Source organism: Eublepharis macularius, chromosome 5 (assembly GCF_028583425.1).
Source record: "Eublepharis macularius isolate TG4126 chromosome 5, MPM_Emac_v1.0, whole genome shotgun sequence".
NCBI lineage: Eukaryota > Metazoa > Chordata > Lepidosauria > Squamata > Eublepharidae > Eublepharis > Eublepharis macularius.
The window spans coordinates 116,124,840-116,196,928 of NC_072794.1; the positions used below are offsets into that span (position 1 = coordinate 116,124,840).

At 43.1% G+C, this 72,089-nt stretch overlaps 1 protein-coding gene across 4 annotated transcripts; it reads left to right on the forward strand.

Moving 5' to 3' along the window:
* The first annotated feature begins 10,871 nt into the window (after positions 1–10,871).
* On the forward strand, positions 10,872–29,193 carry DYRK3 (dual specificity tyrosine phosphorylation regulated kinase 3). 4 transcript variants are annotated; one of them, XM_054980662.1, is made up of 3 exons: positions 10,872–11,013; positions 13,823–13,934; positions 27,298–29,193. In XM_054980662.1, exons 1-3 carry the CDS (start codon positions 10,934–10,936, stop codon positions 28,867–28,869), a joined length of 1,764 nt encoding a protein of 587 aa, XP_054836637.1. In that variant the 5' UTR covers positions 10,872–10,933; the 3' UTR covers positions 28,870–29,193. The 4 variants fall into 4 exon arrangements, with proteins under 4 accessions (XP_054836637.1, XP_054836639.1, XP_054836640.1 ...); XM_054980664.1 differs by having other exon boundaries at positions 13,823–13,922; XM_054980665.1 differs by having other exon boundaries at positions 10,896–11,013; positions 13,819–13,934.
* The last annotated feature ends 42,896 nt before the right edge of the window (positions 29,194–72,089 follow it).

Sequence of the window (72,089 nt, forward strand, 5' to 3'; positions counted from 1 at the left end):
AGTTTATCGTTCTATTTTATCAGCATTGGGAGAATAATTTGGATTTTCTACCTGAGGCACAAACATATGTTGACCCCTCTGACTAGTCAGCAATAGGAATGGGTGAATTCTGTTCGTTTTTAGTCAGCAATAATTCAGACTTCTTTTATGGAATTGCTCAAGTTCACCTTGTTATTAATTCAGTGGACCTAGGTAAGGTTGCTAGGTCCTCCCTGGCAACCAGTGTGTGTGTGGGGGGGGGGAGGGTTTAATGGGTCACATGGACTCACCAGAAGCATCTCTATGTCACTGGCAACATGGTGACATCAGTACTTGTTCACCCAGAAGTAGGGTTGCCAGTTCCAGTTCGAAAAATTCCTGGAGATTTGCTTGGAACTGACATTAGTATATTTTAGGTTACAGATTAAAACTCTTTTGTTTAGTAAAGGTCCAGTAACAGCATCTGCATTTTTATCTATTTTATTATTTCCAGTTTTGATTTTTATTTGAATTTTTAAAGTGATTGTTCTTGTTTTTGTTGGCTTTTAACTTTTATTAGCCACTTTAGACCTTAATGTGATGGAAAGGCAGGATGTAAATGTTTTAAAAAAATAACAATACATACTGTAGATTCTCTCATTAGTATCCATGTTACAAATTCCCAGGCATTTTTCATGGATTGTTCATATTACAGTAGGTTTTAAATCCTGAAGGCTCTAGGACAACCCTGGATTATCAGCAGCTTTGCTTGATTAGCAGCCTGAAGGAAAAGAGTCAAGTCATCCTAATTCTTCAGTTTACTTCTTTTTGAACACAGACAGCGCAGCTTGAGCTAGATTTATTATGTAGAACTGATGGCTGGGACTGCAATGCCACAAATGTGGCAGTTGATAGATCAGTGCCCACAGGGGCAGAGCAACTGCATTGCCTCCGTGATAAGTTATGTCACCTGGAAATGGAAGACACAGCATGGTGAGGAATGTCCACTTACCACGGTAATGGGTCTCATGTTGCATAATGTCATGTTACATAATGTCAGGAAGAATGTATAGAATGGGAAATTGACAGAAGTGGATTGGCAAATAAACTTAGAGAGAAATTTCTTGGTGGGCTGCTGCCGTAGAGGGCTACTGGTGGCCAGGAGCAAGCAGAGGCACGCCCTAGTAACTCCAAGCTTCAGACACTGCTTGGCTGACCCAGACCTCTTAGCAGCCATGGCAGTTTGTGTCAGCTCACCAACTCTCTTCCTGCGCTGCTTCCAGGTCGGGGGATGATGCAGTGGGTGAGCTAACGCTCACAGTCAGCCCCACTGAGCGGAGTGCCCTTGCAGTGCTGGCTTGTAGTATAGCAGTGACCACTCGACTTGTTCTAGGGTCATTGTCACTTCCCAGTCTATTCCTGGAAGTTGAGTATAAAGACAGGGGAGCAGTTGACCAGAACGGGTTCCCCCAATGCTTTGCTGGAGTAGGCAAATATACCCAAGCTGGAGAAGGAGGAGGAAGACATGTCAGCTAATCCTTGCCCCTTAATTAGAAACCATGCTGGAGGCTCTCATTGATGGTTATCATACCCACCCTTACATGGATAACAGAAAAAGGCCTCCAACATGAAACCACATAGGTGGCCTTCAAATTACTTTTGCTCCATTTTGTTAGCAAAAGACATGCACAATCTTGCTTTGCCAGAAGCTGTAATTCAGTACAAAAGCATTATGAATGCAATGTTAAGGAAAAACTCTTTGCCTTAATTCAAGGGAGACAAAGCAGTAAGCTTGAGCAATTTTATGTGACCTCCTATGGTTCTATCAAATGTTAATCAACATGTGATTAAAAAAACAGATGGTCCAGTGTATTGTCGAAGGCTTTCACGGCCGGAGAACGATGGTTGTTGTGGGTTTTCCGGGCTGTATTGCCGTGGTCTTGGCATTGTAGTTCCTGACGTTTCGCCAGCAGCTGTGGCTGGCATCTTCAGAGGTGTAGCACCAAAAGACAGAGATCTCTCAGTGTCACAGTGTGGAAAAGATGTTGGCAGGTCATTTGTATCTACTCAGGAGGGGTGGGTTGAGCTGAGTCATCCTGTAAGAGTTTCCCAGGGTGTGGAATGCTAATGGAGGGAGGCTTCACTGTATCCTGAGGAGGTTCTTTTGCATATGGATTGGTGCTTGATGTGCTAATCTTCTCTGCAGGGCTATTGTCAAGTATAGAGTGTTTTGTTAGCCTGGTGTTTTTCAGAACTGGAAACCATGCTCTGTTCTTCTTAAGGTTTCTTCTTTCCTGTTGAAGTTTTGCTTATGCAGACAAGAATAAAAGAACATGAAAGACACTGCAGACTTGGACAACCTGAAAAATCAGCAGTGGCTGAACATAGCCTAACTCAAACAGGGCACAGTATCTTATTCCAGGACACCAAAATACTGGACAACACTTCCAACTACTTTGTCAGACTGCACAGGGAAGCCATTGAAATTCACAAGCATAAGTGTTGATATGCAGTGCTGCAATTGATAGAGATCAGATATTTTTTCAGAGCCCAAATACCCAAGCTGTATGACAAAATAAACATCTAGCCTTCAGACAACTGTACAGAAACCAGAGCAATGCTCTAAAAATACAGAAATTGGTCTTAATTCAAATGAAAAAAAAATTGCCTGTAACAGAAAGCAAGTCTTTTATTCAAACACCACTACCTAATTTATGCTCCTGGTAGTAAGCTCTATCAAATAGACTTTGCTAGGATTCTGAGTAGGTCTGCTTAGGTTTGTATTCAAAATGTTGGATGCTTCTTCCTGTGTTGATCCACACAGACAACCAACCCTGTGTATCTCTATAATGGAAACCATGGAAACTCTGAAATGGGCATCTACATATCTATATCCAGTTGCAGGCTTTCAACAGCTAATATTTAAATTCCTATTTAAAGCTATTTTTTTAAAAGTTTTTATTGGTGAGTATAAATTCCAAATTTAATACATACATTCCCTTAATATCTAATTAACCCGATCCCCCACCCTTTTCCTCCCCCCCTCCCTATCGACTTCCAACAGCTTTCCAACCCCTAACCCTTCTTATTACTTTAATATCCCTTACTCTAAGCACAATCTAATTCTTTTACACATATTCTATCAAATATACTATCAATATAATATACATCTTATACCCCTCGATATAGCATAACAGTGTAATGTAGTATAATATGTAACAAGGATGTTATTCTAAACTTATTCTCATTTCTTTTAAATATATATTCTATCAAATATAATGTGTATTATAAAACCCCTACTATGTGCCATGCCACCAATGTAGCACAGCACCCAACACAATATAACACAATCTCATAATATAATATACAATCTGATCCTCTGACATGATGTATTATATATAATATACCACATTAATATATTTATTTAACTGCTCTCATTATCATATATTTATTAATTCTAAATAAAATTCCCCTAACCCTTATACTAGCTTAGATTATAGTTATATTCCCCCTAAATAGTAAGATCCCTTCTCTCTTCTCTTATCCTCCTTTTTCTTTAAAAATTCTCAAACTGCCACAGTTCTTTTACATCCCATTTTTTTTCCAAAAATTGTTTCAATTTCCCCCAATCAGCAGTGTATTGCCCTAGGTCAAGATCTTTGAGTTTCCTTGTCATTTTGTCCATTTCCGCCATGTACAGCAATTTATAAATCCAGTCTTCTACAGTTGGTATTTCTTGTGTCTTCCATTTCTGCGCATACAAAAGTCTTGCCGCTGCAGTCATGTAAAATAACAATGTTCTATACTGCACTGGAACAGTCTCCATTCCAAGGTTCAGTAGCAACAGTTCTGGGTTCTTATTAATTTGAATGTGCAAAATCTCATTAATTACTTCAATTATTTCTCCCCAATACTGCTTAGCTACTTCACAAGTCCACCACATATGATATAGTGATCCTTCATGCTTTCCACATTTCCAGCATTTGTCTGACATATTAGTATTTCCTAGCGCAATTTTCTTTGGTGTTAAATACCATCTGTAAATCATTTTGTACACATTCTCTTTAATGTTTGTGCAAGTTGAAATCTTCATTGTGTTTTTCCATAGGTGCTCCCACGCCTCCATCGTTATTTCTTTATGAAAGTTTATTGCCCACTTCACCATCTGGACTTTTACTGTTTCATCCGCCGTAAACCATTTTAAAAGTAATTTATAGATCTTAGATATTTCCTTCTTGCCTTCCTGTAACAACACTTCCTCCAGCTCTGATTTTTCCCATCTTATACCTCCTCTCAGGCAGTCCGCATTATAAAGATCTCTGATCTGTCTGTACTGAAACCATCCATAACAAGGAGACAATTCTTCTTCTGTCTTTATTCTCAACTTTGAATATTGTATTTGTGTAATCTCCTTGTAAGTTAGGCATTGCTGTTCATTGTCAACAGTTCTCGGATCTATTACTTCATACGGAACCACCCATGAAGGAATTATTTAAAGCTATTTTAATATCTGTGAGGCTACTGAAAAATTGCTTTTAAAATGTGACGAAGCCCCAGGGTTACCAAGCAAAAACATGCAATATATGCAAGGCTGAAGCCATTTGAAGGAAATCAGAGAGTAACTCTCATACTTTTAAGATTGTTACTTAAAATCTGGTGTATGTAAAAAATAAATGGATAATTAATTTCCTGGTTTTACTCTATTTCCATTCTGTAATTCATTGTGTAATAAAATATATTGTAACAGCACAACATTTCTTAGTGTCAATATTCATTAAATATTTTCAGCCTAATTTTCTTTCTATTGAACTGTTTCTTTAGATTTATATAAGCAAATATTCTGTTATTTTGTACATTCAGTGTGCTTGTTGCATATTAACAACAATGTAATGTAATAGGAAAATCACATCTCACTTTCAGTTTCCACATAACAAAGGGAATCTATGCAGTCTCTCTTAAAATATATATCAGATCATTGAAAATAACTAAAAATATACTTTAAAAACTACAGTATAAAGTTTAATAGGAATACATAAGTTAGAATAAATAGCCATATGTACAAAACTAATAAAACCAGATGCGTTTTGGCCCAGACCTCAGTGGTACAGAAATACGAAAGACAGCAGCCCATCAATGAAATTCATAAAGAAAACATACATGACTTAGCATATATACTGAATGCTGAGATAAAAATTAAATAACATGGAGTGCATTCCTTAGAATTCTACCCCACAGCAGCATGAAAAGAAGTCAGGGCACTGATAATAATAGGAGTTCAGCTTCCTTTGCCCATAAATCTTATAGCCGGGTCAAGAATGTAAAATTCAAGATGGAGTGCTGTTTTATCTTTGGTTGGTATCCAACACTCCATTTACATTCTTGACCTGGCTATAAGATTTATTGGCGTTTGTTCTTTTGATCTCCCATTTGCCTGTCCTCTAACTCTGGCAAGAGCAATGTAGTCCTCCATTTTGAAGATCAATGTCAAAAATGGGATATCAAAGCGACATCTCACGTTTATGCTATTGTAGGAATATGCAATTGTACATTTTTTTTTTTAGAAAAAGGGTGACAAATGCCATTTATACCCATCTTTAGGAGTAGTTGACCTATTGACTTGCTCTGATCTGCCAAGAGAAAGCCTGGCTGGTTTGGGACAATACAGTCTGCAGGGAAGGAAAATTTGCTTTGTAACATGGATCCATAAATGGGCCATCCTATAGCAGAGACACTCAGCATCAATCCCTGTGATAGTATGAAAGTTACCACTAAAATGCAAAATCAAAAAGAATCCAGTAGCACCTTTAAGACTAACCAATTTTATTGTAGCATAAGCTTTCGAGAATCAAGTTCTCTTCGTCAGATGCCTGATCTGTTACCTGATCTGTTACCACTAGTAACTTTCAGATGCCTGAAAGTTACCACTAAAATGCAAAATCAAAAAGAGTCCAGTAGCACCTTTAAGACTAACCAATTTTATTGTAGCATAAGCTTTCGAGAATCAAGTTCTCTTCGTCAGATGCCTGATCTGACGAAGAAAACTTGACTCTCGAAAGCTTATGCTACAATAAAATTGGTTAGTCTTAAAGGTGCTACTGGACTCTTTTTGATTTTGCTACTACAGACTAACACGGCTAACTCCTCTGGCACTAAAATGCAGTAATTAACATAACCCTGAATAACAGAACTTAAAATGTTGCTGCTTTTTTTTGTTTACAAAAACAAACATGAGTTGTGATATAGCCTTTGCTCTCCCTTTTAAAAACAACAACAACATGCATGTCCCAAGGGATGTCAGCAGGGCTGTGATCCCTGCTGCCAGCACCAGATGGCTCTCTGGTTTGTTTTTGCAAACTTTTTAACATCCTTGACAAGTAAACCTAAAGATCTGGTCACAGGATATTAATTTAATGTCTAATCTGGAAACACATGAGGAGGACACACACTGGACATAACTAACTTGTATGCAAATGAAAGATGATCCCTTCTTGTTCCCCATTTTTTTATGATATACATGGGAAAAAATCTAGTCTTACATTTGAGTAAGTAAATACTGTATACATTAAAATGTATCCTTAAAAACCTGGAAGTTTATAAGCATTTGCAATAAAAAGAACTGGAAGATGGACAAAAGCTCACTCTAGGACTTCAGACTCAGGAAAGTGTTTTGTATAGCTGCTGTCTAGTTAGGATAATGGCAAGATTTTCCAGTCATAGAACAAAACAGAATGAGGCAGTAGTCTAAAAGCAAAAGATTATTTTCCTTCTGTGTCATGAAAAACAGAAGTTCCATATCTTTGACACTGCCTAAATGGTGATATTTGTGTATAGTTGGTTGTCCTTTAAAGAATATTTCTACTTTTTTAAAAAAATTGTCATATAAATTCAAAGCAAATGGATTACTTTACTCATTACATGGTGTGAATCTATAGAGAACATCAAAAGTCCATTATTTAGACCAGACATAGTACATAAACTTGAATCACCAAAACAATTCTCTGTCCTAGAGAAGTTCCTAATATAAGCCTATTTTAAAAACAACAATTCAGCTTTATAGGCTGGGTTAAATGTGTTTTAGCATGCCTATTCTATGCCTAGTCTTATACATCAAAATGTCTCCATCCGATGGTGCCTTCAGGTGATGTGTTTGGCTTGAATTGTTTACAATTCAGCCAGTAAACATATGCAAATTCAGGTGTTACACTTCATTCCCTTACCAACCAAAATCAGCGTTAACTATTTTTTTAATCTCTTCCTGTCTGGAACCATAACAACAATCTCCTCTACTAGCCTGTCATATCTAGCTAGCTAATACAAACATCAAACCGTCTTAACTTTCTAAAAATTACGCCCTCATGGAAAGGGGATGGAATCAGCTCCCCCCTCCTCTATTGAAGGGCAGGAGCTTTTATTTTATTTATTTGTTTATTTTATTTATACCCCACCTTTCCCCCAGTGGGGACCCAAGTTAGCTTACATAATTCTCCATTTTGTCCTCACAACAACCATGTGAGGTAGGTTAGGCTGAGAGTGTGTGGCTGGCCCAAGGTCACGCAGCAAGTTTCCATGGTAGAATGGGGGTCCGAACCTGGTTCTCCCAGATCCTAGTCTGACACTCTGACCATTATACAACGCTGGCACTCATATAACCACCACCTGCAGCTTCCAGATCATTTCAGAACATTAGTCAGAAAGTGGTTGTTGGGATTCAAGAGCTCAGACCTAGAACCTTTAATTAGCTTATGACACCAAGAAAATAAAGTCATCATCAATGCAATCCTAAACAGGCTGGAGTAACTCTGCTTAGTATTGCACTGTATATTTACTTTGTGTATAAAATCTCTGGGTTTTTTTCTGTTTTCCAATGCAAGAATTTTACCACACAGATAAAGAGACACAACTTTGTATTTGTAGACAGAATAAGCCCATGGCAATTTTTTAATGAATACCAGCAGTTCTGGTTTTGCATGGTTTTGTCTTTTTCTATTTTCAATAGCAGCTTTGAAAGGTTTTCCAGGTCTCTTCCCACCTCTGCTCATTTGGCCTCTGGCTAGAAAGTTATTCACCAATAAAAGTTTCTTACTCTCTCCTGTGCAAATTCCCTCATTAGACCGTGGGTCGGGGTATTCTGAACTGTCGTTCATCTACCCTTTGAGACCTGACTTCATGGGCCATGTTCAGACTGTACAAGTTGTAAACCCTTACATACTGGTTTCCAGGGCTTTTTTTCTGGAAAAAGAGGAACTCAGGACCACACAATGATGTCATTTTGGGTCAGTTGGAACAAGGGGGGAGTTTTTTAAAAGTTTAAATTGCCTTTGGCAAAAATGGTCACATGGCCAGTGGCTCCGCCGCTGATCTCCAGAGGGGAGTTTAGATTGCCCTCCGCACTGCAATCTATATTCCCCTCTGTCTGGAGATCAGGGGGCAGGGCCACCAGCCATGTGACCATTTTCAAGAGGTGCCAGAACTCTGTTCCACCGCATTCTAGCTGGAAAAAAGCCCTGCTGGTTCCCAATATAACTTTTTGGTTTCAGGCTACAGGCAGGTAAGGCTTTCAGAATTCACCACCCATCTCATCTCTTTTTCACAGGTAGTTTCCCAGCTCCTTTCCAAAACACTGGGTCCCTTCTCTCCTTTTTTCTAGACATCGACAGAGCAGCCCACTCCTTTTATTTACCACCCCTCACCAAGCTACTGCCCAGGGTTATTGGAATTAGGGGACTTAACATTTATTTCCCTTATATGTTGTCACCATTTAGGTATTAAGGTAGGTAGGTAGGTTTGGTGTAGTGGTTAAGAGTGTGGGACTCTAATCTGGAGAACCGGGTTTGATTCTCCACTCCTCCATTTGAAGCCAACTGGGTGACCTTAGGCTAGTCACAGCTTCCAGGAGCTCTCTCAGCTCCACCCACCTCACAGAGTGTTTACTGTTGTGGGAATAATAACAACATACTTTGTAAACTGCTCTGAGTGGGTGTTAAGTCATCCTGAAGGGCAGTATATAAATCGAATGTTACTGTTTTAGGTAGATAGACAGGCAGCAGTGTGTGCGTGTGTTTAGCTTTCCTTAACACATCCAGTTAGCAGTGTTTAAATAGAGAACAAAAAGAATTAATTTTTATTTATAACTTCAACAACACTGAAAGTGATTGGAGTGAATTAAACATAGGTATATATTCTCCTTAACATTTGAACTTCCAATCCCCAGACTATACTAACCATAGATACTTAGAAAATAACAGTTTTCTGCAGTCACCTCTAAGTCATGCTGCTTCCCTCACAAGCTCAAAAACCCTTCTCCTCAGACTGACTGCTGTTTTTAACTGTTTTCTATAGTTAGCCTCAGCCCAATAATTTGTCAGCTCCTATTGGCTGTCTTTAGGAGAGGCAGACTTGTCTATATGCCACACAAACATTTTAGTTAAATTTGGTTTTAAAGCAAGAGGCTTCAAGAGGATGGAGGCCGCCATAGAGAATAAATTGCTTCTTGCACACTTTGAAAGAGGGCCGGGCAGGCCTGGGAGTCTGTTTTTAAATCAAAATGGGGTCAAGTGGTTGCTAATGTTTAAGAACCATTTAACTAAAGTCCTTTTTATACCAGAAGATGATGTACTTATTGAACTTTGTGTGTGTGTGGGGGGGGGCAGGAAAATCCCTATTCCATTCCTGTACCTGGCTAAAAGGTGGAAGAAGTAGAAAAATGAGGCCTGAGGGGAAAGGCCAAACTTATCCCTAAAGTAGTATTCTCCCGGACATAACCATTACCTCCTCAGTCCCTGGAAGCAGGAAAGCATAGTGAGCAGTGGAGTAAGATTTCCCCTGTACTGGCAACAGTACAGGGGAAATTTCAACTAGTCTTAACCCCAACAACCAAGCAGCCCTTTCTCAAAAGAAGGGAACTCTCTCAGACAGGAGGCCCAAGTACATCTTGGCAGAGTGGGATGATTAGGAGAGAAAGGGGATCACAGACGAGGAGGGGTTTTTGTTGGGTTTCTCTTTAAAGATGAGGAAATTCTCTGCCCTTCAGGATGCAGAAAAAGCAATAGGAGGGAGGTCGATAGGTCCCGGTCCGCTGGGAAGCTTCTTTTCTAGTAGCTTCCCCTCCCACCCTTCCTTATGTTTCCCTCTTTACAAAAGCACACCTCCTTTCTGTTGTGCCCATATATGATTAATCGTGTTTAGTGTATGCGAAGCGGTGCTTCTAACAGCCCCTTTTTATTCGTAAGGACCTCTCACTGATGAGCAAGATTTGGGATCAGTAGAATCTTAAAGACCAACTAGATGTTCAAGATATGAACTCATTGCACTCGGGATATCGAAAGCTCATACCCTGGAAATCTAGTTTGTCTTCAAGGTCCTACTGGACCCGATTCCTGCTCTTCGACTACAGACCAACGGGGCTACCCACCGGAAACGATCTCACTGATGAGTTTGGTAGAGCTGAGCGCCGACTCCCCAACCGGCTTCCCTTTGCAGCCTTAAAAGGCTTCGAGTCCGTTGGCTTACCACGTCGTACCACGGAAACAAGGGGGGAGGGGGTCCCAAAAGAAGGGGCAGTCCAGGAAAACCTCCAAAGGCAGCCGCTACAGAAACGGAAGCCTGCGGTTCTGAGCGAGCCGCCTTTGCCACAGTCTTGACCCTGAGGGGTACCATTACTGTGTACAATGTACTCTTCACGCGCTCAGAGGCGCCCTGTTATTAATGCTTGGTGAAAATGAAATGTATTTCCGTCTCTCATGAAAGCCCCGGAGCTGGCTGCCGTCCCGCCCCCTCCCCTTCTCCCGGCAGCCCCCCCTCCCCCTCCCCAGGCGCAAGCGCAGAGTGGCCAAGCAGACGTTCCCTTAGCAACCGCGCCCTGAGCATTGCCGCGGCCCCGCCCGGGCGCACGGCTTCGGAGGAGAGAGCGGCGAGGCGCTCCGCCAGCAGGAGCCGAAGTGGGGGGTGGGAGTGCCGCACGGGCCTGGGCAGGGTGATGGGGCGCCGGGTCCGCGGGCTTCTCCCCCGCCGCCATGATGCTACTGAGCAGGAAGCCGGAGGGGCCTCTCACGGCAGGTAACGGCCGCCCGGCCTGGGCGCATCGCGGGGCTGGCTTGGTGGGATTCTCTTTGGTGGCCCTTAGGCTTCACCCCTCCCCCCCTCCTCTTTCTCTCCTCTGGGTTGACATCCTAAGGGCGAGGGAGGCCTCTGGGCTCGCTGAAAGGGGGGCACATAGAGTGGGAATTGCGGGTCTCTAGCGGGAGAGGAGAGCCCTGGTGTCGATCCATTCGCTCGTGTGGCCCGCAGAGGAGAGCGCGCCGCTGCGTCTTCTCCATCCACGTTGCGCTCTGGGTTTTTTAGCAGAGGCGAGCGCTCTGGTCGTCCTCGTCTAAGGGGGGATGTTTGGGGCGGGCGGGCTTTCAGGCAAAGCGATTGATTCTTGAAGCCGTCGGCTTTGGACGGGAAAGGCTCCGCTCTTTTGCTTCCGAATTCTCCATCTTTGTATCCGATTGTGAGGACGATAACGGGAGTCGGGGGCACGCTCCGTATCGGTGTTGCGTGGGGAGAGACTTCAGCGCTGCCAAGAGTTTGGATCTGGGAGACAGCAGGCAGGGAGGGGGCGAGAACGAGGCTGCGGGGCGCGATCCCGGGCGGGGCGCACGTGCGCGTGGAACCGAGGGCCGGTGCTGCATGCGATTTCAGGCCACGCTGGGGAAAAGGGTTGGGGGGGATATATGACAGTCCGGTCCTGTGCCAGTTTTTACTTGCGAGGCCTGTCTGTGTTCCCTGGAGCTTACTCGCAAGTAGATTTGTCTACGGTTGCAGCTCGCGTGAGAGTGATGTGCGTCCGCTCACTTAACTGGGAATGAAATCAAACGGCAAAAATGCAGACAGCCTCAGGGAACGTTTCGTGAAGCTTAGATTCTGGACAGTTTCCCCAGGAGACCAATGGAAACGCCATCACATGAGAGAGATTTTAAAAACTCGTCAGAACAAAGCGCCTGGCGTCCGACTTTAACGGACAAGCCGGCCTGAATCAGGAGGGCCGCCCCTACGCCTGACAATAGGAAACAGCTTTGATTTCCATTGTCTTTTTCGTGGATTTTGTAACAGTTGCTTTGTTAACATCTTTGCACATTTAACAGTCGTGGATGGATAAATACACCTTGGGCTAAAATAGTCTTTTATTGTAAGGTATTCTGTGACTTTAAGAAACTTGAAGCAAGCCAGATTCCTTCAAACCACTGCCAAAATTTGCATAAGGAAGGAACATTTTTTACATTTTTCCTTTGGCAACCTAGTTGACTCCTTTTTCCCTGTGTTTTCCATTAATGCAGGATAAGCAGCTTTGATTTTTTTCTGATCATCTGTAATTCCCATGTAACCATTTACTTGCAATCCAAGTTTAAAAGCAAGACAGAATCTTTATGGAGTAAGACCCTTGAATTCGCTCTTCGCATTCTGTAATAGTTTTCAGTTTCCTATTAGAAAGGAGAGAGCAACTATGGATTATTGTACCCCAGTGACCACCAAAATCTGGAGTGTAACATTATTTATCAAAGCCAATACATGCAACTTCTTGTGAGAAAGGGAGAGTGGGTGGTTACAAGATAACTTAAATTTCCAGTGAGAGATCCACTTTAAAGGAGAAGAACTAGAACATTACTAAGAGAACCTTTATGCACATATGCACATCATGCACATATTTGCCCAATGACAAGTGCTACTGATTCCTGTGTGGTTTATTCCCGAGGAGGCAAGTATAGGATTATAGCCTTTTAAAAAGTAATCTTGTTTTCTTTTTCAAATGATATTTGTCAGACAATTTAGCTTATGTCCCTGGTATTAAGTTGTTGTAGGGAATATTTCTGAAACTTCAGTTCTCTCTGTTCAGTCAATAGGCACGTGATGGTGGAACGCTGCCATGTTCCACATTTGCAGCTTAGCCTACTTTTAAAAAGTGTTTTGTCTGGTATTTATTGATTCATTTCCCTGACCTGGATAACCCAGGCAAGCCCAGTCTCCTCAGATCTTGGAAAGTAAGCAGGGTCAGCCTTGTTTAGTAATTGGACAGGAAACCTCCAAAGAGGTTGCAGAGGCAGGCAATGGCAAATCACCTCTGTTAGTCTCTTGCGTTGAAAACCCCAGAGGTGTCACCATAAGTCAGCTATGACTTGATAGCACTTTCCACCACCACATTGACTCATTTATGTTGCCATTTGTCAGCATGGGCATTACATACAACTTTCTAAAGCACACTTTTAGATAAAGACTTTAAGCTGATCTGACAGTTTGAAACATGACTGGTGAATCCAATTATAGAACTCGCTTGAAAAACAAATCCTGAAGCTACCGTGTTTACTCGAAAGGAAGATGGCCCTGAATATAAGATAACATCCTTAAAAATATTATACACAAAAAGGTTTATTATTGGGCATCATTATAACTTGTATGCAAATGTGAGATGATGGTGTATCTGTGAAAAACCTAGTCTTGCATTTGAGTAAATAATATGAATAAATGTTTAGTCTTAAGAAGCTAGTAAGCTCTTTATTATAATACACTCACTGCGTTTTTATCCCTGCAAGCTGTATGTCTTACTGGAAAAAACTGCAGGGTTTGAGTTCAGTGGTACCTTAGAGACCAACAAGATTTTCAAGATACAAGTTTTTGAGAGTCAAACCACCCTTCTTCAGATATCTGAAAAAGGGAGCTTTGACTATTGAAAGTTTATACTCTGAAAATCTTGTTGGTCTCTAAGGTGCCACTGGACTCAAATCTTGCTGTTGTACTGCAGACCAACACAGCTACCTACCTGAAAAAAAGAAATTAGTGTTGGTTGTTAGTGTTTGTCTTGACCATCCATCTTGTTATTTCCAGCCAGGTTTGGAGATGGCTTGTACGATTCCTATATGAGAATAGATCAAATGAGGTATTCTGATCCTACAAGTGAAGACTGCAGCCCTTCTGGACTTCCTTCACTGGTGAGACCTACTGTAAGTCACTTCAACTTGCTTGGATTCTGTTAGTGATAAAATCGAGCAAACACAGCTGTATACATGAGGAAGATAGTAGTAAAGTATTATTCTGTACTGACTCTTTCCAAGCATTTGTATTATCAAGCCAACTTGATCAAGAATATTGGTGAACAGCACGACAAAACCACATGATACTAATCTGCTTTTTTATTGTAGTTCTTTTAATCTGTCATGTTCTCCTGTTGTGATAAGCATAGCCTTGCAAATAAATTTTATGGAAGTGCCTGTTCTCCTGCTGCTTTGCTTATATTTGTGCTTCTCTCTTCTGTTCTCCTATTAGTACTATAGACTGGAGAGGAGCTCCTGGTGTGGGAGAAGCCTTGGTGTCATCAACATGCATGCAGAGGGAAAGAACTGACACATCTTTCCTGGGCAGACAGTGTACCTAGTATGGCTGTTTAGCAGGCAATCTCTTCTTCCTTGCTTGGCCATCCAGGACACCAAATAAGCCAGAATAATTGTGCAGAAGAAAGCAGATATTTAAAATTTCCAAAGCTTTTCAAACGTAAATGTTCTCTCTTATGGGAAACCACTCAACACAGAGAGTAAGAAATCAATGCTCTGATTTAGTGTGTTCTCCAGTTTAGTAAACAAGGTTATGTTCTGATGACTGGTAAACTTGAATCATGAACATATTTTTTTTTCCTTTTGAAAAATTCCATTTCCTTTCAAATAAGCTGGTTGAGGGGAAACAAACAACAAAACACCAGTGCCTGTGAATGTTCTCCCACTTGGGCTGGGGGAAACAAGCAACGTAGACTGTGATTGGCTGGTGAGAGTGTGTTGGCGTATGTGTTGGCCTTCCTCTAGGAGAGAGAGAGCGAGAGCTTGCATGGCAGCCTCAGCTATTTTAAATGGCTGCGGCTGCTGCATTTGCCCTTAGTTCTGAGACAGTGATGCTGGGTTGTGCCTCCTGTCTGCAAGCAGTTTTACTTATCACTGGCAACTAGGGAAGTGCCTAATTGGAAGGCTGAACTAGTATTTTTGTTTATATCCTACAAGTCTTGGCTTGGTGTGCGTGCATTTTAAGAAGCAGTTTCTTAATCCGCTTATAATAACAAGGAAGTTACTTCTTTTGGGAACATTAGTGTGTTTTCTGTCACTTGGATTCTAGTTTTGTGGCAATGTTACATGTCTCAATAAGAATTATATATCTTTGTGAGCTAGACAAAGTGGCTTAGTGGGGTTGCAGTAACTATATCCAGCTATAGCCACAATCTTAATTTAAGACACTTTAAATAATTTCTAAATATAGGGGAATTCTATTCTGCATGAAACTGAAAAATGAGAGAAGAGACTGGCACATATAATTGGGAGTGTGCAGCAAAAAAAAATCAGTATTGTTTGGGTCCAGGCATCTGTAATATTATAAATATTCTGTATTCCAGATATTCTGGTCCAAATATACTGACATGGTATCAGGATCTGGATTTTATTTAGAATTCTGAATATATTTGGTCATTATTCCCTATGGGAAAAACTGTCTAGGTGGGCTCGAGGGGAATTTTTCAAGCAATCTCCACCAAATTTTCTGAAAACCTAGTCCTTCATGTCTACTAAAGACCCCCCACGTTTCAGGAAGATTGGACTCAGGGGTCTAATGATTTAGGCCCCTGTACAAGGTGCTCCCGGCCACACTCCATTGTTTCTATGGGGGAAACATTTCTAAGGCTATCCAGGTCAAAGAGCCTTAAGCAAAAGGGCAACTCCTGGCCAAAAGCCTGAACCAGCAAAGCCCAAAAGAACCACACTAAAGCAAAGGAATCCTACCAGATCCAGTCTGAAGCAAGGGGACCAACATAAAACCAGAGAATCCTACCTGAACTATAGCAAGGGGAACCAAACAACCAGAGAATCCCACCAGAACTGTTGTGAGGGTAACCAATGTCAACCAAGAGAATTCTACCAGAACTGTAGTGAGGGTAACTAGTGTCAACGAAGAGAATCTCAGTGGAACAAAACTGAAGCAAGGAAGGACACTGTTGCAAGCTCAACAGCACCAGAGTCACTCAGAGAACTCAGGCAGGCAGAATCCAGGGCCCGTGTAAGCCCAAAAGAATCAACTCCAGACCAGAGAGTCTTAGCAGACCCGATGTCAAAAAAACAAACTGAAGGAAGGACACTGTTGCAAGCCCAACAGAACCAACAACCAACATCAAACTAGTACCTGACAAGTCTGGAAAGCATGCAAAGGGGAGGAAAGTCACTCACTCACCCTCCTTCCTGCCTCACTCACACCTCCCTGGAACATCTTGGAAAAGTTGACACACAAGGGAAAGAGCTTGCAGGAACAGATTTATCTGACATTAATGTATTAGGTATCAAGATTTTATTCAGGGTTCTCTAATGCTAGAGCCATCACTTGGGTCTACCTTTGGTTTACAAATACCAAATCACACACCCCTACATATAGTTCTATCATCCGGTCTTTCTTTGTTGGAAATCTGTGGGTATAAGACAGAAGGAAGAAATAAATTAGAATGTGATAATGAGATTTAAAGGCAAACATGTTGGATCAGAGTATGACTTTTGTAGATATATTCACTAGAGCTTCATGGGCTAATTCTGTGCACTCTCCCTTTAAGAAAAAAAATCAAACATTAATATGTGTATGTGCAGATTTAGATCAAATATGAATGCCCACACAGAATTACTGTCATATCACATAAGAAAGCTTTAAAGCAGGGATTTCCATCATAAAGTTCTTCTGATGTGGTTCTCAGTGCGGCTGATGTTCTGAAGACATGAAAGATATGATTTGGAAAAAAGGGAAACATACACAGTATTTGCTTTCTTATCAAACCTCAATTTATATTCTGCCTTAAGAACATAAAAATGTATATTTGTGCTAACTTAGCATATAAAATTGAATTAATTGACATATTGATGTAGTGTTCCTTAAAATGTCTACAAAAATTATGTTCTTTGTCCCCCCCCACCCCACCCCTTCCTGATTGTTTCTGGATATGAACATCCCTAGGTAAGTCGGGGGCTTCTGAGTAAACATGCATAATATTGATTTAGTTCACCTGCCCTGAGAAGCTAAATATGCAATTTAGTTATGCTTAGAGAGAGAGAACACCAGTGGTGATTTGATGACCAACCAAAGTTTGTCCCCAGCACAACCATGTACCAGAAGGCAGGGCTTTGTCCCTGATATCATCATTTTATATACTAATAGCCAAGTTACTCTGATCAGAGGATACTTAAATCTGGATATTGGAGCCATAAACGGACAAGACAGCTCTTCCTGAACACCTGAAAAATGCCCTGGATTTGCAGAAAAACCTGACATCTAAAAAATACATTGAGGGGTTTAAAAAAATCCATAATGTTTACCTTACTTTCTCCCCCCCCCCCCATTTCTCGTGAGAAAACTAATGAAAAAAAATAAATCCAAAATGATAAAAGGAGGTCTTTAACCAGATGCCCTCAGTGGCTGTTGCTAGGTAACTATAACAGTTCATCCAATATTAGTTTCTGTCAGTAAAAGGCAGGGGGAGAGGGCAGGGCCCTTTCCGGGGCTCTTTTAGCCTTTGAGGGAGGACTTATTGGGGCCAGGATCAAAAGCAACCACTGAGAGACTTGATACCACATTACTTGTATAACTCACCTACTATTCAACAGCACTCCTCAGCTCCCTACATACAAAACCAATGTAGCATCATGGTTAGAGTTTCAGAGTAAGATGTGGGAGGCTCAGGTTCAAATCACCACTCTGCTGTGGAACTCACTGCATGACTTGGATCTAGTCAGAGCCTCTCAGCCTAACTTACCTCTCAGAGCTGTTGTGAAGATAATATGAAGGGAAGGAGAACGATGTAAGCTGCTTTGGCTCCTCATTGTGCAGAAAGGCAGTATATAAATGTAAATTAAGAAATATAAGTGAAGATAGGGGGCAGATAAAAGGTAAGTTGTTTAATGGTTTTAGGAGAGAAGGAAAGGTGAACATATGGAGGCTGCCAGGAGGAGGGGAAGAAGAAATAGTTTGGGGAAAGAGATACAGGGAAAAGTGAAGTAACCATGCATCTGGGCCCGGCTCAGCTGGCACCCACGCAGCTGGGCCATGGGGAGAGGCTGCTGTAGGGGGAGAGAGGTGAAGATGGGGGGCAGACAGTGGTAGGTGAGAAGGAGTAAAGGAAGCAGGAAAAGGGGGAGAGGCTATGAGGGACAGGGAAAGGAAAGGGGGAAATGAGATGCCCCCACAAGTCCTTGCAGGTCCCCACTTGTATATATTAATAGCCCAGTGACCCCAATCTGTGGACACTTCAACCCATGGATTGGGGCCACTTGGAAACAAAATAGAGGTTTCAGCAACCTGGGGCATTTGGTTGTGGGCACACACTTATTATGCTGAAGTTTGAAGGCAAGTGGTTCTGAAGAACAGTATGAAATCAAGGATGGTCATCTCTCCAGCTGAAGGTCAGGAGAAGAGCAGGGAGTCATCCATGTCAAACTGTACTTGTGAGATATATTCCAAAATACAGTGCCACACGGAAAAACTGTAATTTCTGCTTTCCCCTTGACTCTGCTGTTGATTCCAGTTTGGTGAGCCAGTTTAGTGTAGTGGTTAAGAGCGGCTGGACTCTAATCTGGAGAACTGGGTTTGATTTCCCACTCTTCCAACAGCTCTTTCAGAGCCTTCTCAGCCCCACCCACCTCAAAGGGTGATTGTTGTGAGGATGATAATACACTTTGTAAAGTGGGCGTGAAGTTGTCCTAAAGGGCAGTATATAAATCAAATGTTCCTCCTCTTCCCTCTCTCCATGTCTATGGCTATCCATAATCACCACCTCCCTCCCCTTCCCATCATTATCTTCCCACCCCCAATGGTTCTGAGGAGGTAGTCTGTCTCCTATTCTCAGTGCATGAGCTACAGCTACAGGTTGGTATTGAAGGGGACTGGTAAAGAAGTAAGGTCTCATGCTCAGCATTAGTTGGGGATGAGAAGAGATGGGAGTCCTGCCTTTGAATTATGTTTGCCAATGGAAGGCAAGAAGTATACAATAGATAAAACTGTATTATTTATTTTATTTATTTTTATTTTATCGTATTTATATTAGACTTTTTAGTACAAATGCATATGAAGAATCTCGAATAATTTAGGTGGGCATGCTTTTGTCCTTTCAATATGAAGCAGGTTTTTGGAAGAAGTAAAACTACATCCCATTTAAATTTATCCAGTCTGGTTGATTGGTAAAAGAAGCCCTCATATATATCATCAGTGATAAAATGATTTGAATTGTAAATTTTCAAAACGTGTTTCTAGTCCTGCAATCATCAACACACATGGTAAGGAGTTAAGTCCCACTAGATTTACTTTTTAGTAAACATGCTTAGGGCTGTGCTCTAAGTAGAGCAATATTGAGAGAGCAGTGATGCTTCCAGTTATGAGCTATATGGGGATCATTCAGAAAGCTCTAAAGCTGTTGGTACAAAGCACCACTTGTGTTGTCAGTCTGTTGTCTTGGCTGCTAACAGCTAGGTTTATGGGCAAAATAAATTGTGGCCCAGGATTTGGAAGAGGAAGTGTTGGAAGCAGGGTGATGGGTTGCTTTGAAGTCATCTGATTGGTAATGGAACTTGAAGTTAAAATTATAATGTGGGTCAGTCTGCCAGAAGTAATGTGATCATTATCCAGCTGGGTCTTTTACTTGTGAGAAGGCTCTTAGCATCCCAGCTGTCCCTGTTCGGTCAGGTTACCAAAGCTGGACAACAAGATTTGGAATTTTGACCAGCTGTGAAGCTTGTTGATAGATAGTTGGAAGGGAGGATCTCAATTCACCCTGCTAACCAGAACTATGTCTGCTGTATGGGAATGGGAGACTTACAAAGTTCAGCACAGTTAGTGGAATTAATAAATTGGAAACCTGGTGCTATGGTTTAGAGTAGCTAAAATGAAGCATAACTGTAACATTCAAATATTAATTTGCTGACTTACGTTTACAACAAAAATATTTATCAGTATGTATTAGAAGAATACTAGTTGTACAGAACTGCATGTTTAAATCTCTAAACATTGGAGGACGTGCTAGAATTTCAGAGGAGATATGCAGCACTTACGGTGGTATTTAGGCACAACTGACTAGAGAGTGGGAGAAATCTTGCTCTGAATAGTCCACCTGTGCAACTTTAAGACAATAGTAACTCTTGAATAGGTTAATTAGGTCCTTATATTACTACAGTATCTTATATACTAATAGCCAAGTGACCCTGATCTGAGGTTACTTAAATCCAGAGATTGGAGCCATGAAAGGATTTAACAAATCTTCTTCCTAAACATTTGAAAAATGCCTCAGGTTTGCAGAAAAATCTGAACTCTAAAGAAAAATACATTAGGGTTTTTTTAAATCCAAAATGATAAAGGAGTGCCTGTAGCTTTAACCAGATGCCCTCAGAGGTAGTTGCTAGGCAACTGCAACGATTTAGCTAGTATTCCAGACTTGGTTTCTGTCAATAAAAGGCAGGAGAAGGGGGCAGGGTCCTTTCCAGGGTTCTTTTGGCCTTTGAGGGAGGACTCATTGTAATCTGAGCCAGGAACAACCACTGGGAAACTTGATACCGCATGATTTGCAAGACTCCCAGACCTGGCTGGTTTGCTATTGTTCAGCAGTCATTGTCCTCCCCCTCCCCTGCTAGGGTTTCCAGGTTCTTTTACCTTCCTGGCAGGAAGGCACCTGGCACTCACTTTTTCTGTGTACTTTGTGCACGTGCTCCCACAGCTGCAAGATGATGGCACTTCTGGTGACTACAATTCTGGGTGACATCACACAGAAACAGGAGCACACGTGTGCTTTGCTGTGGGCCGATTTGGGGCAGCGCGATAACATTACTCCCATGAAGGTCTTTGCCCTGCCCCGGGAGCTTGCCTGGGAGGCCTGTTCCTGCACCTTTCCCTCCTGCTGGCCTGATGAGTGGAGGTGGGGGATCTCCTGCTCCCGTCTGGGGACTGGTAACTCTACCCTCCACAAGCCAGCACAGTGTCATGGTTAGAGTTTCAAAGTATGATCCAGGAGACCCAGGTTCAAATCACCATTCCTCTGTGGAATCTCACTGGGTAAATTTGATCCAGTCACGCACTCTCAGCCTAACCCACCTCTCAGGGTTGTTGTGAGGTTAATATAGAGATGAGGTGAGGAATTGCTTGGAAGAGGCAAAGGGGAAACTGTGGGGAGAGGTTATACAGAGGAAAGTGAAATAGTCCCCACAAGTTCTTGCAGTTTACCCTCAGTGCAAATGGTCCCAGCTCAAGTGGCACCACACAACTGGCCCATAGTTTTCCTGAGGGAGGCTGCCAGGGGTAGGGGAGGAAAGCTTAAGATAATGGTAGGTAGGCTGGTGGGTGGGAGGGAGGCAAGGAAGCAGGAAAAGGCAAGATGCTATGTAGGCTTTCAGAAAAGGGAAAGAGGAAAGATATAGTGGGGGAGGAGAAGTAAACTGCCTCCCTGAAAGTCCTTGTGATGCCCTACTTGTAGCAATTCAAAACTTTTTGTGTAGTGGTTAAGAGCAGCAGCACAGGTTTGATTCCCCATACCTCTGCTTGAAGCCAGCTGGGTGACCTTGGGTCAGTCACAGCTGTCTCAAAGCTCTTTCAGCCCCACCCAACTCAGAGTGATTGTTGTGTGAGGATAATAATAACAACACACTTTGTAAACCACTCTGAGTATGGTATTAAGTTGTCCTGAAGGGCAGTATATAAATCAAATGTTATTGTTAAGCTACCATTCCTTCTGATGTTAAAACAAAGCAAATAAATCTTTGGACAGATTGTTAGTTCAAGGCCCCTGCACACTTACTTCTAAGTAAACATACATTGGACTAAATTGTAAGGTTCATGGTTAATTCCAAGTTGTATTCTGATTATTTTCTTTCTTTGGTTAATTTATATAGTAAAATGTTATTTGCTTTTGTTGTTCCATTCCTTAGTATTTGTATTGATCCATAGTGATTAAACCTATTATTTATGGTTTTATAGCAGAAAGGATATCTAGCTGTAGTAAAACAGTATTGATGGCTTAAAATAATTATTCTTAAAACTGGAATTGAAATTGGAAAACAGCAGAAAAGTGCTGTTTTTCTACCATCTTTGGCCTTAACAGCATTATTTAGTTCTGATTTATTCCAGTGAGCTGAAGATGACAGATATATTCAATACTGGTCATGATTGTGCTGTCAAAGGTCTTAGACATAGTCACTCATGGGCGTTGGTGTCACAGCTTGTAAGGATACCAGCACCAGCCCTTGATAGGTTGGCCATTTATGACAGATAGTAAAAGGTTGTTACGGGCAACCATGTGTTGTCCACTTGCAGTGTGCTTCGCAGGATCCCATGAATTTGTATTTTGTCACCCAGAGAGCCAAAATGGGGAACACATTCTAAGGAGCTTGCAGTGTGTCTGATTCCCAGTTTGTAGAAGGTGTGAGAACAGCATGTGAGTCTAGAACTTCAAGGGTACAGAAGAGGCATTGCGATTTTTAGCACCTAGAATTGTTTGGATTTTGCACTTTGTGGGCTAGTTGTACCGTGCAGAGTGGGAAAAATAAGATCTGCTGAACATGTGGTGCTCACAATTGACAACATGGTGTTTATGGCAGTGAGGGAGGGCCACTGATCCCCCTTACCGTAAGAACTTTGAACCTACTCTGCAAAAGTTCTGGGAAAAAGAATGGCAGGCATTCACCCAATCATTTTGCCAAGGGAATGCCCAGACATATAATACTAAAGCAATAATTATTTAAAAAGCATCTGGGGGTAGTTCTGTTGGTCTGTTGATCTGAAAACAAACAGGAGTCTTGTGGTACTTTAAAAACTAAAACATTTTTATTCTATGATTAGCTTCTGTGAACTAGAGTCCAGTTCTTCACATATATAAGATCCCTAAAAATTGTAATGGAAAAAGAAGTATTTAATATCTCATTAGTAGCTAAACATTTGGCTGGTTCCCCCCACACACCTTACTGTTTTGCACAGTGCATATTTGATAACTTTAGCTTCTCAGTTGATCAACTGGATTTTAATCTGAAAAATGCCTGCTTTTAGTGTAGTGTACATGTAGCAAGTGTACATGTAGCAAGTCCTTATTTTTCAGGCTTTAATACCAGATTTCTTCATTTCTTATTAAGCTGAGACAAGGGTTGCTGTCAAAATTTTGTAGTGCCTCCCCAATAGTTACATTGAAAGCAGTTTTGAGATCTTTTGGATGATTGTTAGTAATTTGCATAACAATTGTGTTTAATATACTAGTTAAGCAGACAACTAGTCTAGATACTAACTATAGTATTAAAGTATGTATCTGATGAGGGCCCAAAACTCTATTAGCATTTGGATGCCTCACCCATTAGCATTTGGATGCTCTCTGGGTGAGTTCTGAGTTGGAGAACAAGAAGAAAGCAGGTTTGTTCTCCATGAGGTTTTTTTAAAATGATAATTTACTTATGAGATAAGTTGTCTTTAGGGCACTGTGATAAGAACCAGATAGCTGCTAGAAGGAGGATTAATATTTTATAGAAGTTGAAGCTAGTAGTTAATGTCTTCACTCCATTCCCAGAGGGAAATGAACAAGTCATAGAAACTGAGCATAGATTGGCATCACGGATTCATGGGTGGAATTGTTGATGAATGTTGGAAAGCAGATGCAAAAACTTGACATGCAGAGAAATGAAGAGTTTAGTTTTCCAGTGTCAATGGCCTCTGTCTAGAATTTTCAGCAAGTCCCTTTTATTTGCCCAACTCAGGAACTAATAATTAGACCACAACTTTAGAAAAGAATACTTAGAAATCCATTTTTTCCAGCATGACCTCAGTGTATTTTCTTCTAGAAAAAACACTATATTATAAGAAAATGGTTCATAAAAATGCTTTGGTTAAGGGACTGTATACTATACTACTATGTGCTTTCTGTTGCTGTAAGTATGCTCTTACTAGGTAATTTCTGTATCAACAAGTCATTTTAAATTACTTATCCTTTGTTTCAGCATTGGTTTAGCTCTGTATCAGATTTTTACTTGTTTTTCAGTTTTTTTCTGCAATTTAAAACCCTGTCATATTGTTTATTGGATGTTCCATCCATATGCAATCTGCCAATATGGTCAGTGAGAAAGGTGGACTATTAATAATGTATAAATAAATAAATAAATAAATAAATAAAAAGACTGTCACAGTGACGTCCATATTGTGAAACAAAACTTTGATGCTTAGTAGCTATGAAGCTCAGTCATAGCACATCTCTTCCATAGCAAAGAAAGAAGCAGCTGTGTCATGGAATCAGTTCCTCACATGGGTATTCGGGAAAATTAGGAGCCTTCTCTTGACTATGCAGGTGGCTAAGATGAAAACACTAAAAAGATGAAGGATGAGGCAGCCAATAAGTGACTTTGAAGTAGTATTTCCAGTCCTGTGCTTTGGGAAACAAATTGAGTGTTATAAAACCTAGTTTAATTCAAGATGTTATGATTGAGAGATTAACAAAACTAGTAATTTGTCACAAAAGGGAATGGCAAAATACCTTGTGTTATAGGTTGAGGAGAGGGGAGCAATAGTCTAGAGCATAGCATAGAAACCTCATTTCTTGACCACTGGGTGTTGATGTATGTCATTCTCTTTCAAGATCCTGTCAGGTTCACACTTGGCAAGTTTTTCTGAGCATGAAAACTAGAAACTTCAAAAACAATGGCTGAAATTTTTCTTACTTGTTCTATGCCAGATGCCATGTGGCGTAGCATGTTCCCACCAGTCTTGGAATAGATTTAAGTTCTGGGACCAAGAATGTTTTTCGCTTTCTTTTTAAAGAGAGGAGTCTGAAATAGTCCTGTCTGTCTTGGCTGTACCCATTTGCCTCGTATGGTATGCAGCTCCAAAGTTTCCCCTCTCCTTCCTTGTTAGTCAGCTACAAGCTATTTTGTTTTCATTTATTCTTTTTTCATTTCATTAATATCAGAAACTCAGTCTTGTGCAGCTTCACTATTGTTTGATATTGCAGCAAATATCATTTTTTAACACTACATCGAATATTTTATTTTAACGGGTACCTCCATTTTCCCTCTCCAGTTGAAATTACAGCTAAAATGTTTGTGCAGAAACAAATTACAGTTTAGGTTCATTTCCAGCTGGATACTCTGTGCATTTGGTTTGTTTGTTTGTTTGTTTGCTTGTCTGTATCATTGTTCTTCATCGCAAAATGAAAAGAAGACTCTTTGTGGAATACTTCAGACTATTGTTGGGACAGGAGACCAGACATTTTAGTGAATGGAACTTTTTTCCCCAGTGGGGTTCTTCATTAATTTACAGATAATTTCTTCTGTTTTGATTTATTTGCTGTGATGAACCTTCTTACTTAGAATTTTAGTTTCTGACAGTATTTTTCTGCAGTTAGCCATAACCCAGCAAAGAATATATTACTAAAATGCTTGTTTTCTGTATCATATTTTCTGTGAGTTCCCAGAAAGGTGTGCATGTCAAAATGTACTGTCTACATTTTCCAGACAGGTAGCAGTTAAGCAATAAACAGGAGGAACATGTACCTTGAGATCCTAAAAGCCTACATTTCTCAGCTGCTATCTTAAACTCTGTGTTAGAATTTCAGTGGAAAAGAATGTGCAAGTTTGTTATTTCTCCAGAAAAATTATATTGCTGCTTTCTATAGATGATAACCAACTTGCTGTAAATGAACCGGACAGCATCATTTGTGAGTTGTCTTCAGTCTTTTGTATATTTTACTTAAAAGCTGTTGTTTTCAGTTTCAGGGCCTGGTTGTCTTTATTGTGAGATAAAAGACTAAAATGGAAAACAGATGTTTCTGCTTGATCCACGCTTACTGCACGTTATAGCACTGCATCTAGTAACTTTCATACACTGTTGCACCACAAGGATAAATAAGTCCATTGTTTCTACTGGAAATAAAAACAGCCCAATATACATTTCCCATGGTGAAATCCAGCAGAAACCACACACATTATGATGTTTTGTTGCCAATTTAAATTTACATTTGGGGCTGTAGAAAATATTTAAGCATTAATTAGCATAGGGATTGTAGTGACCTAGAGATTCTCATCCTTGTCCCTGAAGGCTGTGTCAAGCCACTCAGGATCCCTAGGAGCATCTAAGAGCTCTGGTCACTGATTTGAGAAGCTCCCCAGCTTCCTGAGTTTGAGTGCATGTACCTCTTTGGCAAGCGATACTGGACACTGGCAGGTAAAATATATTATCGGAGTTTATTAAAGAAAGAACATAGGGGCATATGCAACGCAGGAATTGCTCTTAAAAGGCATTTAGGCAAGGCACGAAAACAAAAAAAGGCTTGCTGTTCTAAATAACTTCTGACTAACTAAAATACTGCAGGCTAACTGTCTAAGCATTCTTTGATTTAGATCCAAGGCTGGTTGGTTTTACCAAAGGCTTAGCAAAGAGTCCATCTATGCCAGCTAACTCTAGGCATCCTGGTAGAGTGGTATGGAGCAGAGAAGCTCTCTCTCACATTGCAGGTGGTCAGCAGTGACTGAAAGGTAAAGGCTGAGTATATTGCCTAGAGACAATGAGGCTTCTTGTGATCTGGGGAGGGCATCAGCCCATCAGGCTAAGAACCAGCCAGGGCGTAGTTACTTAATTGGCATTATGGCATGTGAAAATATGGGCATGCTGGAGCTGAGCTCAACAACACTAGGCTCCAGCCTGCTCAAGGACACTTTCTCACAAGAACACAGGTGCATTCAATTAACAGGACTAGGGACCACCGAACAGGCCTCGTGAAAAATCTGCAGGAACAGAAGCCTGAACCAAAGTTTCAAATTTAGCACTCTGATAAAGTTGATAAAAGGCCTGGCCCTTACAGGGATATGGATTTTCTTTTGCAGGGCGCAAATCTGATTCAAAGTACTCTTCTAGGTAAGATGTAAACTTTACCCAATTATGCCTTCAAATGCAATTCCACTTGGAGTTATTAGGAATTGTAAATGCATATTTAAGGATAGCATGGAGACCTTGGTAACAACATCTTTCACCCATTGCTCTGGAGGCTTCTATCATACCCTGCTGCTTCTTGTGTATACCTTCTGCATGCTTATTTGTGGTATCATATTGCTTCCTTATATGTGTCTGTGCAAAGTTGGAACTTGCAGGAAGTAAACATTAGTTTGTTGGCTGATACTGGTTTTTTTTAACCAGTTTTCATATGCTGGGATGGGGGAGTAGGTGCTGCACAGCTGTTTTGTGCATGCTAGTCTAAAACTGTTATCTTTGTGCTTATTACATCAGACAAAACCATGTCATTGTTTATCTGTTAAAATGGGAATGAAATACTGAAGACATTTTCTTTCATCCTTACAGGTGACGGGTAACAAAGTCACAATGAAAGATCATCTTTTGACTGGGAGCCAAGTCAAAGTTGAGCAGTTATTTGAAGACCCTGGCAATCGAAGGAGCAGTACCCTCCAGTCATCTGGAATAAATGGCTCTGAGAGGTCCTTTCCCACTCCGGCAAAAGAGAAAAGCATAGACAACATAAGTACCACCAAAAATAGTGGGAGCTCATCTAAAGCACAGAAAACTGGTGGTCAGTCTCCAGATCAAGTGCTGAAGCAATACAAACACCAGTTAACAGCCTATGAGCAGCAAGAGATATATAACTTTTCTGACATTTATTTTGTGGGTCCAAATGCAAAGAAGAGGCAAGGAGTCATTGGTGGCCCCAGCAATGGTGGCTATGATGATGAACAAGGCAGCTATATTCATGTGCCTCATGACCATCTAGCCTATCGATATGAAGTACTTAAAATAATTGGAAAAGGCAGTTTTGGCCAAGTAGCTAAAGTTTATGACCACAAGCACCACCAGCATTTGGCCTTAAAAATGGTACGAAACGAGAAGAGATTTCATCGCCAAGCAGCAGAAGAAATCCGGATCTTGGAGCATCTTAAAAAACAGGATAAAACTGGCAGCATGAATGTTATCCACATGCTGGAGAGTTTTACCTTTCGGAATCACATATGTATGACTTTTGAGCTCTTGAGCATGAACCTGTATGAGCTGATTAAAAGAAACAAGTTTCAAGGCTTCAGTGTACAACTTGTGCGCAAGTTTGCCCACTCCATACTGCAGTGTTTGGAGGGTCTTTATAAAAACAAAATAATACACTGTGATCTGAAGCCTGAGAATATTCTTCTAAAGCAGCAAGGGCGAAGTGGAATCAAAGTGATTGATTTTGGGTCAAGCTGTTTTGAGCACCAAAGAGTCTATACTTATATCCAGTCTCGATTCTACAGAGCCCCTGAAGTCATTCTGGGAAGCCGTTATGGGATGCCCATAGACATGTGGAGTTTTGGCTGTATTCTGGTGGAACTGTTGACTGGTTACCCTCTCTTTCCTGGAGAAGATGAGGGTGACCAGCTAGCTTGTATGATGGAGCTCCTTGGAATGCCACCACAGAAGCTGCTGGATGCGTCCAAACGAGCCAAGAACTTCATAAACTCAAAAGGTCATCCTCGCTATTGCACTGTAACAACACAGTCAGATGGAAAAATGACCCTCAGTGGTGGCAGATCACGTAGAGGGAAAATGCGTGGTGCTCCTGGCAACAAGGACTGGGTCACAGCATTAAAAGGCTGTGATGATGCTTTGTTTATAGAATTCTTAAAAGAATGTCTTAACTGGGATCCTTCTGCACGAATGACTCCTACCCAAGCTTTAAGACATCCTTGGATCTGTAAACGAATACCAAAACCACCCAGCATGGATAAAACACCAGGCAAACGGATTGCTCATTATACAAGCTCTTTCACAGGGATAGGTTCCAGATTACCCCCAGTTGTTGGGGTGGCCAACAAGCTGAGAGCTAATCTAATGTCTGACTCAAATGCCAGTATACCTCTATGTACTGTGCTACCAAAACTGGTCAGCTAATAGAAAGTTATGTATTCCCAGAATACACACCCTGTGTTTTTAATTATCTCTTTGAAACCTATAAAATGACTAAATGCAGAGGTCTTTAAAAAAAGATTTAATTTTTACTGAACACTGAATCTTGTATAGAAACTGAATCAAAACACAAGCATTTTATTTTAAGGGCTATGATTGTTTTATCAAGTTGTTTCAGCTGGAATGTGGTGCTTGTTACGTCACTTTTGGTAGGTCAGCACATTTGCTTATTTGATGAGGTTACGCTTTGTGTAACGGATGGATTTTATAGTGCTGTTGTAATAAAACTCAAAACCCACTTATCATGTGGACAGTCTCACTTAGCAAATGACTTACTGTAAAATATTTTGAGGATATTTAAATTGTTCATTTACAAAACAATGGTTCATATCACAAGTTTTTGCCATGTAGATACTAGTGATTGAACTCTGTTTAATGCACTTGGTTCTCTTTCCGAATCCAATCAACCTAAATTTATTGAAATCATAGCTTATTATTAGCTTGTGGAAGTGGAAAGATTTTCTGAGTAATTTGTTTTAAATTACAGTAAAGTTCTTGAATGATGACATCAGTTCTGGGCAAGTGCAATTTATAGAGCATAACATTATAAGCAATGGTTTGAGAAACTAGGGACACCAAAAATGTAATGTGAAAGATGCCACTGTCCTCCTGTCCCTGGACAATTCACTTACATTCAGAGTGGTGTTTTGAAAATTTTGTACAATTAACATGGAATGATATATAGCAGCTTCTGAAGCCCAGAAAATAAAAGAAGCAGTAGATGAAGTTGATGGTTAAACTATATGCAAGCTTGTTTTGAAGCAAACATTTCTTTTGCCAAACCTTGCAACAGTTTTACCTATACTTAAGGCATTTTTTATGGGCACATGATTCAACTTAATGTGAACCAAGCTTCTTGCTGAGAGGAAATTCTTGGTTATCTCATCAGAGGCATTATCAGTACAACTTGCAAAATAATCCTGACCGAAGTCTAACTAAAACTTTGAATTTTTTTTCTACATTTGTTGCATTCTTCCATTCTATAAAGCTGTTTCTAAGCTGGGCCACTGTAACTGAGAGGCAAATTTACCTCTTGCTGTGGTGGCTGCTGTAATACTATAAGAAAACTATAAAAATTCATATCTAACTGATAGAAAGATGGCTTTATCTGGAACTTTAACATTAACTTAAAATTCCATTTGAGTTAATTAATTATTTACACACACACACACTTACTGGATGGTGTCACATATGCTGCTGAATATACTTGTGTTGCTATTGCACTTTGATCCTAATTATGCTCACTTAGATTTCAATGGCACTCGCTGCATGGAGTGTTGGTAATGGTTCTTTTGAGTAGGCTAACACTTAGAGTCTTTGAGTGGTTTTCCTGGTTTACTGCAATTATTTCATACATCGGTGACCATAGAACCATACTATAGTCATAAACAACCTGTTATGATTCAGATGAAATATTCTACCTTCCCTTTACGTCAGTCACATGGACTGTAATATGGTCCTCTCATTTGAATGGAATTTACAATCAGCAAATGTAACTGCAATGGTAAAACACATCCGTGATCCACGTTGTCATAGTATAGATTCACTAATTCATTGAAACCTTTAAGTTGGTTTATGGCTTAAAAGGCCATTGCCATATCAGTCCTTGGCAATGGAGATTATGAGAAGAGAAGGCAACCTCTCTGGTATAAAGACATCCCAAATTCCCTAAAGAAGGTGTGTCCCTTGGCAATGTTTAATAGATATGACTGTGTTCAGGAAGATTTAATTAATTCACAAGGGGAAAATTTTTGATTTAATGTTGTTGTATCCAGGGGTGATGGTAAACTAATACGGGGGTGGGAAATATACTCTGGTGGAAAATATTTTCATCTCTAATAATGCATTGTCCCATAAAATTAATTAGTCACTTAAGTTCATACAGTACCCAGTCAGAGAGGGCAGTGAAAGGTGAAAGGTGTTAAACTGATCAGTGGAATAAGGGGGGATTGACCTGCACAGTTCTTTGGGCATATCAAAATTAGTACATTACCAGTTTTCAGTATTTTTTAAAAAATTTAACTATGTAAGGGAAGTGTGTACACTTAAAATATTAACTAATATCCCAATAAAAATAATTTCCAAGTAACCTCTGAATTTGCTTGAATATGACAAATAAACCACATACTTCATTTCTTAATCAAATATTTTAGTCAAACTGTTTTTGGCTACTGGAAAACATATATAGTACATAACACTGTTATGTTACTTTTTAAAGCTCCTCTTTACCAAATAGGTCAAGTATGCTAAGCTTTTGAGCTCAAAATATTTTGGGGGAACCACCTGGCCAATTAATGGTAGCTGCAAGATCCGATCAAATTTAAATTTATAATTTGAATAGAGAAAATCCTGAGTAAATTTGATTTTCTGTGCAACATGCAATGAAAATTCTTGCAACTTTATGATAGCTGATTCATTAATTTAGTAAGGTGATGTCTTCAGTGGTGATAATTGGGAATAAATGTTTTGTATGAGTAATAGTGACTGTAGCTCATTTTCACTTTGATGTAGTTATCAGGATGAGATTCGGGCAACTTTGGAAACTGGAGCAAACTCCTAATAAAGCCCTCATCAGGCTTTATAATAATAAGCAATATATTTTCCTCTAGAGTGGCTGTTTTCAAACAATCTCTGAGTTCAGTGCTGGTTCTTTTAAAAGAAAAAGCCTCTCCCGAGCTGGCATCACCACCACCCCTTTGATTGAACACCTTATATGTGATGACCTCAGCATTTTTTCTAATCCCCAAAAGACAATCAAAAGGCTGATGGTGCACTGGGAGCTTTTTGTTTAAAGATCAGAGGCAAAGTCCCCCTGCCTATAATAGATTAATAATATTGTGGAAATGGAGAGTTAAATAATCCAGAATGATTTTGCAGTATTTATAGTTTGGGCTTTTATTTCTGAGAGTACTTGCTGGTACACAGTACCAGCACCTCTTTTAGCTGGTGGACTTGGACCCCCAAGGTGGTGAACATAAGTAAGCACCTTTTTAAAGAAAAAAAGTACTATTTATAGTAATTCTATAACTTAAACAGAAAGGATGGTCTAAGGGGTGCTAGTTTCTCTGGGGCTCCTCTGCCTGCTATTACTCATAACTGACATCGGAAATCATAAACTATTGGCTGGGGTCCTACACATGTTTTCTGCTTGTGGAAGGTACTTTGACCATTAGAATGGGAGAAGGGGCTGATTCCCCTTACCTATTGTAGCCTGCCATGCCCCCTGAAATCCTGCCTGTGGAGGGCGGAGTAATAGTGTGCAGCTGGAGGTGGAAGTTTCTAAAGCATCCACACCCTGAAGTTAAAAAGCATGAGTAGAATCGAAACTGTTGCCTTTAGTCGTTAAACAGTGAATTCTCTTATACTGAATATAGATTTAATGTTTACGCTTTCTGGTATGAATATTGGATTAGATCCAAAGCACCACCAGTAGAGTGAAACCAGCAGAGTGGGGCTTTGATGCTTCCTCACCCACCCTCATTCCTGCTGCAGCCCCCTCAGGAACAGTGTAACAGCAAAGCAACAATGGATTGTGTTTTTTTCTTCTAGTCAACTCAATGCACTACTGGATAGGGCTGTACACCTGAATAAAGTGCTGCTGATAGGTAAATACGCAATAATATCCTTGGCACTATGTTCTTTAAATGGGCTAACTTTTAAAAATCCATGTTTTAATATGCAGTTTATTTCATCAGCTTAGTGCTATCCCCACAGAAAATGGCAAGATTTCAATTAACCATGTTAATTGTTGTAGAAAAGATCTTTCGCCAAGGTTTCCACTAATGTGGAATTTTAACTCCCATCAGAAAGAGAAAATATTTTTCACTCTTGGGAACAAATGTTCATTGTTTTACAACAGGATATAATTTTTTATCACAAAAGCTTTTAGAGTAGTGGTCTACAACTCCTAAATGGATTATACAGAGCTGCCATTTTTTTGCTGGTATATGGAAGGATCTGTTGTTAGTTTTCATGTGTATAGAGTAAAGGTGCCATGCCTCTTACCTTTCTTTGCATGCTGAGAGGAGAAGGAGTGTAGAAAGTGGAGGAGGAAAGGATTCCCTTTTAGCAGAGCAGGTTCAGACACACACCCCTCCTCATCTCCACCAGTACTCCACATACTTGCAGCATAAAGCCCCCTGGTGAGGTCACAATTCAGGCTCCTCTACTTCCTTTCACATGACTGATGATAATGTGTGTCTTGAATCCTGAGGTTAATAGTGGGCCCCATATCTGGATCAGTTTGTTAATAAAGGCACACTGTTAAAAGGACAAGTGCCTTCCTTTATCTCCATCTCATGTAAGTGGGTATTCAGGACCTACAGTATGTTGCCTGAGTTAAAAATAGGTTGAAAACTCAAATATTTGCATGTTAGCTTTGTATTTTATTTTGAACAGTGTGATGAGGTTATTAACAGGGTCAGACTACAGGATAACACCGGATAACAATTGCAGGATAATATAGAATAATCTGTGCATGAAAGAATGCTTTGGAAATGCCAGTTTTTAGATTTCTCAGTATTTTAGAAATGCTAATATTTTTAAAGTTACGATTTTTTTTACAATGAGTAGTTTCTCTAGCATGAGACTTCACATACTTATAAAAGAACATGTTGAAAGCAAATGTGTTCTTCTGGCATTTAATCAAAACAAATGTACAGAAAGTGAATGAATGGAAACTGGTACAAATGTGATGAAATACCTAGTAATTAGTTCAATATTAGAAGCATCTTTCCTAAACCAGCTATTAGAGAAATGAATATAAGTAATTGTCATTCAGTGTTCATGCAACGGACTGAGATTTTAAATCTGCAAATCACTCTTGCTATACAGTCTGGTGATTACTTATTGTTTATAGCCAGGCTCGTATGTTCATTTTTTCAACCCAGTTTCTAGCCACAAAGATAAGCCTAAAAGTATGTTGGCAATATTTAATGAACTCTGTAAATCTCTCTGTGTGCATGCGTGTATACGAACAGAATTTCAAATGAGACCACAGTGCATAATCTTTGCCCCTGCCGTTCATTAGCCAAAGCAGAGTAAATTATGAATAAAATATGTTCTACAATGCTGTGTAGTTTGGCCTGGGACTGAATTCAGTTATACTTAGTGTAGAATACTAGTTGGTAAATAACCTTTAGTAATTTTATTAAATTTCTATAATGGAACTCAAGGCACATACGTAAGGTTTCCATCCAGGCCCTGACAAGGCCCATTCTTGCTTAGCTTCTGCCATGTTGCTGGATTGCCAGTTTTCAAGCCACATCCCAAACCCTGGCACATGGCACAGAGTATACACAGACCTGTTTATAACCAAAAGTCTGGAAACAGAACTGCGTGGGAGAACTCTGAATGTGCAGTGGGGTTTTTTTATGGTGCACCTCTCTTTCTGGTTGCAGCTCCACTATTCTCAACAAGTGTCTCCCAGAGACAGAAAGTTGATTTTGATTACTTGTAAAACTAGTAAATCTTGCAAGCATTGTCCATTTGTATAATGAACTAAATTGATGGTTGTATGTAAACTTTCATAGAAGGTAACCTTGGCAGATTGCATTGCTTGAATCAATGTATTGGACTCAATTTTGATTTCCCTGTTTTCTGGATTAAGATGTGGATTGTTCTGAAGTCACTATTAATTCCTCTTCCAGCTCCCAAACTTCTTACTTTTACACCTCCCCTCAGTGGTTCCATGTATTCTGCCTCTATGCAGTTGTCTTCCTTGGTGTGTGCTGTATGTAGCTGTGATTTCAGCTTGTTGCTGCTGAACGTGAGCTCTGTTCTTGAGTGCTTGTGGAATTGGACATCCTAGAATTTTGCCATAGCATTCCTCAGTTGTCACCATTCAATTTTAGCCTGCAGGAGCTGTGCTAAGCGACCCTGCATGCTTTTTTTATCTCTGTGATGGAAAGGAAAATCTAGCATGAGTCACTTAAGATGGATTTTCTTTGAATGCACTTCTGTACAGTTGGTTACCCATTTAGATACTCACATCATAAGGAGCTGAAGTTACATACTGTAAAAAAAAAAAGATCCCAGCTGTCAAATATAAAATGTCCCCAGTGGCCAATGTAACCAACTGAAGGAGTAAGCATATTCATCTTTGGGTTGATTGAATGCCCTTGATTGGATAACATGAATCTAAAAGGCATTACTGAGTAAAAGTGTCTGTTGCCAAACATAGGAGGACACCCCTCCTCTCCATTCAGGGGTGAAAGTCAGCTTTGGTTTGTGATTCAATCATTTTTTGAAGATAACTCTCCTTTTCATGAGAGGAAAATTGAGTCCATGTGGAGTAAGAGAGGGAAGCTTCATTTCATATAACTTCTTCAATTGAGTGTTAACTATCCACCTAGTATATTTTGTAATACCCTCCCTCTAAAGAGCTTGAGGTTGTATGTGATGTTCTCCCCTTTCCCATTTCATCCTAATAATGCTATGAGGCAGGAAACACTGAAAGATGTCCCCAGGTCATTCTTTGAGATTCATGGTTGAGTGGGGATTTGAATCTGGACCTTTCCAGACCATGTCCAACACTCAACCCACTAGACCAAATTCACCACCAGCTTCACAGTATGGACAGTGAAGTCTTGTTTCTCACATTACATAATGGCTGTGAATGGATAGGGCAGGCTTGCCATTGTGTGTAGAAAAGAAGATGTGATTTAGGGCTGCATCAACAGAAGCATAGTGTCTAGATTATGCAAAGTGATGGTATCACTTTACTTTGCTCTGATTAGGCCTTGCTTTAAGTATTGTATTCAGTTTTAGGCACCATAGTTTAAGAAGGATGTTAACAAGCTGGGATGTGTCCTATGGGGGGGCAGCAAAGATGGTGAGGGGATCTGGAGACCAGTTCCTGTAAGGAAAGGTTGAAGGAGCTGGGCATGTTTAGCCTGAAAAGGAAATGATTGAGAGGTGATATGATAGCCGTCTTCAAGTATTTGAAGGGCTGTCACACAGGGGGCGGAGCCAAGTTGTTTCATGTTGCCCCAGAGGCTCAGACCAGAACCAATGCGTTAAAAGAGTTTTTGGTTAAACATTAGGAAGAACTTCCTGACAGTTAAAGCAGTTCCTCAGTGGAACAGGCTTCCTTGGGTGGTGAAGGGCTCTCCTTTGGAGGTTTTTAAGCAAAGGCAAGATGATCATATGATAGCAATGCTCATTCTATGACTCAGTAGGAATTTAGGCAGATTGTAAGAGGGAGAGCAGGAAGGGATGAACGGGCTCTTGTGGCACTTTCTTATATGCCCAGGGTAATGTCAATTGCCACTTAGGGATCAGGAAGGGATTTTCTTCCAGGCTAGATTGGCCAGGGATCCTGGAGGGGTTTTTCCCCTTCTGTGCACACAACAGGGGTCAGTGAGGGGGGAGGTAGCTGTGAATTTTATGCACTGTGCATAAAACTAGACTAGATGAGATGCTAGATGGTCCTTGGGGTAACTTCTAGCTCTATGTTTCTGTGAAGCACATGGGGAAGATGTGTACAGGTTGGTGCATCTTTGCATACCACAGATTTAGATTCTATAGGTTTCCATGGCTTTGTGAATACAAGGTCAAGTAATCTGCGCAAATTCAAGCATCTCAAATGGGAAGGCCACACTTCTGACTACCTATGGTTGCAAGTACCTATGGTAAAGTGGAAGGATCCTCTAATCAATATTAGGTTAAACATTCATCAGTATTTGATGGCTATTTGTATATCTAAAATAACAGGTTTCTTGCATTTTAATTTCCTTAAAATGCACTGTCTTCCATGAAGCAATACTATGAATCTCATATATAGCCATTATCATTAATTGAGTTTATTTAATCCTAAGAGCCATAATTGCTTGGTAGAACTTTGCCCAGAATCTGTTGTTAACGGGGCCGTTTCCACACACGTTGGATAATGCGCTTTCAATGCACTTTAGTGATCCTTTAGAAGTGGATCTTTTGTTTCACACACAAAAATCCAGTTCCAAATGGTCACTAAAGAGCACTGAAAGTGCATTATCCAACGTGTGTGGAAGCAGCCAGGGTTTAGTTTTAGCTTAAACACAGTGGCAGCTATTTAAGAGCGTGTGCCATGATTGCATTTATTCAGAGCTAAATTCTATTGTGTTCAATGGGACTTGCTTCTTGGGGAGTGTGCTAATGATTGCCCGGAGTTTTAATGACCCAAAGGCAATTGAAATATCTAATGATGTATTAGATATCATAAGACACAATACATTAAAATGATCCACATTAATATTTTGCAGGGAAATTCAGGAAATGAATTCTTTGATTGTTCCAAACACAGGCATATGGGTTTTCTAGCAACTTCTCACTTTTTTTAAAATTCAGGATACTTTTTTTGAGTGAGATAGTAAAGTTCTTCCACAACTATTGAATATCAGGGTTGTGGATGCTGGAGTGTTTTATGTGTTCTTTATGAATTCACAGGATCAGCACCCTGAAACATGCAGATGCAATTTAAAAAACAAACCATTTTTAGCCCACCCTTCTTCCATGGAACTTGGCAGCAAGTGCAGTTCTCCTCACCCCATTTTATCCTCACAGACTGGATTTCTCAGCTTCATCACAGAAAGAGGAACTGAATCCAGCTCTTCCTGGTTCTATTCCTGTATCCTAAATACAATGCTACACTGTCATAAACATGTGCAGGCAACGTCTGGCAAAGTCTCAGAAGCAGAAGGGATGAGATTTAGTAGGATTTTCAACAGCTGCTGTTATGGCTTCAATACTCTACATAGCTCCTTGTCCTCTTCTTGCATGATGCATAGCCACACGGAGAATAAAGTCACCCCTTATCTTTTTTTAAAAAAAATCTTTATTTCTATACCTTTCCCCTATACTTTATATAACAATAAACAATAAACTATTTACAATGCAAAGAGATTAAACTTGTCATAGAAGAAGTAGCAAGTTACATAACATTGTCTACACTACACATCATAAAACTTTTCAAGCTATGCCAACATAACTATAAACAAATGGATCAGGGATGTGTGATTGGTTTGTATTGCTTGTGTAGCTTAAGAAGGGTAACCATTGCTCAAAGAATGTCGACTGATAATATGGGTTTTCTATACATTGGAAACAATCAGAAATTTTATCCATGATAAAGCTATCCCATAGTTTCTTATTCCAGCTGGATATAGATGGGAGCTTCTCTTGTTTCCAGGTTGTTGCTAACATCATTTTTGCAAAACACCAAAGAGAGGCCCCCCCGGTAATTAGACCAAGAAAACTCAGTGGTAGTATCGTACCTCGGGTTAGGAATAATTATTCAACACATATATGAATATTAACAGTTTATAAATTATTCAGAAGTGCAAAGTGTCTTGTGCTCTAAAAAATACTGAATAAATATTTAAAAATCATTACAAAAGCCAATCCACATTTCGTAGATGAAAGACAATAAATAATTCCAATAAATATAAGACCAACAGACTTATTTGTACAGAAGTGACATAATATAGAGTGTGGTGTTAAATGGGCTTTTTTTTGAAAGTTTTTTTATTTTTTAATTACAGTGGGAACAGGGAGAAGGGGAAGAAACAACACATAACAACACAAACACTACATCTAAACGTAATGCATTCCCTTCATACTGCAATTATTTAACATTAGAACTTTGTAAAATGCTGTTAGATTGGTAGATCTTATAAAATACAAACTACAATCAGGATTAGGTCTTCTTCCCCCCTCTGGGTCTCGGTCGCAATTCTCTCTGAACAGCTACAGTCACTGTGCTTATTCCCTCCTCCCCTCCCCCTTCAGGCTTGAAATCCTCTTCTTGCTGAAAATCTTGGTGTTTAGACACAAAGTCCCTTAGCTGATCTTCCGATGTTATCTTGTGAGCTTGATCTTTGTAGCTAAACCAAATACCTTCCAGAAATAACCATTTGTACTTTATTTCACGTTTCCTCAGAAGAGCTGCAAACCTTTTATATTTAAATCTTCTTTTTCGAGCTAAAAATGGAACGTCCTTCAATATCCTAACCTTATTGCCCAGAAAGTCCAAGTCCACATTGTATGAATTATATAGGATGGTGTCCCAAATCTTCTTAAATGAAAAGTCAATAATAATCTCGCGAGGCAGCTGACGCTTCGTTGCATATTTTGAAGAAGCCCGACGGACTTCCAAAATGGCGCTTTTTAACTCTTCTTTAGTTGCCTTCGCGGGTATCGCCAAAAGTTCCGACGCCAGATCCTTTAAATTCTCATTTTCCTCCTCCTTCACATTCTGGAGACGCAATATTGTCTGAGCATGATCCACTTGCAACCCGATCAGTTGGTTCTCCAACAGCTTTAGTTCTTTGTTTGTTGCCCTCATGAGTGCTGCGTTTTCCCGAGCAGACTTTTCCGCCCCCACCGCTGCTTCCTTAATGGTTTTCACTTCACTCTCAATTAAGCCAACCCTTTGATCAGTTTCGTTTAACTTGTCAACAAAGGGCTTTATGGCTTCAACGACCGACCGCTTTACTAGCTCCTCAAGAGACTCTCCTTTCCCCTGCAAAGCAGCCGAGATGGATTTGCCCATAGCGGGGCTCTGCTTTTTCATCGCCATCTTAGGGGGGGGGGAATCCACCAGCCAAGTTTCGAAACTCAGTGAGGGGGAAGAAATCCGAGCCTTCTTAGTTTCAAATCCCACCAATCCTTCGCATACGCTTGTAGTAACAGAAGGGATTCGCTACTTACAGGTTTTCACCTTAAATCTGCTTTTTGCTGTTCTCCATGGCCCGGCGGCACGCGATGTGCTGCGCAAGTCTGCCGGCCTCCATAGGAGCAAACGGGCAATTTACCCCCCGCATCGACTTCGGGGGGGTTCTTCCCGTCGCGCTCCGGACCCTGACACCCTCACTGGGAGTCTTGGGGGCTAACCTTCGCAGGTCAGCCGCCCGGTCAGGCTGCTCGGGCGCTTCCTCCCGGACCTGCGGAGAGGAGCGTCCGACATTGCCAAGAAAACGAAACCAAATCGTGTTAAATGGGCTCTTGAATGTATACCCCTGGCACAGGACATCAAACATATAGTCCATAGACATTGGCACTTAGTGTCAGCTATTCCGGGATGTGAGAGACCGCTGAAAGTTGGTCTGAGGCAGACTAGAAGTATTTATGATATTCTTATATATTCAGATCAGAGAATCCAACAGGAGATTACCTACAGACCTGTTGGACATTTTGCCTGTGGTCATTGTAGGATCTGCTCACTGGCTTAGATGGGCAAGATATTGGTATTACCTAACAGACCATCAGAAATTAGATTACAACACTTCTCTACATGTCAAACTGCAGGAGTTGTATATTTGATCATATGCAGTTGTAATAAATTATATGTAGACGACACCACTCGCCCGGTCTGAACACGTATATTGGAACACATGTCCAGAATTAAGAATTGAGTTATGGAAGCCCCTTTAGTCAAATGCTTCCTGCATCAACACCAGAGAGAAACAAAGCTTCAGTTTACAGTATTACACGTGGCTGCTAAGGGTCTACCTGCTAAAATACAACAAGAATAGTTACAGAAGGAGGTTTATTGGAGCTATAATTTGGGGAGTTTACATTCTAATGGCTTGAATAATGAATTGAACATGACATGTTTTTTGTAATCCTGTTTTGTTATCATAATTTATTTTGGACTCTGTATCTTTAATTTCTCATTGCTAGTTGCTGTGCATTGTTTAAATTGTCTTCAGTGGGGGTGTGTTTGCGTACAGCCAATTCATTGCGGTATGCTGAGAGCATGCATTTAAGATTCATGTATTTGTCATTTTGGTGAGTGTTATGGCTTTTTGCATGAATGAACAAATACTGTTTTCAAAAATGTTTTATTCTTAGAATTCCTGCTGGCTTGGTGGACTGATCATCTGGCCCCTGATGAAGTGACTGACATGAAACAAGTTTGATTAATTAGCTGGCCACTTGTTGTGCAGGGGGGGATCCTTCAGGTCCGTCTCCCATCTTCACGGCTCCACCTGAAATAAAGAGTTTAAAATTTTAGTCTTTTGTAAAAGTCATTTGTGGAATACTTACCTGTTGAACTGAAGTCTTCACTGGAGTATCTCTTTCCGGTATTGTCACCTACAAGAGAAGAGGAGAATACATTTATTGGATTTGATTCTTCTAACATTGGGATATTGCTCTTTTGCTTGGATACGACTGACATTCTTGTAAATTAGTAATATTGTTATATTTATTGGAATTATTTATTGTCTTTCATCTATGGAATGTGGGTTGGCTTCTGTAATGATTTTAAAATATTTATTCAGTATTTATTAGAGCAAGAGTCACTTTGCACTTCTGAATAATTTATAAACTGAATATTCATATATGTGTTGTATAATTATTCCAGCATCATTTTTGTGGCAGCAAGCATTATAAAGATCACGTTTTTCCTAATGGCTGGGATCATGGGAACTTCCTAGAGACATGAAAGGATTATTTCAGGATGTTTAGGGATTGCATATCCAGTTATCTTTTGAATTTTTACTATAATTGAATCCCAGAAAGACTGAACTTTGGGACACTTCCACAATAAATGAAAATAGCCTCCAAGGAAACTACACTGTCTCCAGCAAAGTGGGTGTAAATCAGAATTGATGCGGTGTGGTTGGAGGGGTGTCATGTACCATCTTGCCATTAATTTAAAAGATAAAATTTTAATATTAATTGTTTTAGACTGTAAAGCTTTTCCTTACCATATTGTATCCCATTGGACCTCAGACAGAGTGATATTGCAATCCTTATTCCATTTGGCTTGATATTTTAGGGGGATGTGCTCTTCCTTTGAGTTTAGAATTTCATAGATTCTTGATATCCCTCTTATTTTTACAAAAACAAATAAAACCAGCCCTATGGTGCCCCCTAAGAACTTGCTAAATTGGATTGGCTGAACTTGACAGCCTGAACAGTATCATGATGCTACCTGGCAGCCCAGGGACCCTGCTGCTCCTTGAAGCTAATGCCTCTGTCTCTTATTTCCCTGATAAACAGAGCACTTTTTCAAAATAAGGAAACATTTAACTGGTATGATACATAGCAAAGCTTTTCTTGGCAAGAAAAACACTTGTCCTGATTGTAGAATTTTCATTTTTCAAAATACCATAATATGCATGCCTGTCTTAAGGATTGGTTTCACCAATTGCACTTGCCCCTGCAGGGCTAAAGCAAGCAAAAATGTAGCACGTGGTCTGAGCATATCTGAGGGCAGAAGGTTGAAATAGCTTTATTTGTGTTTAAGAGGATGCTTTTCACTTTATGGTACAGAACCTGGGCAAAATATATCAGCAATTTATTTGGGGTATTTTAGAAAAAGAAAGGCAGCTGTACTTCACTTAACCTTTTGGAATTGGCAATTGTTTTAAACTTGGGGCCATTATGCTCAAGATGTTTTTCCTTCTACAAAACATGCCCCCCACACACACCATTTGCATGTCTTCACCTTCTTTGAACAGGGCAAAACGACGGCATGCTTGACATTTTCTGACAGTGCCATCACTAACCCATTAAGATATATACAAAGGTAGTAAATGTGCAAAGAGCTGTGGCTTGCTATACATAGGCGCAACTGGCTGCACATTCCTGCAATGCAAGTCTGTACATATAAGGAGTGGGACCACAGTACAGGGAGATTAGAAACCAAAGTATGAGTGTTAATCAGATGACAGAGATTTGCAAGGCAAGGCTTCTATGAGGTAGACCCACGTTACCCAGAGGTAGATGGAAATTTGTTCTTGGTCTGAATACTTAGTTTGCAACAATGCAGTTTTTATCATGCAAACTTTGCCCAAGAAGGCAAGATTTTAGCTTTCAACCAACAGAAGGGAACGACTTCCCAATATACTCCAAACCAAAGCAAAAGAGCACGCAGGCTCAAGGAAGTCACAGCAACATGCAATTTATGCAATACAATTAAATAGCTATATCATACAGTCCCCGTGGACAGTTTTTCGGCTGCCAGAATTGTTAAACGTGGACATTATACCTTTGATTTTGCATGTATATAGCTAATAGAGCATTTTCCCTACAATAGCAGAAATTGTAGTATACCATTTCATTGTTTGGGCACTACGGTTCTGCAAACTTGGGACTGTATGATCTAGCTATTTAATTGTATTGCATAAATTGCATGTTGCTGTGACTTCCTTGAGCCTGCGTGCTCTTTTGCTTTGGTTTTAAGATTTTAGCTTTGACAGTTCCTAACTGTAGGCAACAGCACACTATCAAAGCACTGGCCCTTTATTTTGGTTAAACCATACAAAGACTAGTACAGCAGGCTAGCAAATAGCTAGCAAATTTGCAAAGGTTACTTTGAACTGAGAGCCAGTTTGATGTAGTAGTTAAGAGTGGCAGAACTCTAATTTGGAGAACTGGGCTTGATTCCTCACTCCCTCACTTGAAGCCAGCTGAGTGACCTTGGGTCAGTCACAGCTTCTTAGAGCCCTCTCAGCCTGACCTACCTCATAGGGTGATTGTTGTGTGGATAATAACATATTTTGTAAACCGTTCTGAGTGTGCATTAAGTTGTCCTGAAGGGCAGTATATAAATAGAACGTTGTTGTTGTTGTTATATACTTGTCCCTGATTCAGAGCTCACTGTGCATGCTCTGAAGCTAGTCCACAGGGGGTTTCTTACCTCATGGAATCAAAGTGTTGGGTCTTACAGACCATCTAGTCCAACCCCCCCACCCCAATGCAGGAACATCCTAAAGCATCCCTGACAAGTATTCGTCCAGCCGCTCCTTGAAGACTGCCAATGAGCAGGAACCCAACTCTTCCCTAGGCATCAATTCCACTGCTGAATTACTCTTAATGTGAAGAGGTTTTTCCTAATTCCAAGTCAGCACCTTCCTTCCTGTAGTTCAATCCCATTATTGCAAGTCCTATCATCTGTTGCCAACAGGAACAGCTCCCTTCTCTTCTCTGAGTGACATCCTTTTAAATACTTAAAGAGAGCAGTCATGTCTCCCCTCAATCTCCTCCAAACTGAACATTCCCAGATCCCTCAGTCTTTCCTTGTAGGGTTTGGTCTCCAGGCCCCTGATCATCCTGGTTGTTCTCCTCTGTACCTGTTCCAATTTGTTCACATCCTTTTTGATGTGAGGCCTCCAGAACTGCACACAATAGTCCAGGTGGGACTTGAACAACACAGTATATAGTGGGACAATGACACCGTTACATTTGGATGATATGCCTTTGTTGATACACCCTGAGATTGTATTTGCCTTTTTTGCTGCTGTATAACACTGACTGCTCATATTTAGCTTCCCATCCACCTGTATCCCAAGTTCACACACACTGCTGCTCAGAAGTGCATCCCCCCACTATGCATGCATTGCATTTTGTTACCCAGGTGCAAAACCTGGCACTTAGCCTTGTTAAATTGCACCATATCAAATCTGGCCACTTTTCCCGTGTGTTCAGATCTCATTGAATTCTGTGTCTTCAAGGGTGTTTGCCACTCCTCCCAGTTTGGTGTCATGTCCTCGTGAGTCTCTCCTAGAATTTAGGGGATCCCCAGGAATGGTGAGGCACAGGACTCCAGGAGAAAGGGGGAAGCAGGGGAAATTGTACTTCCTTGCACAAACTCTTTTTTCCTTTTCACAAAAGTGGGAGCAATTACTAGCCAATACCTTTTCCAACTGTAGTCTCCAAAGCCATATAGTCCCACCAGAAGCTACTTTTCATGAGGCTGCATTGGAAAGGAGGAGTCTGCAAAACTCTGCAATCTTTATTTTTCTGGATTCAAACAAATCTTTTCATTTTATCTTCCCCATCAAAATATCTGCTGTAACAAATATATTTAGACAATATTGACTAAACATTATATATAGAAAAATATATGCATATGATGCTTGTGTCCGGGGTCTGAGCCCCAGCCCCCAGACTTGACAAGAGGGAACAGCAGGGGACAAAAGGGTGGCAGCAACCCCACCCCCCAAGCTGGCAACCAGGGCCAGAACCTACCTACTCCAGGGGGAAGGGGTAAAAGGCCAGAACCTCAGAGGGGTGGAGGGGGCAAGGAGAGACCAGCCAGTCCCACCTTCCAGGGGGAAGAGAGGGGGCTAAGCAGGCCAGAGGGAAAGGGCCACAGCAGGGGGAATGTGGGAGCAGCAGCAGCAGCCCAAGCAGAGCCCTTACCTGGCAGGGAGAGAAAGCAGCCTCTACAGCCCAGAGCCACACCATGGCTAGAAGGCAGCAGCCTGGCTCAGGAGTTGCTAGAAGCCAAGCCTCTCAAGGGGGGTTTGCCACAGGCATTCTGGGGGAGGAGATGGGTAGCCCTGCCCAGCATTGCTGAGCAGGCAGCGCAGAAGCTGGCTAAGGCAGCACCTCATGAGCAAGGCCAGGCAAGCCCAATAGCACGGAGGCTGGCTGGGACAGCTCCTCGTGAGCAAGGCCAGGCAAGCTCAATAGCACAGAGGCTGGCTGGGCAGCTCCTCATGAGCAAGGCCAAGGAGCCCTCAGCTGGGGATGGCTCGCACTCAACCCCACCCTACCAGCAAGGCAAAGGAGCCCAGGAGGGATTAGTGGTTGGAGGGAAACACCTGGAGGAACGCACAGCTGGGCCCGGTCAGGAGAAGGAACAAGCCTGGAAGGAGGGCGGGGTGGAGAGAGGAAACCCTATAAAGGGTGGCTGGGAAGAGCTCTGGGGTGGTGGGTTTGAGTGGGAGTGATGGAGCGGAGTTGGAGTGGAGAGAAGCCAAGGAAAAGGCAAAAAGAAGAGTGGAGGCTTGAAGGAGAGCCCTGGGAGGAAGAGATGGTGGAAGATGTTGGGGGTAAGCAGGCCAGGTTGAGCAGGCCAGCGAGTGGATTGAGAGGGAGTCAGGGTGAGGTATACTGCCCCTCCTTCCACAGAGCAGGGTCCTGCAGAATCCCTGGCCCCCCTGTGACGTCAGGAGCTGACCGCCCAGCGCCATGCCCAGCGGCAGCTGCGGCAAGCCCTGACAAGTTGGTGGCCTGTACGGGGAAAGTCGTTCCGATGCAGGCGCCAGTCAAGGGGATGTATCCCCACGCCGCAGCCCCAGCAGACCTCAGACTGTGGCTGGAGGAACACTTGGATGGGATGGGGAGGAAGCTGGAGGCGGCCTTCCAGACAGCTCAGGTGGAGCTAACGCAGGCCGTGGAGCAGTGGATGCAAGCCTGCGCCCCCACAGCCTCCTCGCCAGTGGTATGTGCGTTGGCTTGGGAGATTAACCCACCAGCTGGCAAGAGGGTACAGAGTCTGTGCATCACCGTGAGGGTAGGCCAGCTGAGCCTACAGGCCCTGTTGGACTCAGGGAGTGCAGTCTCGGCGATCCACACCCAACTCGTCCCAGCTGCCACCCCAGTGCACCGCTGGATCCCAGTGACAGATGTGATGGGCCGCACCCTGCCGTATCCTGCGGTCTGGGTCATGGTGGAATACCTGGGGGCGATCCGCCGCATAGAGGTCGTCAAGGTAGCCCACTTACCCCACCCAATGCTGCTGGGAAGAGAGGCCCCGGCGTTCTACAGGCTACTCAGGGAGGCAGCGGTGGGGTTGGCAAGCCCCCAAGTCGCCCCAGTTTTGCAAGTAGAGGAGGCTGCCGACCCAGACGAGGGTCCCTCTGTCAGACCAGAGGCAGAACCATGGGCTGAAGACCCAGCTGGACCCCCGGCAGACCGCCCATTCCGCGATGCCCAAGGGGCAGATGAGTCCTTGCAAGGCTTGCGAGAGACAGCAGCTCGTGAGGAGGAGCTAGTGCGAGATGAGTGGAGGTCTCAACGGCTTCCTCGCATCGAGAAGCAAGGGGGTGTTTGGGTCCGTCTGGCCCATGCCCCAAATGGCCAGGGAGAGGTCCGCCAACTACTGGTGCCAGCAGCCTATCAGGCGGAAGTCCTCCGCACGGCCCATGAGCACGCTTGGGCCGGGCACCTGGGGCACCACAAGACCCTGAGGAAGATCCTCGAGTGTTTCTTCTGGCCCTCGGTGAATGCAGACGTGAAGGCACACTGCCACTCATGCCCCACCTGCCAGAGGGTGGCAGTGAGACGCCCGCCAAAGGCCCCTCTTTCCCCGCTGCCAGTGATAGGGGTGCCCTTCCAGCGGATAGCGATGGACTTCATCGGCCCACTGCCGCGAACACCCCGGGGCTACCGTTTTGCCCTGGTGATCGTGGACTACGCCACACGTTTCCCAGAGGTCATTCCTTTGAAAACTATGCAGACCCTGGGGGTGGTCCGGGCGCTGTCAAAGCTGTTCGTGATGGTGGGGCTGCCCAGCGAAATCTTGACAGACCGGGGAGGGCCCTTCCGAGCAAAGGCCATGCGTCAGCTCTGTCAGAACTTGGGGATCCGGCAGGTGTTCACCTCTGCCTACCACCCCCAAACAGATGGATTGGCAGAGCGCCTGAATCAGACTGTTAAGGAGGCCCTGAAAAAGATGACGCATGACAAACCTCACCAGTGGGACCTGTATATCGATCCCCTGATGTTTGCCTTCCGAGAGACCCCCCAGGCCTCCACTGGCTTTAGCCCATTTGAACTGCTGTACGGGCGGAAGCCACGGGGAATGCTCTCCCGCCTGGTGGAGCAATGGGGTCCCCAAACCAGCCCCCCAGCTCCCCCAGTCCAGGAGTATGTGAGCCAACTCCGCGAGCGGGTGCAGCAGTTTCAAGTGGAAGCAGGCTGACAGCTTGCCCACGCCGAGACACAACAGAAGGCTGCGTACGACCGGGGTACGCGACAGAGAACCTTCCAGCTAGGGGAGAAGGTCCTCATCCACCGCACAGTTTTCCCCAGGGAGGAGGGGGACCCGTGGCGAGGACCCTATGTGGTGACAAAAGTATTAGGGGCCACCACCTATGAGGTCCAGTGTGGGCCTCGTCGACGCCAGAGGAGAACGCTCCACGTGAACCTGCTGAAGAGGTGGTATGAGCGGGACAGCCAGGAGTGCCGGCTGGTTGAGGACCCCCTGGAGCTTCCTGACAGCGAACTGCCATGGACTGCTGAGGCCCCAGAGTTCGAGGAACCACAGGTGGACCCTCAGCTCGACCCTGCCCAAAAGGCCCAGCTGCGGGACCTATGGAAGCGAGTGCCCGGGGTCTTTTCAAGACGCCCCGGGGTTACAAAATTAGTGCACCATGCCATCCCAACCCAGCCGGGGCAGTCTGCCCGGTCAACCTGGCGCCCCATTCCCCAGAAGCAGTGGGAGGCAGTGAACCAGGAGACGGAAGAGATGCTGCGCATGGGGGTCATTGAACCCTCCCAGAGTGAGTGGCGCAGCCCTATAGTGTTGGTGCCGAAGCCGGATGGGACGACCCGCTTCTGCATCAACTACGGGGAACTGAACAAAGTGGCCAAGTTCGATGCCTACCCCATGCCCAGGGCGGATGTCCTGGTTGGGCAGCTGGGGCCAGCCCGGTACCTGTCTGCCCTCGACCTGACGAAGGGGTATTGGCAGGTACTAGTGTGCCCTGAGGATAGGGAGAAAACCGCCTTTGCCACCCCCCGGGGCCTCTTCCAGTTCCGCCGCATGCCCTTCGGCCTCCATGGGGCGGCAGCTACCTTCCAGCGGTTGGTGGACCAAGTCCTGGGGGACTGTCGGGACTTCGCGATAGCCTATATAGATGACATCGTCATCTTCAGCCCTGACTGGCCCACCCACCTACAGCACCTGGAAAGGGTCCTCAAGGCACTACAGAAAGCGGGTCTGAAGGCCAATCCCAAGAAAAGCCACTTGGGGTTCCAGGAGCTCAGGTACCTGGGCTTTGTGATAGGGGGAGGGCAGGTCCGGCCACCACCTGAAAAGGTGGCCTCCATCGCAGACGTGCCCCAACCCCAGACCAAGCGGCAGCTCAGGCGGTTTCTGGGGCTCATGGGGTATTATGGGCGCTTCATCCCACATTTTGCGGCCCGCTCAGCCCCCCTGACTGACTGTCTGAAGAAGGGCAGCCCCAATCGTCTCAGCTGGACCCCGGAACAGGTGGCTGCCTTCACTGACCTGCGCACCGCCCCGTCCGACACAACAAAGCTGTGGAACCCGGACTTTGAGCGGCCTTTCATATTGGCAACCGATGCGTCAGCCTCAGGCCTTGGGGCAGTCCTAATGCAGGAGCAAGAGGGAATAAAGGTACCCATCTTGTTCATAAGCCGCAAGCTCCAGCCCGCGGAGCAGAAGTATGCCACCGTAGAACGGGAAGCCCTCACCATCAAATGGGCCATAGGAGCACTACGGTATTACCTAGCCAACAACCCGTTCATGCTAATGACGGATCACGCGCCACTCCAGTGGATGCACAGGACGAAGGAGCACAACCCCCGCATCCTGCGGTGGTACCTTTCCCTTCTGCCGTTCCAATTCTCCGTAGTGTACCGCCGGGGGGCCAACCACCTGGATGCGGATTTTATGTCCCGCCTCTTCGAGACGGGCCCCTCCGAGCCAATGTCCAGGCTAAGAGGGGGTGTGTGTCCGGGGTCTGAGCCCCAGCCCCCAGACTTGACAAGAGGGAACAGCAGGGGACAAAAGGGTGGCAGCAACCCCACCCCCCAAGCCGGCAACCAGGGCCAGAACCTACCTACTCCAGGGGGAAGGGGTAAAAGGCCAGAACCTCAGAGGGGTGGAGGGGGCAAGGAGAGACCAGCCAGTCCCACATTCCAGGGGGAAGAAAGGGGGCTAAGCAGGCCAGAGGGAAAGGGCCACAGCAGGGGGAATGTGGGAGCAGCAGCAGCAGCCCAAGCAGAGCCCTTACCTGGCAGGGAGAGGAAGCAGCCTCTACAGCCCAGAGCCACACCATGGCTAGAAGGCAGCAGCCTGGCTCAGGAGTTGCTAGAAGCCAAGCCTCTCAAGGGGGGTTTGCCACAGGCATTCTGGGGGAGGAGATGGGTAGCTCCGCCCAGCATTGCTGAGCAGGCAGCGCAGAAGCTGGCTAAGGCAGCACCTCATGAGCAAGGCCAGGCAAGCCCAATAGCACAGAGGCTGGCTGGGGCAGCTCCTCGTGAGCAAGGCCAAGGAGCCCTCAGCTGGGGATGGCTCACACTCAACCCCACCCTACCAGCAAGGCAAAGGAGCCCAGGAGGGATTAGTGGTTGGAGGGAAACACCTGGAGGAACGCACAGCTGGGCCCGGTCAGGAGAAGGAACAAGTCTGGAAGGAGGGCGCGGCGGAGAGAGGAAACCCTATAAAGGGTGGCTGGGAAGAGCTCTGGGGTGGTGGGTTTGAGTGGGAGTGATGGAGCGGAGTTGGAGTGGAGAGAAGCCAAGGAAAAGGCAAAAAGGAGAGTGGAGGCTTGAAGGAGAGCCCTGGGAGGAAGAGATGGTGGAAGATGTTGGGGGTAAGCAGGCCAGGTTGAGCAGGCCAGCGAGTGGATTGAGAGGGAGTCAGGGTGAGGTATACCGCCCCTCCTTCCACAGAGCAGGGTCCTGCAGAGTCCCTGGCCCCCCTGTGACGTCAGGAGCTGACCGCCCAGCGCCACGCCCAGCGGCAGCCGCGGCAAGCCCTGACAGCTTGCCCCCAAAAGCAGTGAGGAAAAGAACACGTTTGTATTTCTTGTCTACAAGTATAGATTATCAGAAGAGATACAGGAGCAAATCTGGACAAGAAACGACATTGTATATTTTACAATAAAAACTTGCACAAATAGAAGTCTTCCAATGGAAATTGACACTTGATTACGTGAACTTGGTAGAGTCCACACTATGGACTATGAACTGTGTGATGATGGATGTGAAAAGATATCTAAATGATTACAAGGGTTGTTTCAAACAGAAATAACATTATATGTATTATTGTTTCAGAGTTAGGCTGTTTGTAGGCCAACTTCAAACTCCCTCATACTGTTGCTCATCCTCTCATGTCCTAACTCTGGTGTCAGTATGAGCCTAAGGTTTTTTAACAGTTTTTAATTAAATTAAAATGATTTCAGGTAAGTAGCCACGTTAGTCTGCAATAAAAGAGCAAAATTCTAGTACAGTAGCACCTGAAAGACCAACATGATTTCTAGAGTGCTAGTGGACTCAAATCTTGCTATACTTATTTGTTTATAGTCTGCCTTTCTCACTGAGATTCAAGGCAGATTACACAAGGATTAGAAAATGAATTAAATTACATTTGGGTCATGGGATTTCAGTCTTGAGCCAAGAGGAAAAGTGAGGTACAAATATTTGAATAAATAAAAATAATAATTGTGCAAATTAATTTTTAATGGTTCTAGGGACTTATAGTGCTCAGTCTCCAAGCACAGATGGAAGACAGTTGCTCCTTAAAAGGCACATGTCACAGTTCCTTGATTTCCTTGTTTTTGAATGGCTCAGTTGGCACCTCTGGGTTTTGCATCATTTTTTCCCATGTGCGCGTTTTAGGGTGCTAGACAGAAGAAGACAATCTAAATAATTCCCAGTGGTGATGCATCACTATCTTAAAGCTTGCTCTGCTGCTGCAGCTACAATGTTTTGTTACTTTTGTGCAATTAAAAAAAATCATTTGTAATTGCTGTAGGTTGTCAATGACAAGCAACATAAATGAAATGATGAGCTCTGTGTATCCTGTATTCTTGCTATGATGTCATTGAATTGGAAAGGTTGTCAATGTAACTGACACTGGCAGTTTTCTGTGTCAACTAGCTGCAAAATGGGCCACATTTGCAAATGAAGCCATAGCTGCATCAGGGCATTGTCCTTCATTGTTCTTGCACTGCACAGGTTTATTGAAAAAACAATCTCAGGGCACAAAATGTAATGAATTAAATGCATAGTTAACCTGGAACATCAGTGTCTTGTCATAGGTAATAGTCAAGACTACATTTGTTTAATCATAAATATCCCCTTTTATGCCTTTGTTGTAATTTCATTATTCCAAATGAGAAAATAATGCTTTCTGGTAATGAGGAACGGGTGCCATTTTAAGAGATATTTGAAATTAATACCAGAAAGCATCCAAAGAATCTCTAATATGGCTTTTGCATAAAACTGGAACACACTCCTAGGGAAATTCCCACAAATTATGTGACCAAACATTTCATATAAAACTATATTCATTAGTCTTATGCAAAACAAATGAGAGTTGACAGTAACAGACAAAAAGAGAATATGAGGAGCATATTGCCAAAAAAATTAAGACAAACAATAAGAATTTCTTTAAATATATCAGAAGCAGGAAAATGGCCAAAGCCTCTAGAGTAACAAAGAAAAAGAAACTAGACAGACCATGGCCTGGAGAAAGTGGATACAGAGACATTTGTATCCTTGTTCCATAATACTAGAACTTGCAGTTGATGGACCCAATGCTGTTGTTGGACAATAGATTTAGGACCAGCTGCATACAATGAGTAATTAACTTGTGGAGTTCGCTGCCACAGGATATGGTGATAACCACTAGTTTAGTTGGCATTAAAAGGGGATTGTACACATTTTTGGAAAATAGGTTCATCCAAGGTTATTAGCCAGAATCACTAAACAAAACTTCTATTTTCAGAGACAGCAACCATTGCCAGGGTAAACCAAAATGATGGCTGAACTCTTCTGAGAGAAATGTACCTCATCAGAGTTTGAGAAGCCCAAATGTATATTTGGCTTGCTGTGCTGGTTTTACAGAGGCTTGGGAGAGTAAAAATGTGAGACGCATGATCGCTTCTAGTTTCCTGGGTGGGAATGGAGATGGTAGGAGGGAGGCTACTGCCCCCACCCCCAAATTTGTTGCCTAAGGTAATCCCCTCATCTTGTTTTAGGGATGAGCCAGCCCTGATAGTATATTTACTACTGGGCGTTTCTTCTTCTGTAGTTTCCACTCTGGTGAGTATTCCAGGCTTTCCTTTTAATTAGCCTAGCTGTTTCTTCTAGGACCTGCTCCAGCAAAGTTGTCTCTCCCCTGACACTATCAGACTCAGATTGCTATTTTTTTTTCAAATGCCAAACTTGGGCTGCGTTTGGTAGCTTAAAGTTAGTTATAAACAGCTATCACACTTGAAATGCATTTCTGCCATCAAAAAAGGATTCTTTTAGCATTCCGCTTTCTGGTGTTCAGTTGACAGCTGATCTTTCCTGCATTGCCCTCCTGTTAGCCTCACCACTGGCTTGAAAAGAGTGAAATGGCAGGTTGTTCCTCACTGTATGTCTAATACATAGCCTAATAGTTCTTGCATGTGGCTTATTGCCACACCTGTCTTAAGCACAGAAAAGACTGTGCTGTATATGGCAAAAATATATTTTCAAGTCAGGTGTTGCCAAGAGTTTCTGACTCCAGCCTAAGTTTTAACCTTGCAAAATGCCCAGTTAGTTGCAGAAACATGTTCTTGCACTACTGGATTTGATTATGGCTCATTCAAATGACTGCTAGATGCAACAGACAATTGTGGTGCGCACTCAAAACGTGCAAGAAACAGCTTCTTTGGGTTGCTATGCTATTCAGATCCCACAGGGTGCACAACTTGTTAAGCTGCCACAAGACTCCTGTTTATTTTTGCTAACACAACTACTCTCTGGAACATACTGAGAGATACCAACTCAAAACAGTGGTTTCAGGTGCCTGGCAGAAACAGTAAGAAAGTTTTAATATTTTATGTCTTTGACCAGTAAAAGGCATTTCACACTAAATGCTGAGGGTATAAGATCCCTGCTCTGTGCCTTAGAGTGAACACTTGTTCCTCATAGTAAGACCATTCTGCTTTGAGCAGAGGTTCTGCTCACAAAAGAAGCTCCCTTAAGCCTAATACCGCCTTGGATTCAGACAAGCATTTCTGCAGGTGCAAGGATTTCCAGAGGGCAACTTTCCTGCCTCCCCCCTTCCACAGCAACCCAAAATGGCCCCCCAGCTTGTTTCTGAACAGGATTTTGGGAAGCACCTCCCCCCTCTTGTAGCATCCTAAAATCCTGTTCAGAAACAAGCTGGGGACAAAGTTGTACTTTGCAGGCAGAAATCCTCAGGCCTACAGAAACACTTGTCTGAATTCAAGCTATTGTCTAAACAATAAAACAAAGAACCAATTAAGGCATTGTTCTAAACATTGTTGTGTATTATCTAGAAGCAGCAAAACTGGAAACACTTGTGTGTCCTGAGTTCCTTGGAGAATAGATGAGGTTGAAGTGTATAGAAAAGAATAAAGGGGTGAAGAAGATACTAATATCTTTTGCATACTGGAGGATGGACTAACAGCCCTCATATCTATGAATTTCCCTGGTGGGGGCATACTAACTCCCTCTCCTCATCTCATCCAAGAAGCAAGGGAGAGGAAGCATATGTGCAATGCCACTCTCTGTAAAGCATGGGTTAATTTTGTCTTAAAGGCATAGTGCCAGTATCATTGCCCTTATCATTTCTTTTTGGTGTTCTTGAGCTAGTCTAACAAATTCAGGATGGGTGTGGATTTCCAAAAATGGGGAACTAGAGCTAATTATACCCTCCACTGCTTGGTTTGGAGGATGTATCCCATAGCACCTCTATAATAACAAATGTGCAATAGATTATGGGTACATTCCCTGTAACTAAGAATGTTTGGGGAGCGGATCATGGCCTCTGTGCACATTTAGCCACTTCATCCTAGCTTTGTAAGGGAGTTCATATTAGGTGCTGTATCTCATTTCAGAACATTGCTGCTCTCTAAACTGACATTTTTTTATTGTTTCACTCTTAAGAACACCTTCATAGGAACACTTTCCCCAAAGTGCTCATTCTGCACAAATCCTTTGCTCCTTGAGAAATATTCAGGGCTTTTTTTTCAGCTGGAATGCAGTGCAACAGAGTTCTGGAACCTCTTGAAAATGGTCACATGGCTGGTGGCCCCGCCCCCTGATCTCCAGACAGAGGGGAGTTTAGATTGCTCCAGTGGTGCAGAAGGCAATCTAAACTCCCTTCTGTCTGGAGATCAGGGGGCGGGGCCATCAGCCATGTGACCATTTTCGCCGAGGGCGATATAAACTTTTAAAAACTGCCCCCTTGTTCCAGCTGACCCAAAGTGTTGTCATTGGCCCTGGGAGCATGCGTGCCCTTTGCACACGCACATGTGGTACCAGCGGCACCAGCTCCCGCCAAGAGTTGCCCCCTGTGCTGGCAACCCACTGAGTTCCACCACCTCTTTTCCCAGAAAAAAAGCCCTGGAAATACTGCTTCATTTTATTAGGGTCTAGGTTCTCTGATCCTGATTGCCCCTCGTTTAGCAATGGAATAACACACACCTCGTATTTATAAGTTCCCAGGTTCCATTTTTAGCATCTCCAGTTGAAAGTTTCCCAATAGCAATGCTGGAAAGACTCTGGCATGAAATACTGGGAAACTGCTACTAATCAATTATGGGCTAGGTAGTTTGACTCAGGAGGACCTCTTTAAAGAATACTCTGTAGCATCACAGCATGTTACATTGTTATATACAGTTAATACATGATGAAGGGAGTGAGATCATGCCAACTAGTCCCTTCTTTTCTGTACATTCAGCATAATGTGTTTGCAAGCGTTTGGATGTATAAACTACTACAAAAAGCATGATTCTGAACAGGAAGGTAGACTTCTTGTGCACACTTTGTATGTGTGTAAGCTCTTGCACAAGTGATACAGAACATTCTTTATTTATTTATTTTTATTTATTTATTTTCGATTTTTATTCTGCCCTCCCCACATTTCCAGCAGGCTCAGGGTGGGTGTGGTCAGCAGGCACATTCTCGTTCCCCTTCTGCATAAATGGGCTGCACACTAATGTGATATGTACAGTTTTAACATAGGCCAACAAAGTCTTAAGTGCTTTACACCCCTGAAGCTGAGGGGGGATTTAGTTGGCATAGCATTTGTTGTAATGAGATGTCATCACATCCTTAAGAAATCTCTCCTCTCAAGCAGCCCATGTTATAAATAAGCATACACCGAGTTTGGTTGTAGTTACAGCTGCGCTAGCAACAGCAACTGCTCCACTGGGGAAACGGACCCAGCATGGGGTCAAGTCAGATACAGCATTTCCCAGCTGAGGCCTGATACAAACACAGTACTGGCAAGGCAAAAAGCTGGCCTGTGTCACTTTCCAAGGGTTCTGCTTCTCATTTTAAAATTGTGCTGCCTGCAATCCATGCAAAGCAGCTCCATGTGTTTATTTTGTGCCCCACAGACCTTGGAGCCCTCATGGATATTGTGCAAAGCACACATTACTCCTTTGCATAGGTTGCAGCACAAACTCTGCTTCTCATTGTAGGGTTGCCAAATCCAGCATGGAAAACTGGGGGGGGAGAGGGGTACAGCCTGGGGAGGACAGAATTTGCGGATTGAGCTCAGCAGGGACATACTGTGATAGAATCCACCCTCCAAAGCTGCCTTTCCCCCCAAGGGAACTATTTCTGTAGTCTGTGGATGATTGTAATTCTGGGAGAGCTCCAGGCCTTACCTGGAGGTTGACAACCTGAGCTGAAAGTTACATTTGCATTGCCAGAATCATGTGTAAATCAGGATTTAATCCATTGCCATATGTGGGCACAGCAATGCAAAATATTGTAGAAATCCAGTAGCACCTTAAAAACTATCAACATTTATTCCAGCATGAACTTTTGTGAGTCAGAGCTCACTTCTTCAGATGTTATGAGAAGAAAATAATTTTGGAGATTTGTATAAGAAAAACCACAGAAGGGGAGCGGGAAAGGAGAAAGAGGAGAAGTTGGAACAGCGGGAGACTTGGTGGGATAATCCTGAAGAAACGAGCTCTGAGTCATGCTGGAATAAACGTTAGTCTTTAAGATGTGCCTGATCTTCTTTGTTAACAGGGCAAACTCTCTGAATAGCAATGCAGCCCACAATGCATCAAGAAGACCTGGCTGGTGTCATGCCTTGCTAATTTCTTTTGGCAGAAGCTTCAGCCTCTGAGATGGCTTTTCACACGCTCTAATTCTTTTTCTTTCACACTCTTCTCCGCTTCTGGAGGTGTGGTACTAATTTGGATCGTAGTTGTGGAAATCCTGGGGAAGGGGCTTCATCCTCCTGTGCCAAATTCCTCATTGGTAATGCTCCCAGGATTTGATATTTGATCAGTTGGGAAAACCCATGTGTATACTTTCGGAGGTCCCCAACAGCAACCTCACAGATCAAATGGTGCTCCCCCAGGACCATTCCGTGTCAGGAAAAGCGTGCCATTTTCACACAGATAAAACCTCCGAAAAATTGTGCAAAACTCCAAAAAATTGTGCAAAACTCACAGCATGACGGCGTCTTCATAGTGCGATTTCCCATTTAATGGCAAGATTTCTGACATCATCGCACCATTAAATGGGAAATTGCGCTATGGAGATGTTGTCATGCTGCGAGTTTTGCGTGATTTTCCAGAGCCATTAACAGGCGTGTGAAAACAGCCATGGTGTGGGTGGGAAGGCTTAAGCCTTTCTCCACGTGTGTCACAGTCACAATCCAAGTCAGGTACCTACCCACAAGAATTGAGGAGAACTTGCAACCTACAGGTGACCTCAGAACCAACCTGCTGCTGCTGCTGCTTCTTTTTAAGTCTGAGCAGCTAGGAGGTGAACAAAATGGAAGGAGAAGAAAAATGGAAGATGCACTGTTAATACATTGGTATTTAATTTATGTTTTTACAAATGGGAAAGCTAGAAAAGCCACTGAATTAATTTCTAAACATCCATCAATAACGGATACTCAGAAAAATAAATCAAAAAGCTTCCTATTGTTAAGCCCAAACAACAGCCAACTCAAACATCTGTCCTGCAGATGTTGACATCGCCAAATCCAAAAAACGACTCTCTCCCAAAGGCTGGAAAAGAATGCATGTGTGTTGGGGAGGGGGATGTTTAACCCGTTCCTTGCCTTCTGCTTGTCCTATAAAGTCATTTTTTCTCTGAGAGGAAGGAGTCTGAATGTGGGTGAAAATAGTTAAGCACTTTATCCCTCTCTATACTCTGTAAGAGATCTTTTTTCTTTTTTAAAAAGTGTCAAGGTTTTATTTTGTGTGTTACACATTTCTCCCCTAAGGAACCATCAGAACTTTAGTCTTCTGGATGTACACAGAATTGCCTTAGAGATCTCAAACTTATTTACAGGATTACAGTCGTCAGGATGCCTTGAGGGAAGTTCTTCAGGTAAATCCTAAGTCTAACACAAGATTTATAGGGCAAGCCTAAAGTACACCTCTCTAAGCCTACTGACTTCAATGGATTTAGAAGTGTGTATCTCTGCATATGACTGCACTGTTAACTGCTAAAAGGAGGGCTATGTGGATGCTGCAATTCTCCACTAGTTCAGAAAGAAACTTGGGATTTAAAACAGTCTGCTGGGTTCTGCATCCTTTTTAAAAAGGACCATTGACCCCTTGTGTATTCAAAACTAGACATGAGAGTATTTAGGCCAAGCCTAGTGAGACCTCCAGAGCTATAGGGATGCTCTATAAGAAGTTCAGCTGAAGAATGGGACTTTCTTCACGCTCCTTGCTATGGCTAGCACATACAGAAGTAATGGTGCAGAATATTTATTTATTTGGCAAATTTATCTTACAGAACAGAATTCTTAAGACAGGGAACAATCATTAAAAATAATATATGAACATAAAGAACAAAAAGTGACAGAGCCAAGTCTGCTAAAAGGGGTTCAGCTGACCCTGGCTGACTCATTTAAGAGCCTAGAGGTTATACTAGACTCAGTGCTGCTGCTAGAGAAACAAGTAAATGCAGCTGCTAAAAAGGCCTTCTCATAACTCACACTAGCCTGGAAGATGGCCCCTTATCTTGACACAACTGACTTGGCTATTTGGGTTCATGCCATAGTAACATCGAGACTAGACTAGACTACTGTAATGTACTCTACATAGGGCTCCACATAAAGTTGACTTGGAGACTCTCGCTGGTGCAGAACCCTGTAGCTTGCTTACTCTCAGGAACTAGATGAAGCATGCATATGGGGGGCGTGGCATTGGAACCTTTGGGAACAGATGTGCATTGAGAGAGCTCCAGCTCCCCCAAGCCCAAAACTCCCTGAATAAAGCCTATAATGTCCACATCTGCCTTAATATCATGGGCAAACAAGATCTGGATAAGAAGAGAACTACTTCAAAAGTGGCAAAAAACGTGAAAGATTTTTTTTAACACCAAATCAAGCCGCATCACAAGAGAGCAATAGAAAAGAGCATTCCAAAATGACAGACGGGCGGATCGCCAAAGCTACAGCAACAACAAATCCTACTGACTCTTCACTTGAATCACAACTAGCAAAAATGGAACAAAATATTCTGAAACAAATGGCTCATCTAATTCAACCCATAGCTGACCAACTATCAGCAATCAGAATCAGATCAACTATCAGATTCATCTAAACAAGATGAATCACAAAGTTGAAAATGCTTTAGACCTCGGCATCAGAACCCAAAATGAGGTAAGGGGTCTCCAGAAAATAACTGACAGCCAGCAAGAAATAATTCTCAGCTTGCAAATCAGTGCTTGTTAGAGAAATCTTAAGCTTAGGGGGATAGACGAATCACAAACAGAAAATAAAGACCTTTCTATATTAATAGCAACTTGGTTGGCGAAGTACTTTAATTTAGAGGCTGGAGTCACCCCGATTATAATGAAAGTGTATCACATCAGATCAGAAAATCAACAAAAAAAGGACACTTCAAGAGACAACTTAGTAGAAATTCCGGACTACAGAATACGAAAGAGAATAATAGATGAAGCTAGAAACAAGAGATCAATCCCGTTTAAAGGCGCACCAGTCTACATCTACACAGACCTTCCAAATGAGGTACTAAGTAAAAGAAAAAATCTCAAACCAACAACAGAGATTTTGAGGAGAGCAAATATTCAATATAAATGGATAAACCATATCAAGTTTCTAGTGATTCACCAGGGAAAACACTATGCAGTCTCAGAAGCTGACTCAGGCATTGCACTTTTGCACAACCTGAACTTAGAGACACTGATGGAATTTGATAGACCCAATCAAAAAAGAAAAATGTTACAATCCCCCTCTCCCCAGAAAGGAAGCAAGATTCCAGTACACTTCAACTGACTTTATCTTTTCCTTTTTTTCCTTCTCAGACGAAGGGTAATGTCATAGTTAATTGCGTTATATAAATCACATCAAGGGGGGTTGTGAGAAGGGAGAGTACAGGCCTCACAATGTAGTTCCACATTTTTTTTACAGCTCCAAAGTGTTGGTAGTTACCAACAATTGGTGTGTTATTTGAACACACCAGTTCTAGTGAGCTGTTTCTCATCACAAATGTACCTTGCAATCTAGAAGGGCAGGGAAGAGTGAAGGGAGGGAAAATGGAGGGAAGAGGGAGAGGGGCAAGGGGTAATTATACAGCCTCATAAATAATTCTTGCTATTAATAATAATATAGATAAAGGGGTTAATAGGGGATACTAGAAAAAAGGTTGGTACTTTCAAATAGTTAATATTACTTGTAGCTTTAATTTTTAAATGCAAAACTGACATTTTCCTAACTACTGGTTAATCAAGACTCTTAAACCTCAATTATTGATAATGTCTGCTGTTTAATGGTAATCAAAAGTATATCATTAATAGTAGCATAACCAAAATATGTTCAACTAAACAACTGAAGAAAATGTAGACAACAAATATTGTAAAGATCTTTATTGTTTAACATATTGTATAAATGTAAAGGCGATTTAATACAAACCAAATCTGTAAGTCACCGGGACAGTGACAAGTGGCTATATCATTCTGTTATACATATCAAACAACCAATTAAAAAAATTGGGGGGAGGGAAAGCATGCACATCACTCCCATTTTTCAGTTACTCCATTGGCTTCCCATCAGTTACCAGGCTTAATTCAAGGTCATGAATGTCACATTCAAAGCCCTTCATAGCCATGGCCCCTCATATCTGTACAACTGCCTTTCCTCCTATGTTCTGCCACAGCAGCTTCGCTCCGCTGAACAGAGCCTTCTGCAGATATCACTCCACAGCTGGGCAAAACCAGCAGTTGCCTGCACAGTGCTTTCTCTGGAGTGGCTCCCACCCTTTGGAATGGCCTGCCTAAGGAGGTGTGGGAGAAAGCTCCCACTTTCCTGGCTTTCCACAAACTATGCAAAATTTAATTATTCAGGTGAGCTTTCTACTCAGATTATAGGGCTCTAGCATAAGAAACAGCTAGAGAGATGCTTTGATAGGGACAGGGACTATATGCTATGCTGCTGGGTACAGTCTGCTAATACAGATAAGCACCGCTAGGGAGTTTCCCCATTGCTTAACATGCCATGTGAATTAGTTATGCATTGTTTCAGGTTTTCATCTATATGCTCTACATTATGCTTGTTTTCAAATTTCCAGCTACCATACCCTATTGTATTTATTAACTGAATATCCTAACGGTTCATTATGGTACTTGCTCAGTGAATGCCCTAGCTGTTGATTATATTGTATCTCACTAGCACTATGTAATCCACCTTGGATTTCAGTGAGAAAGGTGGATTATAAATGAATAAATAATAATAACAACTCTGGTCTGTAGCACACTGTGACGCTGACTGCCAGGGCTAGTTCACTGCCCACGTGGCCACTTGGGGCACCACAACAGAAGAGGGTGCTGCTGTGGGGGAGGGGTTCAAAGGCCTAAGCCACATCCCATGTCAACCCCCAGTTGTGCGCTACTGCTGCCTGGGTCCAATGCAAGTTCCAGAGGTGTTGCCAGTGATGCTGGAGCTCCTTTTGCCCTCAGACACCCATGGAATGGGAGGAGGTGATGGGCCCAGCCTACCTCTATCATCATCACCACCAGAACCAGCCAGAGCCTCTGCTCCACTTCTAGCACTGCTGAGGCTCTGTCTGTTCCTGTGATGATAAGTGACATGTAGTAGAGATGAAGGACAGAAAGATTCAGAAGAAAGAGGGGCCTTGAAAGGGGGAAGAAGAAATGAGAATGCTGACAAAAGAAAGAATAGAGAAGGGGTGAAGAGGAGAAAAACTGCTAAGAATTAAGCTGCTGTGGGGATCCAATTTGATATGATGGGGATTGTTCTAATGCAAGTGGCCCATAGCTCCAACACCCAGTTCTTTTCATGCTTCTCAGTGAAACAGATGATAGTTTGGTGAAATAACACAATAGCAAAAGGATAGGAGTAATAATTTTATTCTTTCTGTGGTGGTATGTGTAGATCACATCTCCCTTCCAGCAGCCATAAACAGAGGTGGTTTCTGGCTTGACTAACTGATGCAGCCCCATGTGATAGAAGCTTCCAAGAATTACACTTTCTTCTCTTTTAATTTACTAGTGCTTGATAAAAAATGGTATGTTTTCTTTACGTTTTTGAAAAAGCAGGTTTTTGAGAAAGAATACATGAAGCTGTCTTAAACTGAGACAAGACATTATCAAGGTCAGTATTTCTACTTGGACTGGCAGCATCTTTCCAGAATCTTGAGCAGAGGTTTACTACCTAACACAGAATTTTCTGCATGCAAAGCAGATAGTCTACCACTTAGCCACAGTTCCACCTCTCTCTGTAACAGGAGGACACAGGAGTGGTTTGTTGCAACACACTTTCCTTTCCCCTCTTTGTTTAGAGTATAATCACTTAGGATGCACTATGCTGAATCAAACATAGTGGCTGATTCACAACATGGTACCTTTCTTTTGGGGGCATCCTAGCCTTCTGATTTAGTACTAAAACACCAAATGAGCTGCATGGAAAGCATCTACATAGGAGGACATTCCCAAGGATTAAAATAACATTCAGTGCTTTTTAAAATTTGCAACCAGACACAAAATATACAGTTCAGATGAAGGGGAATGCAGCCCTCTCTCAAATCCTGTACAAATCTGCAAGCTCCCTGGCAGACTTGAGATTCCCCGATGAGGAAGCCACCCGCGGCCCCGTGTAAGGGATGTGGAAGCCCGTCGCGAATCCCTCCCGCAAATACTTCGCTGCCTCCCTGTTGGGGTAGCGCGCCAGCAGGGGGAGCAGGGCGCGAAGCTGAACAGGGGTATGGGCAAGCCCCAGCCCCACGAGGGGGGGGGCTAATTGCTGCTGGAGGGCTGTGCAGTGGATGCGGCCGATCCCCCGTCCTTGTGGGAATTATTGGAGGACCGGCCCCCACGAAAGGGGTGTGGGGGGTTCCCCCCCCCCGTGGGCAGGACGGGCGCGGGTGAGGCCCGCCACAGGAGTCACAATTGCGTTCGAAGCAGCACTTCGTGCGCTGGCATTTCCCCTGGTTGTACTCCCAGCACACGCCCCGAGATTTGTCCCTGCGAGGCTGCCACCGCCCCCCCCGAACGGGGTCACCCTTTCCCTTCATGTGCGGGCCTACCAGCCATAGCCAGAGCTTCTGGCTAATGAGATCCCAGCGGGCCCTGGGATTGTGGGAGGCCCTCTTTCGGAAGGCCTCGTCATAATCCATGGCTGCGGGTTCCCCCGCCAAGGCCCGTGCCCGCAGGACATTCGCCAGGTGATTGGTCAGGTGCCAGCCCCGCTCGGGGTACGCGGCCTGGACGACCCCCATATAGACCGTAAATCCCTCGAGCCAGTTGGCGAATGTCCGCTCGGCAACCTCCTTCTTGCCCCCCCCGCTTGTCCCATTTGGCCGGAGGTGCGCATCTCCCGTCCTCCGCCTCTGGGCGGAGTAGGGAAAGGACGTCTACGTAGTAGCCGTCCAGAATGCGTTCCCTGACCTTGCGTGACAAATGAATCCCCGGGGGGTCCTCATCATCTGTGAATGAGGCGACCCGTGGGGGGGCTTCTGTGGGGCCCCAAACCTCCTTAGGGTCACCCTCCCCTGACTGACACCTGTCCCTCCTCCGCTGGGCCCAGCCTGGGAGGCTTGGGGCCCTGGCAGCCACCTCCCAATAGTCCTCCCCCGCCGCCCCTTCATCCGAGGAGGAGGACTCACCTGATGTCCAGTCGCTGTCTGTTTCCTCCCGCTGATGGCGGCGCCTCCCCTTCCTGCGAGATGTCCTCTTACGCTTGGCTGGCCGGAGTGGGCGGGGGCGGGTCCGGCAGCCAGCTAAATACCCGGCCGCTGGACCTTGGAGGGAACCGCCGCCGAGGCCACGTGGCTGGCCCCGCCCACCACCGGCCCGACTCCGGGCCGCCGCGATTGGCTGGCCCGGAGTTTGAACCGATTGGTCGCTGGCTCGCCCGGAGCATGCTGGGCGAGCCAGCGAGCAAGTGGCCGACACCGTTCCCGCTCCTCCGCCCGCCGGCAGCAACAGGAGGCGCAGGTAAGTCTGGGCCCCCCATATCCTGTATAGCTCAAAAATTCAAATCCTTTTCATTTCTGTAGTCGGGTTCCCACTTCTGAGGGTTCTCTCTCTCGCTCTCTCGCTCTCTCTCTGTGTGTGTGTGCTTCAGAATGTCATTGAATGTGGCTTTAAGCAACAACATGTGCACATACAGGAGGAAAAATGCACAGGCATGTTATATTGGTATAATATGAAGAAACATGACAATCACATACCATTGTGCAGTTCCATATTTTCCTTTTCAAAAGTCTTGGTAGTAGTTGATTTAAATCAGTGATCTTCAGATTTTGATTGAGTAAATTCTAATTCAAACAGTGCATATTGCTAGTGATGTATGGAAAGTGATAGTCGTTATTTATCTGAAACACCCTGACATTTCAAGAGTGAGACTTATGTTTTATTAGTCTGCTTCACAAATTAACTGAACAAATAAAAGTAATGAACTGTGAAACAGCCGAGATAATCATGTTCAGTTTGAGACCTTACAATATATTCAGACAAGTCTATCCTAAATGAATTAACAGGTGGGAAAACTATATTGATTTTAATGGACCTTACTTCCAAGTAAGTGTGCTTAGGTTACAATCTTACCCCGTGTTTCAAGCAGGTCAGATGTCCACAACATGGCACCCATAGATTAGCTTCCGGTTCTGGGTACTCATTTGCTTCTTCCTCAAAGCAAATAGCCAGATCTGCCTTTCCTCCACTTCACTGTGGTAGCAGGTGCTTCAGAAGAACCCATGAGACAGGGATACCAATTCAGAAACAGCTGCCTTTCTCTTAGGATGCTTGGCTTGCAACCTCCCAATATTTTGTCCTTGGCCTTAACTCCCATGACAACTACTTTGTGGTGGTTCCCACTCCCTGTTCTCAAAATTCCAAAAATACCTACAGGCTGAACAAGACCGAGGATCCTCAAAGTAGAGACTTATGCTATGGAGGCTTCCATGGGAATGGAAGGCTGATTGTACCTCCACTGACAGTCAAACCCATGACATCATCCAAGGCTGGTGCAAGGCTCATAGGATGCCAAATAAAGGGAGTAGCCATGCTTCCAGCACTACTTCACTCCCAATGGAATGGCCACATATTTCTAATAGTACAGCTGTTACAGGGAGCAGTTACAGGGAGCAGCAACAACCATTCCATTGGTCCAGAGGGCTCAGAGGAATTTTTAGATATCACCACTATAACGCCCATAAACCTCCTATGTTGAATAGAGAACATCTCCAGGAGCAGAACTGCAGTTCTTCAAGGCACCCTGAATTTTAAAAAGTCCACATGTAATCCAACTTGGCCTCAAACAATTCTCTCAAAGAGAATACAGCAGCAGGAGTGGGAGTGGAATTGGGCTGGGTTGGATGTCTAACCCGTTACTGGTTGGCTGATATTTATCTTTGTTATTGGTTGTTTTTCCTTTGCCCCATCCATATGGCAGATGGGAGCATTTGAGGGATCAATGTGGGTTGCATGGTTGGCTTCTGCACATACAGGTTGAGAAATAGTCCAGAAAAACAAGCACATAATAGCTGCCCAATCTCAGGGGCACTGGAAAAAGTCAATAGAAATTCCACTTTTCTTTTTAAAAAGAAAGCTAAGGGGCTCTTTATCATTTACAATGGTTCTGGGAAATGAGACTTCAAGGAATTAGAAAAACTAAGAGTTGCCATAAAAACTTTGGCACTGTCACAACCTGCTTGGACCCCAGCCTCCCTATGTCTTGCTTTGCCAAAACCCCAGTGAACTGGTTGTGTCCAACTCCCTGAGGTTGCTCCTTTGGTAGTTAAGCCGCCACTCTTAAGAGAGTTCCACCCCACCCCATCCCATTATGCTTTTCTCTGGCTCTCTTGAACATCAGGGAGTTGGGATTGCATGAGTACATTGGGGCTTTGGGGGGCTTCTGTCCCTCCTCTTCCCCTCTGCCACCTATTCAGAACGGGCAGAGCTTGGTCAGCATAAAGCAGAGATGCTGGGCAATGTGGGTGCAATTCTGTGTAGTTTGTTCACACTCAAAAATCATAAATAAAATGAACTTTAAACAAAACCTAGAAAGCACAGCTAACTGGGAACAATAATTAGATACAGAGTTATAGTCAGAATCCAAGAAAATAATCAAAATATGCGTTGTTAGTAAATCCTGTACTCAACATTCCATTCTGAGGAACGGGTCCATGACTTAGCATCTTTAGCATGGGGACTGCCTGTGATCAGAGTCTTCTTGACACAGAACTCCAAACTGTTATATTTATTCTCCTGCAGTCACTCTGCAGCCCAGTCAGATTTCCCCTCCAAGCCTACTTCTGACCAATCACATCAAATGTTTGAATAAGGAGGTTGAAGTGTCAAGCAGGGAAATTAAAAGTGATCCATCTTGGCTGCTCTGACAGCAGCTGCCATTTTACAGTGCCCAAATTCCATTTTTGGAGTTTGCACTGTTAATCTTACTGAATATGGTGTATATGGCAAAACGAAACCTCAACCCAAAGGTAACTTGTATAAAATCTATTGCTTGGATCCTAAGGGGCTGTTCTATTGCTGCAGCAGCAGCACCTCCAGTTTTTCCATCTATGGAGGAGGGGGATTTTTGCCAATTCTCCCCTCCTACTGCAGACGTACACTGGGGGTCCACTGATCCCCAAGTGTGCAGGTTTGGTGGGCACAAAAGGCTGCCATGATTGGGGTGAGACAGGGAATTTGCCTTCCTCTAATGTGAATATGCTTACACTGGTTAGGATTCAAGGCTATAGATTTGAAATAGAAATGTTGAATTTTTCTAGCTTTTCTGACAATGTGGGGGAAATAGTAATTGATATGTTAATTGTAGGTAGGCAGTAGAATAAAATAGTTTCCTGTAGCAACTGTTTCCCTTACAGCGGGAAGGTGGGAGGTATCTGGGGGGAAAGAATGACTCACCCACACCAGAAATACTTGTGACACAGTAAAGCAGGATTGTCCAGATAGGTGATTTTGTGATCAGCAGTTTCACTTTTCTCCTGTCATTGACCTGCTTCACTGGTTTTTGAAAGGCTTTTAGATTTTATATAAGCATGTCCTTTTGGTTTGATCTATTTGATTATATGTGTAGAGAAGCTAAGCAGGCAGGAAAAATGATTGTTTGTACCCACTGGAAGCAAGGCAGGGGAGGCTGGGGGAAGATAAAGACAGAGCCTATGTCTTTATCCTCCAGTGGTAGGCAGGCTGGGGGGTGGGGGAGTGCATCGATCACAGTTGGTTCAGGTTCTGAGATGACCTCATGCCTGTAATTTCATGTGAAAAGCACTATACAGCACCTTTGCCCTGATCATTCACACTTCACTTGCTGTTAGCTCTGGCACACAAAAATAGACAGGCATTTTTCCTAGTTTGTACATAAAGAAACTAAGAGCAGAACCACAAGTGACAAAAGGCACAGATTGGACACTTGCCAGCTTCCCTCAAGTTTTGATGGGAAATGTAGGCAGCTTGGCGGAATGTTGGACAAGTGACAGTTGAAAAGTCCATTGGACAGCAGTCAGAGATCGAAGCTGCGAGACCAGGATGCCTACATTTCCCATCAAAACTTGAGGGAAGCAGACAAGTGTCCAATCTGTGCCTTTTGTCACTTGTGGTTCTGCTCTGAGACTCTTGTCTATTGTTTAAGCAAAACAGGAATGTGCAGTTTGGGGGGGGGCAGTATTCTGCTCTGCATCATTCTCCAGTTCTTGACCTTTTTTTGGTTAATTAGACTGGCTTCTGATATCAGAGCTGGACTTGTAGGAAAATACCATGAGCCATGAGAGCTCAATAAAGAAGGCAAAGGGGTGCAGGGTCTCTGCTGCCTCACCATACGCTTTATTTGTGAAAAAATACCAACACAGGTTCTTCTGCTTTAAGATTCCAGGAAAGGCTCGCCTGTTCCACATTCACACATCCCCATGCTAATTCTGCAACTGAAAATTTTGAGTGCTTATAGAGTGTGGGACACTTTCTCAAATATGTTTGAAATTTAGGAGGGTGAGGCACTACCCATGAGAATGTCATCCCAGTTTTGGAGAAAGGGTGGATATGTGTTTTTTAATGAAATTAATGGAAATGACTATCTGATATATTTCCTAATACAACTAGTTTTAATTCCAGTATTAATGATGCTGTTTTTTTTAAAAAAAAGATTGTTTCTTTATCAGTCTTTTCTTTTTGCACCACCCTAATATTTTCCTGAGTTGTCTGTCATACAGGCAGAGTGCTTGTGAATTCTCTTTGTCTGCCATGCTTTCCTGGAATGCTTATTGAAATGCTAATAACATTTTTACTAGGCAGAAATGTGGCGGCTTGGCTCAGGTGCATGCTGTCATTCATGCCTTGCCTTGATGAATTGGTCTAGTTAGCTAGAGGTAGAGGCATGTTTTTGTTATGAAAGTGGCTCTCCCTAACTGACTTTTCACATGCCCTGCCTCTTGCCCTCTTGTAATATATTGATTGGTTTATATCTCAAGAGTGGGTGGTGAAACCTATTACAGAATTTTGAATGGATTAGAGTTTTTAAGAGATGGAGCTCAGAACTCTTCTATTCAATTTCACCCTCACCCCCATCTCCCCCCCCCAATTTCTGCTTAGGAAATATATGGTTAATCTGGACACAACAACATACACTAATAAATTTTTAAAATAATACAGACAAGGACTGTTGGAATCTGAGTAACTAACAGTGCAATTCCAAACCAGTATTGCACTCTTTAGTCCACTGAAGTTAATGGGCTTAGAAGGGTGTACTCTTGTTTAAAATTACACAGTAAAACATGTATGCGCTTTTCCCCATTATACCATCAAGTAGATTTGATAGTTTTCTTTCTTTTAATAATTTAATTTATTGACTTTCTACCCCACCCTCCTTGCGAACAGGCTCAGGGCGAGTAACAACATTGTTAAAATGCAATAATAATAAATACAGTATAAAATTAATAATACAATACTAAATACAAAATACAGTTTAAAACCATAAACTATCCAACAGCTATGAAGGTAATAAAAAACAATACACCCCTTCAGCAGTTAGGAAGGGGGTAGGGCAGGCAGGTTATAGATGTTTCAGATAACAGCAGACCAAAGCCACAGCAGAGAGGCCAATCAGGTAGCCCGCCCAGACCTCAACTACTACCATAGGCCTGGCAGAACATCTCCATCTTACAGGCCTGGCAGAACTGTAGTAAGTCCCATGGGGCCCTGGTCTTGGTGGAGAGGGGGTTCCACCAGGTTGGTGCCAGGGCCAAAAAGGCCCTGGCCCTTGTTGAGGCTAGGCAAACATCCTTGGGGCCAGGGACCACCAAAAGATGTTGATCAGCTGAGTGAAGAGCTCTCCAGGGAACATATAGTGAGAGGTGGTCTCACAGGTATGTAGGTCTAGGTTTGCCAGTCCCCCTTACCCTTCCGGCGAGAGGCTGGAGACCTGGCACCAACCTGAGCTGCTCTCTCGGCCTGCATGATGATGGGAAATGACATCATTGCACAGACCACATGTTGCCCTGAGAGCACTCCCAGAGTCCACAGGGGGCCAAATCAGGCTGCTGTGGGCTGCTGTGGAGCACGGGAGCTGCTCCCGCATGCTGTAGTAGCCCAATTCAGGAGGATTTGGCCTCGAATTGGTCCAGTGTGCAGGAGCACACCAAGGGGCTGAATCAGGTCACTGCAGCATATTCCCACTCACCGGCCAGGTGAGTGGGGGCAGGAGATGGAGGGTGGGAGTGGGGTATCTCCTGCCCCCCCCCAAGGGACTGGCAACCCTATGTGGGTCCCAGTCCATTTAGGGTTTTGAATGTCATAGTCAATACCTTAAACTTGACCCAGAACTCAACTGGGAGCCAGTGAAGCTGGCACAGAATAGGTCTAATATGTGTCCTAACTGCAGTCCCGATGAGGATGCATGCTGCTGCATTCTGGACCAGCTGTAACTTCTGGATCAACCTCAAATGTAGCCCTGCGTACAGCGAGTTACAGTAGTCCAATCTGGAGATGACCATTGCTTGGATCGCTGTTGCCAGGTCATTAGTCTAGAGGTAAGAAACAAGCTGCCTGATCTGCCGAAGATAATAGAATGTAGATCTGGCAACTGCCGTGACCTGGGCCTCCATTGACAGGGAAGTATCCGGGACCACGCCCAGGCTCACTTGGTATAGATGCCAACGACACCCCATCCAGGACTGGGAGCCATATTCCTAAACCTGTCGACCTGAGGTCCCGATACAGGACCTCTGTCTTCACAAGATTCAACTTCAATTGACTTTATGTTTTGAATTCCAAGTAACCTGATTTCCTAATAACAGATGTCAGTCTTGTTAATAGCATCAGCTTGCCTCTGCTACCTAGGGATGCCAGGTCCCCTTACCCTTCTGATGGGAGGGGAGGGGACCTGGCACTTACCAGGGTGTTCTTCTCAAGCACATGCACTCCCAGTGGGTACAATGATGTCACTTCCAGAAGTGACGTCATCACAGCTGCCAGGAATACACCTGCTGCATGCTGGCCTGGGAGGTTTTTTGTCTCCTGGGCCTGTTCTCTGGCCTCCCCCGCCCCACTGACCAGGTGAGTGGCGGCAGGGGCAGAGGCTGGGAGCAGCGGATCCACTGCCCCCACTGGGGGACCTGGCAGCCCTACTGCTACCTCTGAGCTCACCTATCCACTTAAATACTGTGTTATGCGTTACCTCTAAACAAACATTTTGGGCTTTATCTGAAAAACTGGTAAGTGCCTAGGGGGCTGAAAAGAACGCCTGTTTGGAGTGGTAGAAGCAGCAGCTGCTGATTTTTGTGATTTTTCTGAAATGTTAACAAGAGAACCATATGAAGATGCAAAGTCTAGGCAGCTGGTAAAAGCTCTGATTAGCCTAAGTATCCCACATGGGTTTTCTTTTAAAATGCAAAGTATATAGAAGCTTGCCAAATCCCTTTTTAAATGTAAACAAACTAACCTTTCAGAAACAAACTGAATGAAGTAATTATGAAAAATAAAAGAAGAGATTTGCCTCACCTAGCTCACAGTTGCTATTATGCTGGTTGCTATGTAAACAGTTTTATTTCTGGCTCACACCACATTCCAGGTTGTAGGTCAGGGTCACGTAATCCTACATTATTGATTTAAGCCTGCTGCAGCCTTTCTCCACCTCACATTTGGGTAACCGCTTCTTCAACATTACCCAGCAGCAGCTGTTCTATTCACCTCAATGGCAGTTGCCCCCAGAGGACTATTGCTGGTCAAAAAGGTTTTGTTGGCAACAGAAAATAGATATTCTTCCTTCCCTCTTTTCTCCTTGCCCTGCCCCTTCCTGGAGTTGAAATAGCTGCCACCTGCTAAGGAATGCTGCGAAGACAAGCTGATGACAGGGCTGAGTATGACACAGGAACGTTGTCCAGCAGGGTGGAGATTGCTAGGAACCTGACAAAATCTTTTCTAATTTTATGTGGTGGTTAGGGGGTTGGGTGGAAGAGTTTATGTAGTTCTATTTTAATGATAAGTGGGGGGAAGCAATGAAGATATTTCTTGAATATCTTCCGGAAAAATACATCCAATTGCATTACAAACTGAGATGATGGTATGATGTTCCTTTTTAAAACAGAAAAAGTATGATGAAGGTTGCCAGGTTTCCTCTTTATTATTTTATAGGATTGACCATAATTTAAGATTATTAATCAATCAATTAATTTATAGTCCACCATTCTCCCTGAAACATGAGGAGGATTACAGAGCGCAGATCAACATGATCAACAGAAAGGACATTCAGTGATGAATACAATAGGGGATAGGTTGTAGAAATTTCCAAACAAGTATAACTCTGAATACAGAGAGGGAAGATTGCTGAACAAAGTATAATTAAACATGGCATATTTAACAATTTGGAAACTACCCAGCAGGAGTATATTCAGGGCCAGTGCCAGAGTTTCTGGCGCCTGAGGCTGGGGGCAGCTTCAGGGGGGCTGTTGCTGCCCCCGCAGCAACATGCGTGCACACAACCAGACTGCTCAGTTGCCCCGGATCTGCCCTGGCCACCTGCCACTCCTGGC

Excerpts from the sequence above, each read along its gene's own strand:
- DYRK3 (XM_054980662.1), top strand. The coding sequence starts at position 10,934 with ATGGGGCGCCGGGTCCGCGGGCTTCTCCCCCGCCGCCATGATGCTACT. Across the intron at positions 11,014-13,822 it reads GGAGGGGCCTCTCACGGCAG|GTTTGGAGATGGCTTGTACG; the intron begins GTAACGGCCGCC and ends ATTTCCAGCCAG. Across the intron at positions 13,935-27,297 it reads CTTCACTGGTGAGACCTACT|GTGACGGGTAACAAAGTCAC; the intron begins GTAAGTCACTTC and ends TCATCCTTACAG.